This window comes from Mauremys mutica, chromosome 2 (assembly GCF_020497125.1).
Source record: "Mauremys mutica isolate MM-2020 ecotype Southern chromosome 2, ASM2049712v1, whole genome shotgun sequence".
Taxonomy (NCBI): domain Eukaryota; kingdom Metazoa; phylum Chordata; order Testudines; family Geoemydidae; genus Mauremys; species Mauremys mutica.
In genome coordinates, this window is record NC_059073.1 from 23888081 (window position 1) to 23960169 (window position 72089).

General features: G+C 44.8%; 1 long non-coding RNA gene and 5 other non-coding genes across 6 annotated transcripts; 4 read left to right on the top strand and 2 right to left on the bottom strand.

Moving 5' to 3' along the window:
• Positions 1-10731: 10731 nt before the first annotated feature.
• On the top strand, positions 10732-10944 carry LOC123365446. Its single transcript, XR_006577588.1, has one exon. It is a non-coding gene; the product is annotated as a small nucleolar RNA U3 (small nucleolar RNA).
• Positions 10945-13615: 2671 nt separating this feature from the next.
• On the bottom strand, positions 13616-45927 carry LOC123364938. Its single transcript, XR_006577366.1, has 3 exons — positions 45890-45927; positions 43111-43202; positions 13616-13842 (listed from the first exon to the last, which is right to left on the bottom strand). It is a non-coding gene; the product is annotated as an uncharacterized LOC123364938 (long non-coding RNA).
• Positions 18980-19192, top strand: LOC123365447. Its single transcript, XR_006577589.1, has one exon. It is a non-coding gene; the product is annotated as a small nucleolar RNA U3 (small nucleolar RNA).
• Positions 22987-23200, bottom strand: LOC123365522. The gene has a single exon (XR_006577646.1). It is a non-coding gene; the product is annotated as a small nucleolar RNA U3 (small nucleolar RNA).
• Positions 25097-25310, top strand: LOC123365524. The gene has a single exon (XR_006577648.1). It is a non-coding gene; the product is annotated as a small nucleolar RNA U3 (small nucleolar RNA).
• On the top strand, positions 28740-28953 carry LOC123365526. Its single transcript, XR_006577650.1, has one exon. It is a non-coding gene; the product is annotated as a small nucleolar RNA U3 (small nucleolar RNA).
• Positions 45928-72089: the final 26162 nt, after the last annotated feature.

The window sequence follows — 72089 nt, forward strand, 5'->3', positions numbered from 1 at the left end:
CATAAGGCCAGAGTTCAGCATTACAGCACTTAACTTTTAGGTGCCCAGTAGAATTCACTACCCTGAATTAGGTGCTGAGGTGCCTTGTCCAATGCACGGAAAGTGTTAGGCTTCTGAGGATAAGTCTACACAGCACTTAGAGGTGTGACTGCAGTTCAGGTAGGTGTACCCAAAATAGCTTTGAATTTAGTATGTATGCAGGGTAGTGCTGAACTCAGGAGGCTAGCCCAGGCTGCTGCAGCAGCTACACTGCTATTGTTACACAAGATAGCTTTGATCTAAGGTTTTAACTAGATCAAAGCTAGGTTTAGGGTATGCCTACGTGAGCGGCAATCAGACCTCCTGATTGTGCTAACCACTAGGCTGCATAGTCAATCTCTTTGCCCAGTGAATATGTTAGTGACTCTAGCTCAGCACATACTCCACGGAGACCCAATCTCTGCGCCAATGAATATTTGAGTATTTCATACAAAGTAGAACAGCTTCATCAGAAGCAACTGGGAGAAGTCTTCCCCCCCTCTAAATACCTTACAGTGCAGTAGTTGGGGCATGTGCCCGGCAGCTGGGAAACACAAGTTCAAGTTCCTAGTCTAGGGAAACTGGGGATTTGAACTTGGGTCTCACACGTCCTGGAAGAGTGCGCTAACCCACTGGGCTATTGAGTGCAGAGGGCAACACTAGCCCTTCCTTGGCGGTGTTTTTTCAGGGCCAAATTTGGTAGGTGTGCTCTTAGGTAGCCTCTGAGCATGCCCACTGGATCAGGTGAGATAACCAGCAGAATAGCTACTTTGTGAATCCTTCCTTAGCTTAGATGGGAGCCGAAGTGCACAGTGGTATTAGGACGGAGGTGGCTGTGCACATGCCCAGCAGCAGCAATTGAAGTGCCTAAGGGACTTTCCCAGTGGAAACGTAGGTGCCTTGGGACTTTAGGTGCCTACAGGGTTAGGCGGCAGCTGATCAATGGTTTTATGAATGACAGTGGTGCCTAAATGTTGGACTTAAGCGCTAACGTCCACCAGAAAAATCTAGGTTACCTAGTGAATCTAGCCCTTAGGCACTTTTGAAAATCCCAGTAGACCCTTATGTGCCATGTTAGGCACCTAAATAACCTTTAAAAATCTGCCTCCAAATACCTACAGTCCTTTCACTTTCAGCCTCCTAAGTCATTTTTGAAAATGGGACATAGGCGGTTAGTCAAATACATGCTTTTGAATATTTTCCCCTTTATCCATAGAGACACTTGGCTCAACTTCCAAATATAAAATCTTTAACAGAAAAGCATTTAGTTCCTTAATAATGCAAATACAGAGTCAGAATATGATATTCTTACTCCAGCAGCCACCGGCCTGAAGACACACACCATTGATTGTTGTCCCTTGAAAGTTTGGTCCAGCACAGGTTGGATTTAAAGAGTAAGCTAATTGTAAAAAGATTTTAAACAATTCCAAGACACTCATGTTTACATACAGTCTGCAGGGACTATGCTTTCTAAATCCAATATTTTTAACAGAACATATGGCTATTTATACCAGAAACTAAGAGACATATTGCCAACATCAGCCATCAAAATAATCTTTCAGTGTTAGAAAGGTGGTGTGCAACATCACATCAAGCACTGGATTCATTCCAGTGGACATGTGAAAGATGTGCTCTGAAACACAGTAAATTGGAGTCATTCCTTACTGTTTGGAGTCATGGAGTTGATTCTCTCTCTTTATAAGTGCTAGAGCATAAGCTCACTACAGAGACCAATTCTTAACACAGTGATGATGGTCAATAAATAACAAATAATACACCACACTAATAGGGAAAGAGCTAAAACTCTACAACTTAAATTTCCTTTAATGGGAGCTATAGATGCTCATCAGGTGCTTAGGAATTAGACCCCTAGTAAATGTCTCATATGTACTTATTTAATGGGATCAAATGTGGATGTTTTTATTCCATTTTTGCTTAGGTCTAACTCAGGCAAAATTCTCATGGAAGTCACAGGACAGTCCACCTAAAGTGAAGACTGAGTAAGAACATCAGGATTTGCCCCCTTCTGTCTGAGCAGCCACTTTCTCGTGTTCTGTGTGGCTCTCATACACCCTGGGTGTTTCCTTGGTCTAACAATAATACTCAGCACTTATCTATTCCTTCCATCCAAGGATTTCAAAGAGCTTTACCAAAGCTTCACATAACACAGCTGGGTGGTAGGGAAGTACTATTATCCCTATTTTACAGATGGGGAAACTGAGGCACAGAGAGCACAACTTCTGTTTTCCATATGCAAAAAATCTTTTATTAATACTCAAGGATAGACATGAACAGACTGTGTGACTTAACACATGTCAATGTGTTTACATGCATGAAACAGATCACATGATGTTTAGCTGGAATCACACCTTTTTGCATTTTTCCCCAAGACACTGTATGTTGCAATATTCAGTTTCTACGACCTGTGTTATGCAGAGGCTCAGACTAGAGGCTTATGACTGAAAATCTACAAATGTATTAATTGTGCTTTGATTTTAATCCCTCAACAATAAGAAAACAAACCTATTAAATTAAATACCTATAGCATATAGTGTGCAAAGCAGAGTTGAGAGGCAGTGTGCATAGGGCACTAGACCACGATTCTTGGGTTCTGTTTTTAGCTCAGTCAGTGGCTTGCTCTGTGACTCTTGGGCAGGTCACCGTGCCCCTGTTCTGTCTATGTAGATTGCCATTTACTCTCTCTGTCTCTCGTTTTTTTACAGTGGCTAGCACACTCTAGATGCTATTATAGATAAATATGTGGCTTTTTTTGAAATCTGTTACATGCAGAACCTTCCCCTGATGTCCTTGCAGTGCTATCGTTAAAAAACACAGCATTTTCTTCCTTTGCCCGTGGAGCAAATTGCACCAGTTTTCAACACAGACCTTTTTGCCTATTCTTCCCTCTGTCTCCGACACCTACATTTTGTAAAACGTGCTGGATAATACTCAGAAGTGAAGCGCATGTGAAGGGATGGATGCGTTATAGACTGGTATGGTCAGAGGTTTTATTATACCAAGAAATTACTCAACGCAAGTTATGAAATCCAGCTAATCCTTTATTTTAATGTAGCACCTTAGAGGTTGTCCATATGATTCTTTAAAGACTTTTCAATCAGGAGTCTACAACTATGATGCAAAGCACATACAGCAGGGGCGGCTCCAGGCCCCAGCATGCCAAGCGCGTGCTTGGGGCGGCATGCCGCGGGGGGCGCTCTGCCGGCATGCCTGCGGGAGGTCCACCGGAGCTGCCTGCCGCCCTCCCAGCGGCCGGCAGAGCACCCCCCGCGGCATGCCGCCGTGCTTGGGGCGGCAAAATGTCTAGAGCCGCCCCTGACATACAGAGCATGATCAAAACTGGTGGCATATTATTTCATTGTTTGTAATGAGGGGGAGCCCAGTCTTAAGATTCTGAAACCTTTGCCCCTTTGGGCTTAAATCATATCTATACTTACTGTGGATAATAACTGGAGGATGCTTCCTGGTTATCTGGTAATAACTTTATCAAGGGATAAATAAACTCTGAGGTTGAAGGAACAATAGTAAAAAAGAACTGTTGGCAGTGGGAATGATGTGAGGGGGCAGCACAGTCTTCACACCTTTTCAGACGGAACCTTTCTCCCCCCTGCTCCCTACAGTGCTGCTGCCAATTATTGGGAAGAGTTTGGATTTTGAAAATAGCCTTGTCTCAGACCTGTCAGTGGGTGCACATTGCATCTGACTTACAGCCAAATGTGGAGAGGTGTTGAGCACTTGCTAGTTCCCACTGTCTTCCCTGAGAGTCACTGGGGCCCAGCAGCAGGGCCGGCTCCAGACCCCAGCGCGCCAAGCGCGCGCTTGGGGTGGCATCCCGCGGGAGGGCGGCAGGCGGCTCCGGTGGCCCTCCCGCAGGCTTGCCTGCGGAGGGTCCACTGGTCCCACGGCTCCGCTGGACCTCCCGCAGACGTGCCTGCGGAGGGTCCGCTGGTCCCGTGGCTCCAGTGGAGCATCCGCAGGCGTGCCTGCGGGAGGTCCACTGGAGCCGCGGGACCAGCGGACCCTCCACAGGCATGTCTGCAGTAGGTCCACCGGAGCCGCGGGACTGGCGACCGCCAGAGCGCCCCCCGCAGCGTGCCGCCCTGCTTGGGGCGGCGCAAAAACCTAGAGCCGCCCTTGCCCAGCAGCGATTAGGATTTAGGACCCTGATTAAGGAAAGCAGTTGAGCAATTCATCCCTAGTCAGGAAGTTCATGCTTAAAATTAAGCACATGCTTAAGTGCTTTCCTGAATAGTGATGCTTTTCTGAGTCAGGGCTTAGGGCCTGATCCAAAGTCAATGGAAAGGATCCAATTGACTGCACCAGGCTTTGGATCATGCTCTTAGTGACATCAACAAATGCAGAAGTGAGATTCTGTGCTGGGTGCTGTACACAACCTGCAGCCTAGACGAAGGGGATGTGATGGTGGTGTTAAGTAACCATTGTGCTCTCCTGATCCTCAGGGTTACTCTGAATCTCTGTAAAGCTCGCGCTGTGACCTTGTCCTGCCACACCCCACTCAGCCCCACCCCTGACCCTGGCATTGCCCCATACACCAAGGCTTTGTAGGAGGTGCTCAGAAGGCAGCCTTTTACAATTATGTTCCACAGTGCCTGCATTTGGGGAATCCTTTTATGCCATTCTGGCCCTTTTTCCTAGTGGACAGGGGCTGAAGTGGGAGCCCAAAATGCAGAGACAGCTATTAGTCAGCATCTTCCTGCAGGACCCTTTCCCAGGGCTGGGAGCTGGAGCCTGGGTGGGTGGGATCAGGCAGCTGTGGCTTGCAGGGGAATGGACCAAACCGCTGTGGATGCAGGGGAGGGACCATTCGGGAAGCAGACCAATCAGGCCTCTTTCTGAGATGCAGCTTGTTTGCTCTGGAAAAACTCCGGACATTTCCTGTTATTTGAAAAATCCACCTGAACAGAGAAAGGGAAACTCAAAAAAGAGGCAATGTCTGGGAAAACCCGGACATATGGTAACCTTACCTGATAGGTCAGATACAGAGCGATCATGTTGTGAAAAGTGTTCACTCACAGGTGATGGGGTTTGTCTTTTATCATTTTCCTGTGTGAATTCATTCGAGAACATAATTATTATCTGGTTTCACCCACATAATTGTTATTGAGGTATTTAGTGCACTAGATGAGGTACACCACAAGTTGTGATAGGCATGTGTAGAACACATGGATCTTGAAAGGTGTGTTGCGGGGGGTGTTGATCATTGTAGCAGTGAAGATATGACTGCAGGTTTTGCAACTGCCTCAAACATTTACAAGACCATGGACAACCCTCAGATATCCACTCCAAACACATAGCCAAATTCATCCATTTCATCCTCACCCATAACAATTTTACATATAACAATAAACACTTTGTCCAAACCACGGGAACAGCCATGGATACTAGTATGGCTCCTCAATATGCCAAACTCTTCAAGAGCTACCTTGAAGAAGAATTTCTGGACAAATGTACCACGAAACCAATGATATATCTGAGATACATGATATTTTCATAGGATTCCCAACTTTCTGAGTGCAGAAAACTGAACACCCTTGCCCCGCCCCCTGCTCTGCCCCTGCCCTGCTCCTTCTCCGAGGCCTCACCCCCCACTCACTCCATTCCCCCTCCCTCCATCTCTGCTCTCCCCCATCCTCACTCAATCGCTCATTTTCATCAGGCTGGGGCAGGGGGTTGGGATGTGGGAGGGGGTGAGGGGTGCAGGGTCCAGGTGGCACCGACCTCAGGTGGATCCCAGAAGTGGCAGCATGTCCCCCCTCCGGTTTCTAGGCAGAGGCGCAGCCACCCAGTTCCGTGCGCTGCCCCATCCACAGGCGCTGCCCTGCAGGTCCCATTGGCTGCGGTTCCCAGACAATGATAACTGCGGAGACGGCAATCGGAGCAGGGGCAGCATGTGGAGCCCCTGTGGCCACCCCCGCCTAGGAGATATGTCACCAGTTCCAGGACCTGCACTGAACCAGGGCAAGCTGGGAGCCCGCCTTAGCCCCACTGTGCTGCCGACTGGACTTTTAACAGCCCGGTCAGCAGTGCTGACCAGAGCCATCAGGGTCCCTCTTCGACTGGGTGTTCCAGTAAATAACCAGACGCCTGGCAATCCTATATTTTCATCGTCTGGACAGATGGTTTAAACTCCCTCATAGATTTTCACCACAACTTCAGCAACCACCACCCACCCATTAAACACTCCCACACTAGCATCAACTTCCTGGATACCACGGTCAGCTTCAGCAATGGAAACCTACAGACAACTACACACAAGAAACCCACAGATCACCACACCTACCTTCACAGATCCAGTAACACACCAAGAAATCTGTTATCTACAGCCAGCTACTCAGATACCACAGAATATGCTCTGAGGAGAAAGTCCAGGCTATATACCCACTCAAAACTGTCTTTACCAGACAAGGACCCTTCACCTGAGAAGTAGATCATATCACGGAATGGGCTACCCAAATACCCCAAAAGAACCTGCTTTGGTATAGAAATTAAACCCTCTCTGACTGCATACCCCTAGTACTCACCTACCACCCCACACTGGAAACTATATAGGGTATCATCGAACAACTACAACCCAAATTTGATGGGGACTCCATCCTGAAAGAAATCTTTCCTGAACCCCCATTTATGGCTTTCAACAACCTATCCAAGCTCATCATCAGAAGCAACCTCCCCACAGACCAGGACACAGCAACTCAAAGTGGCTCCAAACTCTTCCAGAACAACATATGAAAAACTTGCAGACATAGCTCCACTTCTACAATGATCAACACCCCTCACAACACACCTTTCAGGATCCATGGATCCTATTCATGTCATCACAACGCAGGGGCATCAGAGCCTTCCCAAAAGTGGGGGGACTGGGGGCCCCACCTCCACCCCACCCCCACCTCTTCCCCCAGGGCCCCTCCTCTTCTCCCCAAGGCCATGCCCCCATCCTGCCCCTTTCCCTCAAGGCTCCTCCTCTTCCCCCAACCCCCCCACCTTTTCCCAAGGCCCCGCCCCACCCCTCCTCTCCCCCAAGAGGCAGCCATGGTGTGAACTCTCCACCTGCCCGGGGTGAGGGGCCCAGGGGGTGGGAGCAGGGGCTGCTTGGGCCCCCTGCACTGCAGGCAGGTGGAGAGTCCACCACAGTTCCCCACAGCTGCCTGCACGGCTCTTACCATGGCCAGGTTGTGGCTCCAAGGCCTCGCCCCTCGACTGGAGCTGGCTTGGGGTAAGAGCCGCGCAGGCAGCTGTGGGGAGCTGGTGCAGAATCCAGACTCTCCACCTCCATCAGTCCTGGGCGGGGAGCCCCACGAGCAGGGACCAGGGGGAACAGGAGGGGAAGGAGGCAGGGTCCGCTGCGGCAAAAAGTAGATGGACCAGACACATCCACTTTCAAAAAGTAGGAGGGCCATGGTCCCCTGGTTCCCCCTGTTCCAGAGCCACTGTCATCCAGTGCACTAAATGCCCCAATAACAACTATGTGGGTGAAACCAGGCAATCATTACACTCTCGAATGAACTCACACTGGAAAATGATAAAAGACAAAAACACCCGACCACCTGTGATTAACACTTTTCACAATGCGATCACTCTTTATCTGACCTATCAGGCTCCAACCTCAAAGGAAACCTGGGGAACACATTCAAAAGATGAGCCTGGGAGCTTAAATTAATCACTTTTCTAGACATCAAAAATCATGGACTGAACAGAGACAACAATCTGTAACCCACTAACCCCATCTTTAGGCTGGTCTACACTGGGGGGGAGGGGTCGATGTAAGATACGCAACTTCAGCTATGAGAATAGCATGGCTGAAGTCGACGTATCTTATTTCGACTTACCTCCCGTCCTCACGGCGTGAGATCAATGGCCATGACTCCCCCGTCGACTCTGCTTCCACCTCTCGCCCTGGTGGAGTTCCGGAGTCAATGGGGAGCACGGCGGGGATCATTTTATCACGTCTAGACGAGATGCAATAAATCAATCCCCGATAGATCAATCGCTACCCGCCAATCCAGCGAGTTGTGTGGACATACCCTAAGTGTCCTATAACTGCAGAGGTGTTAACGGGTCACTCTACCTTGAATGGTCCCTTACAATATGTGCTAACTTCTTATGCTAAACAATCTGTTCCATCTGGCATTCTGATGTGATGCTCGAAGTTCCTTTCCCAGACCAGAAGAACAGTTCTATGTGGCCTGAAAGCTTGTCTCTCTCACCAACAGAAGTTGGTCCAATAAAAGATATTATCTCACACACCTCGTCATGGTAAAATATGTATATTTAAATTGCGTCTGTAGCTTTTTTTACATGTTATATGCTTGAGGGAGGAAATCTGCAACAAGGGTCAATTTGTGTCAATCTTTTACGGCAGGAGCCTTTTGTCATGTCTTAATGGTTAGATGATAAAATACTCTTCCAAATACAATTTAGATTGCTAAATCAGCACCACTTTTTCATATACAGCTTTAAAGTTTATCTATTTCAAGCAGCTTTTGGTGCTTAGCTAATTTTTTTGTTGGTGTATAAAGAACCATGCATTACTTGGACAATGAGCAATAGATGCATACCTCTTTTAATATAAACAGCAAAGTTTATAGATTTTCATGTCATTTCTCATTGTTAGAAAGTCTTGAACTATTAGATTAACAAAATGACCAAAACATTTGTATAATCGGGAACTCCCAACTTGGAGGGAGAAACATGGCAGCCATTTCATTATTATCATTTATATTTGTGTGCCCTCAAACTAGGCGTTCCCTCACCTGTCTTGCCTGTGGATCCCAATCCAACAAGAGTGCTCAGAGACCAGGCCTTGCACACCACAGTACTGCCTCAGGAAGAGGTGGCAGTGCCCTCTTTTTAACCTTTAACCCAGTAGATTAAAGCACCCACCCAGCAGTGGCAGCATGGGTGGTGATTAGGAGTTTGGGGAGGCATTGCCCCCCTCCCCCCTCAAACTGGATATGTTGCAGAGGCAACATGTGGTGCGGGGAGTGCTCAGATTTCTCACTTAGCCCTGCTTCCTCCCCGCAGACGAGCATTGGGGTGTGGAGAGGGCAGGGTGAGCTGTGATGCCAGGAGCCCTGTGCCTGCTGGGCAGTTTCCCTCACATGGTCTGGGTAAGGGGAGGCAGTGCCAGGTTTACAATGGCACCAGTGGTGCCATGGAGCTGGGCCCATGCTCAAAAGGGGCCCCAGCCTAGCACTGTGCCGAGATCCCACCAGCCCACTGGCTCCCCCCAGCCCATCTCTTGCTCCTCTCGGCCTGCCTGCCCACTGGCTGGGTACTCCTCTCTGCCTCCTGGCCAGACCCCAGTGCACCTCCGGCTCCAGGCAGTCTCTGCTTCCCACCACCTGTGGGGCCCCGCCTGTCTCCCCGGAGCCGAGCCGCCAGGGACTGGTGCAGAAGCCTGGCCAGTCTCACCAGTTGGGGTGGTGAGGTCACTCCAGAGGAGCCAGAGCGATTCCCGGCCCTGGGACCAGCCCTGGCTGTGCTGCCGGTTCAGCCTGACACACAGTCACCTCCCAGCAGGGCCGGTGAGTGCGGCTGGGAGTCAGGGTGTGGGTCTCTGAGGGCCTGAAGAGGTGCTGGGCTGTGAAGGGGCGGGGAAGATCTGTGTGTTTTGGGGCAGTGGGGATTGGGGGTTCTGTGTGGGGTGCTGGGCAGTTGTGGTGGGGCTGTTGGGCAGGGGGGTGCTGGGCAGGGGTTGTGTTGTGCAGGGCGCTGTGCATTTATGGCAGGGTCTGGCAGGGGGTGCTGGGCATAGCAAGTCCAGGAGGTCTCTAGCCATAGGAAGTCAAGTAGGTATTGGGCGGGGTGGCTGTGTGGCATGGCATGGGCCCAGCCCCAAGGGGAAAGGGCAGCCTGGCAGCACAGGGCTGGGCAGGACACTGTGCATCTGGCAACTGCTGGTTTCTAAATAATGCTCTTGCACGGGCCGGGCCAGTCCCTTGCTCCAGGGACCGATCTCCCTGCACCATGTGCCATTATCCACATGGGGACCCACAAATATATTTTTCACCAGCCCCACAAAAGGTTAATCTGTCCCTGAGGGGAGTGCAGAAGAGCTGAGAGGTGTTAAGGCTCCCACAGATTTTTGTATCAGACTGTTTGAATGAATTATAAAGTGTGAAGGTTAAAGTCCAGATTAGTGAGGTATTTCTCTGTAGTTATAATCCCCACACATTCTATCTTAAATTATTCAGCAACTATGTCATTAGGGTTACCATATAAACCTGTTCTTACTGGTCTATAGATGACAGTGAGCAGGAATAGCACTTAGACCCAGATCCACAAAGATAGTCACCTGAAGCCCAGATTTAGACACTTAAGTCCCAGTTTTAGACACTACTGTGACCCACAACACTCCCTTTTTTAGCCCAGCTCTTTATCTGCCTTGGATAAATATGTAGAGGCATCACAGAGCAGGGAGAAGAAGAAGATTGGTGGAGTGCCCTGTCTGTGTCTTCAGTTTATGCAAATGAAAGGGGATGGCTGCTTTGAGCAGCTTTGCTTTGATAGGCACCCTATGGAAGGGAGCCGTGGAGGGCAGAGTTGAGAGCCAGGTTCTACTCACGTGGGGCTTCTCGTAGTGCTCTCTGTCTCATGAAGGCCAAATTCTAGCAACCACCAGTTAGAGGACTATTCGCTACAATGGCCTGTGACTGGCAGGGTGGGTGTTGGTTAAAGTTATGCTTTCAGGGATTATTTCTTTAGTTGGTGACTGGAGAGGGGTGGCTGTGAAAAGCTGATTTTGCTAGCTATAATGAGGAATTGTAGTGTTTCCTTCTGAACATGAAAATAGCAGAAAGTCCTGTTCTATGGCAGTTGTTTTCTGCTATAGAAAAATGTCTTGTTCTTCTTGAGAAGAGCAGGGGAAAGATGCACAGTCTGAGTGGTTAGCTTTAAGCTTGTTTTGCATAATATGAAGAGGCAGTAGGATATGGTTCTTAAGAGCTGTGCTGTTTATAGGTGTGATACAATAAAATTTCTTGTAGTGAAACTGTCTACTTTTAGTAGTCCTTGTTATGTGACTGCACTTTTCCAAAGACTTTAAGGAAGGGTATTCTTTGTGTGTGTACTATGTTTTTGCTCCTGATCTTTGAAGTCAGAAGATTTATCATAAAAGAATTGTCTTTTTTCTCTTGCTTAGTCTGCCTTATCTTCAGAGCTATTTCTGTTCCTCCATTAAGTCTGACAGTTCCTTTCCCAATGACCCCTGTCAATTCTTCTGCACACTGGGATGAACGGATAATACTTCCCTATTAACACCACCGGAGCCACTGATGCTTGAGAACATTTTGTCTGTTCCCATCTGGCATTTTGGAGATCAGGAGGACAGCAGCCTGTATTCCCACCATTCACACTCTCTTAAGAGCCTAGAACACACTACCACTCTAGGTGACACACAGCAGAGCAACTTTCTTCCAGTCTGTGATGCTGTATGGAATGTAGGTGACCATTTATAATATTATTGATACCAATTTTACAAAATTGCAATTAATCTTACAAGATATGCCATGTAAGACAGGGGTCCCCAACCCCCGGTCCGCGGCCCGGTACCGGTCCACGGCCTCTTAGAAACCGGGCCGCGAACCGACCCAGTGGAGCTTCCGCAGGCATGCCTGCGAGAGGTCCAGCTCAGCCGCGGGACGAGCGCTCCCTCCACAGTCGTGCCTGCGGGAGGTCCGCTGCTCCCGGGGCTCAGCTGGAGCTTCCGCCGGCACGCCTGCGGAAGCTCCACTGGAGCCGGTGGACCTCCCGCAGGCGTGCCTGCGGAAGCTCCAGCTGAGCCCCGAGAGCAGCGGACCTCCCGCAGGCACGCCTGCGGAGGGTCCGGCAAACGAAACCGGTCCCTGGACCTAAAAAGGTTGGGGACCCCTGATGTAAGATATCAGTGGAACAGTTATGATTTGCTAAGTATGACAATCTTGTTTATATCTATGTATCATTTTTGTATCATGAGTTATAAATATGTGTAACCTATCCGTGATGTTGCACTCCATATGTTTAATAAAACTTTGTTTATGTGTGGATATGATGTAACTGGAATATGCTTTATGCAAAAGGTCTCTTGTAAGGTATAATTACAAGGGTTATGATCTACCGAATATATTCATCCTTTTTGTATGCATGTATCATTTTTATATCTGAAGTTATGAGCGTTGGCTCTATGCTTGTATTTGAAGTGTTTGCTGTAGGAAACACATAAGGGAGGTCTGGCCAACATATCATGAAGGGACTATTCAAGTAACTGGAAGTACTTAACTAACAATGGACTTTGGGAGACGCCAATCCACAGCTGAGCTTTTCTGGGAACGTTCAAACTAACATGTAAACAATGGCATCGGCCTGCAAAAAGCGGAATCATTCATGGACATGTGACTTGCCCATGTGGCTATAAACTGCATCTTATTGCTGTGATTTTGCACTGAATAACAAAAGAGTTTCCACCCACAATAGAGAGAATATAAAAGGCCCTAGAAGCCTCTCCATTTAAGCCCCAGTCATGTGGAATCTCCTGTTTTTCACCTAAGGTGCCTGCTGACACTAACAAGGTCAGTACCAGGGGAAAGGATTGGGCTCAGACTAGAAAGAAGCTTATTGGAACATCTCTGAAGGTGAGATTTACTTGTACTCAGTTTCTTAATGTATTAGGCTTAGACTTGCATGGTTTCTTTTATTTTGCTTGGTAACTTACTTTGTTCTGTCTGTTATTACTTGAAACCACTTAAATCCTACTTTTTATACTTAATAAAATCACTTTTGTTTATTAATTAACCTAGAGTAAGTGGAGCAAACAGCAATGCATATCTCCTCTGTCAGTGATATAGAGGGCAGACAATTTATGAGTTTACCCTGTATAAACTTTATACAGAATAGAATGGATTCATTTGGGGTTTGGGTCCCATTGGGAATTGGGTGTCTGGGTGCTGGAGATAGGTGACCTGCTGAGCAGTTTTTGGTTAAAGTCTGCAGTTTTGGGGGCGTGGACTGTCTGCGTCTTCAGTTTATGCAAATGAAAGAGGATGAATACTTTGAGCAGCTTTGCTTTAGTAGGCAGCCTACAGAAGGGTGCGGTGTGGGGCAGAGTTGAGAGCCAGAATCTACTCAGGTGGGGCTTCTCATAGTGCTCTCTGTCTCGTAAAGGCCAAATTGTAGCCACCACCAGTGTGAGGGCAATGCACTAGAATGGCCTTTGACAGGCACTATGCTAGTTAAGGCCAGGTCGTCTCAGGGTGGGTCAGGCTATTTCCAGCTTTTAAGGCTCATCTCCTAGCTATAATGAAAATAAAAATTGACAATACATGTAAATAAATTAGACTACCAAACAAAAAAAGAGAGATTTAATTAGATTTTTTTTATTTAATCAATGTTTTTCTAGTATTTTTCTGTGCAAATGCTCTAATTATTGAGGAAATAAATCTAGTTTTCATGTAATATCACAATTGATATTAAGCATAGCAAGCCTATTCAAATGCTCTTGTTCTATAGTTGAACAGTATAGTTCTTTACCTGCTTCAATATGTTGAAAGTGCGTTCATCTGAAGCCACTGATGCAGGCAAATTTTCAAAAATATGCAGTGCAATTGTGATATTAGGAAACACCCTCTAGAGTCCAAGTTTGAGTGTTTCTTGAAGCAATTCTTTTGCCTTGCAATCCAATTTAAAGTTCGTGGAATATATTTGTTTGAGGAAGATGACCTCATCACTGAGATCTTTTGAGATTTCTTTGTTGTACTGTTGCTGAAATTGTTCAGTTGCAGAAAGTAGACCCACATTACTCAGTCTGTTGAACTGTCAAAGAAACCCAAAAAGGGTACAAATTGAGTGACTCAAATCGATATGTAAGGGTACGTCTACACTACGGGATTATTCTGAATTTACATAAACCGGTTTAGCAAAACAGATTGTATAAAATCGAGTGTGCGCGGCCACACTAAACACATTAAATCGGTGGTGTGCATCCACAGTCCGAGGCTAGCGTCGATTTCTGGAGCATTGCACTGTGGGTAGCTATTCCGTAGCTATCCCATAGTTCCCGCAGCCTCCCCCGCCCCTTGGAATTTCCGGGTTGAGATCCCAGTGCCTGATGGGGCAAAAATCATTGTCGCGGGTGGTTCTGGGTAAATGTCATCAGTCACTCCTTCCGCTGGGAAAGCAACGGCAGACAAGCATTTCGTGCCTTTTTTCCCTGGATTGCCCTGGCAGATGCCATAGCATGGCAATCATGGAGCCTGTTTTTCCTTTTGTGACTGTCACCGTATGTGTACTAGATGCCACTCACAGAGGCGATTCAGCAGCGCTACACAGCTGCATGCTTTTGCTTTTGCATGACAGCAGAGATGGTTACCAGCCATATTGCACCATCTACCATACCATAAATTGGTAATAAGATGATCGTGGCTACCAGTCCTTTTGCACTGCACCATCTGTTGCTGTCATAAGTGCCCCTGGCTGCTCTTAGCTAGGGGCACAAAAGCCAAAATTGGGAATGACTCCCTGAGTCAATCTCTCCTTTTTGGTATCTAAAAATAGAATCAGTCCTGCCTAGAATATGGGCAAGTGTACTAGAGAACTACTGTATATCATAACCAGAGAGCACAGCTGCTCTGTGTCAGATCCTGCAGAAATTATGAGCTGTATGCTATTCACAGGGGGTGCTCCTGCAACAATCCCACCTGTTCATTCTGTTCTTCCCCCAGCCTTCCTGGGCTACCATAGCATTGTCCCCCCACTTGTGTGATGACACAGTGACTTGTTAGTGAGAAATGAGTTGAAGGCAGCCTCCATCTGCTATGATAGTCCAGACAGGACATTAAGCAGTGTGTAGGAGAGGAGCCCAGCATCCCACTGCTAGTCCAGGGGCAACTGAATCTTTTCTTTACACATGAAGGGTGGGGGCTGGTGGAGCTCAGCCCCCTGTTGCTATGATGAAGACGGTTACCAGCCATATTGCACCATCTACCAGGAAAAATTAGGGGCAGGCACCCTTGATCGACCTAACTGATGCTAGTCAGCATGGTTACCAGTCTTTTTGCACTGCCCCATGTGCCAATAGGCTGATGATGACAATGGGTATCAGTCTTATTGTACCATCAGCCACCCATGGCAGGGAGGGAGCAAGGATGTTGGTGTTGAGTGCTGCAGCATTGTGTCTATCTGCAGCATTCAGTAAAGATAGGGTGACATGTAAAAGAGTCAAGAGAGGATTGTTTCCCCTTTCACTTCTGGGGGTGGGTGGGGGGGTGCGTAAATTGCCGAGCTATGCCCTGACCCACCGCGGACACTGTGTTTGACCCTAGAAGCATTTGGAGCTCAGCCAAGAATGCAAATACTTTTCGGAGATTGCAAGAACTGTGGGATAGCTTGAGTCCTCCAGGCCATGAGCGTCCATTTGATTCTTTCCGTTACGCTTGTCACGCAGCAGTGAGCTGAGTCCCTGCTATGGCGTCTGTCTGGAGATTTTTTAAAAATGATTTTGAATTTTGTCTTCTGTAACGGAGCGCTGATAGAACAGATTTGCCTGCCCTTACAGCAATCACATCCGCATGGTCCATGCTGGAGCTCTTTCTTTATTTTGATTTTTAACTGCCTCGCCACACATGCTGATCGGAGCTCCACGCTGGGCAAACAGGAAATATTCAAAAGTTCGCGGGGCTTTTCCTGTCTACCTGGCCACTGCATCCGAGTTCAGATTGCTGTCCAGAGCGGTCAGTGGTGCACTGTGGGATACCACCCGGAGGCCAATACCGTCGATCTGCGGCCACACTAACCCTAATCCGATATGGTAATACCGATACTAGCGCTACTCCTCTCGTTAGGGAGGAGTACAGAAACCGGTTTAAAGAGCCCTTTATATCGATATAAAGGGCCTCTTAGTGTGGACGGGTGTGGCGTTAAATCGGTTTAACGCTCCTAAAACCGGTTTAAACGCGTAGTGTAGACCAGGCCCAAGACCTGATTGAATAGAGTCAATGATGACAAGGAAGACACTGACCCTATAATGCTGCTTGGCATTGGATTCAGTAGATAAGTTCCAATTGGTGGAGAACTCAGAAGAAATGCCAATATTCGGTGCTACTGATTTGGACTCAGTCAGGATTGCATCCCATGGTTCACAAATCTGTTGAATGTCATTGATAAGACTTTCAATGTTATCCCTCTCAACATCAAGTGTAGCATTGTGTGCTTCAATTACCAGATTAGTTTGGTGGATCATTGTAAGTAGCTTCATCCACAAAGATGACATCAGAATTCATTCAAATTCGGACATGTGCTTCTGAATAGATTGAAGTTCAGTTTGAGCCTGTGCAGTGAGATTGAGAGATTCAAGCTCATTTAAAGCCTTTCTCACTGAATTCAAATACTACGCAACTGGTTGAACACCATCAATCCATGCAGACCTTCTAGTTTTGGATTTCCCATGCAGTGAAACAGGAAGATATTGCTTCAGAATTTCCCACCTTTGGGGACTGCTACTGAAGAGATTGTGCGTTTGCTGAATAGTTCTAAAGTACGTAATTGCCTCTTTGCATGATTCAGCACAGTCAACACCTACAAGGTTTAGTGTGTGGTTTCCACAGCTGATGAAAATACAGTTTGAATTATGCTCAAGCAGAACTGCTTGAACACCTTTGTACTTCCCAGCCATATTAGATCCATTGTTATAGGCTTTACCAATGCAGACTTGAAAATCTAACTTAAAACCTTCTAGAATTGCTAGTACTTGAGCAGTAATTTCTTTTCCAGTTTTTCTCGTGAAATTATCAAAGAAAATAAACCTTTCTTCAATTGAAAATTTTGAGCTCTCTACAATCTTAATATATTGAATAACCATAGTAGTCTGTTCCTTGTGAGAACAATATGGAGTGGTATCAACAATGATTGAAAAATACTTGGCATTTCGAATCTCATCAAGAATTTTTGTACAAATGACCCACATAGCTCAATAAACTCATTTTTTTATGTGTGTGGAGAGATAATGGGTTTGCATGTGCTTTTGACTTTCTTGCAATTCTCAAATACATTTAACGTGCTCTGATAAAAGTGGGTCATATTGCTGAGGAGCTCAACTATGCCTAGAAAGTTTCAATTAGCACAATTACCAATATGTTCACTGTAACCAAAGAAAGCCAATCTCTGCTTAGAAAGAAAAAGGATGATATTCAGGATGCACTCAAGAAGTTTTTTTCTCCAGTTATTAGTTTCTGTAGAGAGTTCAGTCAAGAGTAACTTCTCAACTGAACTTTCAGCTGATACTGCCCTACTGGCTGATTTCCATGCAACATAGTTTTTCTTTGTGTGACAATGAACTCTCATGTGATGGTATTTGATCTTTCAACTTCCTCCAACCTCTGTTGATGCTCCATCCTGATTGATCAGAGAGAACTGATGCATTTGCAGCACTTTTGTTCAAAATGAAGTAGGGTGCACAGTACAGAGATTGTTTTTCTGTACTCCAGTATAATCAGTCTCTTATGCAGATCTCACCATTTGGAAGCATTTTTGTCAGCAGATGAGTAGATAAAACATGATTATCAGCATCTCGTGGAATGTTACCTGGAATTTCAAAACAACTAATTTGAAGAAAAGATTGTATTTGGGCAGCATTGGTCTTGTCAATAATTCCAATGTCAGTCACAGTCACACCTGTAGTACTCATGAATTGTTCTTGCTGCGTAAGATCTACATCTGCCTGCTGCAGTTGAGTTTCTTGATCATACACAGGATCTTCTGCTGCATCTGTTATGGTTCGCACATCTCCTTCTTGACTACTGTCCTCATGTTCAATTATTGGTATTGAAATATCACCTGTTGCAGCTGTGGAGTTTTCATTATCTGTAGCATTGTTTGTTGGGGAAGGTATGTTTTCTAGTAGTTTGAGAAATGAAGTTATTGGCTTGGAGCTTTTAGCTGCTGGTTCACTCAGTTGTTTTCGCCATCTCTTGCTTGCACCACTTTCAGATCTCCTCTTCATAGTGATCCATCTGGTCAATACATAGCCTATCCACACTTGAAATATTCTGCTGTAAATAAGTAGCTCATCTACACTTGAAATCTTCTACTGTAAACATGTACACAAATGCTGAATGGTACACAAATGCTGAAAAGACTTAAAATGAAGGAATACTAATTAAGAACACAAAATGAAACAGTCAGACAGGTTATTATCCTTATCACTGAATCAAAACTCAAGCACTCAAGGTATAATATAACAGGCTGAGCTGAAGACAAAGTGATGCCATATATATAATAAACACAGACATGGATACAGACAGAGGGATAATGTCAAAAAAATTAAAACATGTGGCCTCACGAAACTCACTGTACAAGACTGTCCTCACAAATGTTCCCCTTGAAACTGGGCCTATAGACTGCGAAAGCCTATGGTGAACCAACCAACCAGTCACCTCTTTTAGCTACCGTATGAGACAATAATGAGGAATTCTCACATATAAATAATTCCTTAGTCAACTAGACGTAAAACTATGAAGACATTACAATGTAACAATTCTCTACCTTTCAACACGCACTTGATCCAGCACCAGCTACTAATATATAAGTATACTATTGGTATACTTATATATACCAATAGTTTGTATATATAATCAGCTGCTCTGAGAGGACACGTTCCTCATGGTCTAATCTTCTGCCATCAGAACCAATATTTGTTTTTAATATTTATGAACATTTTAAAATCTTTAATATGACAAAATCTATATCAGTTAACAAAAAATGTATGCCTTTTACCAAATCACATCTCTTATTTCCTTAAACTTTCAGTTCTAAGCTGAGAGAGTGTGTCACATTTTGGTCCCATAGGAATGCGCATAAAAACAAGTTGTGAAACTTATCAAATGCCAAAAAATTAACAAGTGTCTAAATTTGAGGCCCTGTTTGAGCTTGGCCCCCTCGCTGATTGGCCCTGGTTAAGGCTATGCTTTCAGGGGTCATTTCTCTAGTTGGTGACTGGAGAAGGGTGACTGTGAAAAGCTGATCTTGCTAATCATGATGAGGAGTTATAGCATTTCATCTGAACATGAAAATGGCAGAGACTGCTGTTCCATGGCAGCTGCTTTCTGCTGTAGAAGAGTGTCTTGCTTTTCCTGAGAAGAGTAGGGGAAGGGTGCATAGTCTCAGTGGTTATCTATGAGCTATGAGCTTGTTTTGCTGGGTGTGTCTTAATCCTGAGTGGAGCGCAGGAGCTGGTCCAAGAGGTAACTATAGCAGGACCGCTTGGAAATAGTGACCATAATACAATAGCATTCAACATCCCTGTGGTGGGAAGAACATCTCAACTGCCCAACACTGTGGCCTTTAATTTCAAAAGGGGGAAACTATACAAAAATGAGGGGGTTAGTTAGACAAAAGTTAAAAGGTACAGTGACTAAAGTGAAATCCCTGCAAGTTGCGTGGGCCCTTTTTAAAGACACCATAATAGAGGCCCAACTTCAATGTATACCCCAAATTAAGAAAAACAGTAAAAGAACTAAAAAAGAGCCACCGTGGCTTAACAACCATGTAAAAGAAGCAGTGAGAGATAAAAAGACTTCCTTTAAAAAGTGGAAGTCAAATCCTAGTGAGGCAAATAGAAAGAAGCACAAACACTGCCAACTTAAGTGCAAGAGTGTAATAAGAAAAGCCAAAGAGGAGTTTGAAGAACGGCTAGCCAAAAACTCCAAAGGTAATAACAAAATGTTTTTTAAGTACATCAGAAGCAGGAAGCCTGCTAAACAACCAGTGGGGCCCCTTGACGATGAAAATACAAAAGGAGCGCTTAAAGATGATAAAGTCATTGCAGAGAAACTAAATGGATTCTTTGCTTCAGTCTTCACGGCTGAGGATGTTAGGGAGATTCACAAACTTGAGCTGGCTTTTGTAGGTGACAAATCTGAGGAACTGTCACAGATTGAAGTATCACTAGAGGAGGTTTTGGAATTAATTGATAAACTCAACATTAACAAGTCACCGGGACCAGGTGGCATTCACCCAAGAGTTCTGAAAGAACTCAAATGTGAAGTTGCGGAACTATTAACTAAGGTTTGTAACCTGTCCTTTAAATCGGCTTCGGTACCCAATGACTGGAAGTTAGCTAATGTAACGCCAATATTTAAAAAGGGCTCTAGGGGTGATCCCAGCAATTACAGACCGGTAAGTCTAACGTCGGTACCGGGCAAATTAGTTGAAACAATAGTAAAGAATAAAATTGTCAGACACATAGAAAAACATAAACTCTTGAGCAATAGTCAACATGGTTTCTGTAAAGGGAAATCGTGTCTTACTAATCTATTAGAGTTCTTTGAAGGGGTCAACAAACATGTGGACAAGGGGGATCCGGTGGACATAGTATACTTAGATTTCCAGAAAGCCTTTGACAAGGTCCCTCACCAAAGGCTCTTACGTAAATTAAGCTGTCATGGGATAAAAGGAAAGGTCCTTTCATGGATTGAGAACTGGTTAAAGGACAGGGAACAAAGGGTAGGAATTAATGGTAAATTCTCAGAATGGAGAGGGGTAACTAGTGGTGTTCCCCAAAGGTCAGTCCTAGGACCAATCCTATTCAATTTATTCATAAATGATCTGGAGAAAGGGGTAAACAGTGAGGTGGCAAAGTTTGCAGATGATACTAAACTACTCAAGATAGTTAAGACCAAAGCAGATTGTGAAGAACTTCAAAAAGATCTCACAAAGCTAAGTGATTGGGCAACAAAATGGCAAATGAAATTTAATGTGGATAAATGTAAAGTAATGCACATTGGAAAAAATAACCCCAACTATACATACAACATGATGGGGGCTAATTTAGCTACAACGAGTCAGGAAAAAGATCTTGGAGTTATCGTGGATAGTTCTCTGAAGATGTCCACGCAGTGTGCAGAGGCGGTCAAAAAAGCAAACAGGATGTTAGGAATCATTAAAAAGGGGATAGAGAATAAGACTGAGAATATATTATTGCCCTTATATAAATCCATGGTACGCCCACATCTCGAATACTGTGTACAGATGTGGTCTCCTCACCTCAAAAAAGATATTCTAGCACTAGAAAAGGTTCAGAAAAGAGCAACTAAAATGGTTAGGGGTTTAGAGAGGGTCCCATATGAGGAAAGATTAAAGAGGCTAGGACTCTTCAGTTTGGAAAAGAGAAGACTAAGGGGGGACATGATAGAGGTATATAAAATCATGAGTGATGTTGAGAAAGTGGATAAGGAAAAGTTATTTACTTATTCCCATAATACAAGAACTAGGGGTCACCAAATGAAATTAATAGGCAGCAGGTTTAAAACAAATAAAAGGAAGTTCTTCTTCACGCAGCGCACAGTCAACTTGTGGAATTCCTTACCTGAGGAGGTTGTGAAGGCTAGGACTATAACAATGTTTAAAAGGGGACTGAATAAATTCATGGTGGCTAAGTCCATAAATGGCTATTAGCCAGGATGGGTAAGAATGGTGTCCCTAGCCTCTGTTCGTCAGAGGATGGAGATGGATGGCAGGAGAGAGATCACTTGATCATTGCCTGTTAGGTTCACTCCCTCAGGGGCACCTGGCATTGGCCACTGTCGGTAGACAGATACTGGGCTAGATGGACCTTTGGTCTGACCTGGTACGGCCTTTCTTATGTTCTTATGGAGTGTGGGGGAGTCAGGGCTCTGCACCCCTTCCCCTCACTTCCTGCAATTCACCATGACTCTCAGCCAGCCAGTAAAACAGAAGGTTTATTAGATGACAGGAACACAGTAAAAAACAGAGCTTGTAGGTACAGAGAACAGGACCCCTCCGTCAGGTCCATCTTGGGGGTAGGAAGCCCAGACCCCGGTTCAGGGCCTCTCTTCATTTCCCCAGCCAACTCAAAACTGAAACCCGCTCCAGCCCCTCCTCTGGCCTTTCATACAGCAGCTTGAAAGGGAAGAACCCTTTGGATTCCTGGGGCACTTCCCTGTACCACAGGTGGGGCAGGTACTTGTCCCAGTCTTGCCGATGCTGATTCAACAAGGGAGGCTGCACATAGGAGAGCAGATTCTCCCAAAAATGGTGGTTAACACTGTAATTAGATTCACCATCCAGTCACAAACTGTGCTCATGATCCCTGCACACTGGTTATCAAAAAGCTAAAAAAATAATAATCACACAACCCCCTTTATTGCAGCCCAGTCTTTGCCTCCAAATCAGCAAATAGACCCGGGACTGTGAGAAGTTATTTAAAACTCTATTCACTACACAAAATGGATCTGAAAAGGACCAGCCACATTACCAGATCAACATTCGTTTGGATCTTATCCAAAATATCATGCTGCCAGTCAATCCTTTAGTATCTCAAAGTAAAGGTTTTATTATAAACAAAAAGAGAAGAGAGCTGTTAAATGGTGAAAGCAATTGGATATCGACAGATGACTTCACAGTCCATATATCAGGTTCTTAGAAACACTATGAGTTTGCGGGCTTGTAAAGTCCCTCTGGAACAATTCCGAAGCTTGGATGGGTCATTGAGTGCTTTGTTCAAAGCTTCCGTTTGTAGAGAAGTTACTCCAGAAGTGAGAAGCAGGACTGAAGACAAAATGGAGAAGATGCAGCTGTCTTTTTATATCCTTTACCATGTGACTTGTACATAGAATCATAGAACTGGAAGGGACCTCAAGAGATCATCTAGTTCAATCCCCTACATGACTAAGTATTATCTAGACTGGGGGGTCTCAAACTGTGGGTCAGGATCCCAAAGTGGGTCACAAACCTATTTTAAGGGGGGGTCATCAGGACTGGAGTTAGAACTGCTGGAGTCTAGGACTAAGGCTAAAGCCCAAGGACATCAGCCCTGCACAGAGCAGAAGGGGACATAGCATTTCATTGCTTGGGGTTTAACTACACCAAACCCACAAACAGCACAGCTTCTAAAAACTATATACTAGCTTTTTTTTCACACTGAACAAAACAAGCTCAAAGCTAACCACTCAGACTGTGCATCTTTCCCCTGCTTTTCTCAGGAAGAGCAAGACACTCATCCACAGCAGAAAGTAGCTGCTACAGAACAACACTCTCTGCCATTGTCATGCTCAGAAAGAAACACTACAGTTCTTCATTGTGGTTAGCAAGGCCAGGCTTTTACAACCACCCTTCTCCAGTCACCAACTAGAGAAATGATCCCTGAAAGCATAACCTTAATCAATGCCCACCCTGCCAGTCACAGGCCATTCTAGAGTAATGCTCTCTAAGTGGTGGTTCCTAGAATTTGACCTTCATGAGACAGAGAGTAGTACAAGAAGCCCCATGTGAGTAGAACCTGTCTCTCAACTCTGCCTTTCACGGCCCCCTTCTGTAGGCTGCCTATCAAAGCAAAGCTGCTCAAAGCAGCCATCCCCTTCATTTGCATAAATTGAAGACACAGACAGGCCACTCCACCAATCTTCTCCTTCTCCCTGCTCTGTGATGCCTAAGACAACAATCCTCTAGCTAGCCAAAGCAAGAGCTCTCTAGAAATGCCTGCCTATTCAGCTTTGGACACCCTCGTAATGTTTCTTTGGCACCACAGACCAAAATGGAGAAAGTCAGCAGTGGGGAGCCAGGTTGTCCAACAAGGGGTGTTTTCTGAACCTAAGGACCAGTCTCACCATTCTCCAGGGAGCAGGAACTCCCAACTTTTCTGGAAACCACTGCAGAAGCTTTGACTTAAAAGCAAGTATTTGTAGCCATAGGCTTTCCTTTGAACCAAACCAGAGTCCAGAGAAACCCTATCAAAATGTCAAACATATCTCCCCTCAGCCTTCTTTTGGTTAGGCTAAACAAGCCAAGCTCTTTGAGTCTCCTTTCATATGACAGGTTTTCCATTCCTTGGATCATCCTAGTAGCCCTTCTCTGTACATGTTCCAGTTTGAATTCATCCTTCTTAAACATGGGAGACCAAAACTGCACACACTATTCCAGATGAGGTCTCACCAGTGCCTTGTATAAGGGTATTAACATCTTCTTATCTCTACTGAAAATACCTCCCCTAATACAGCCCAAGACCTCATTGGTTTTTTTCATGGCCATATCACACTGGTGGCTCATAGTCATCCTGTAATGAACCAATACTCCAAGGTCCTTCTCCTTCTCTGTTACTTCCAACTGATGAATCCCCAGCTTATAATAAAAATTCTTGTTATTGATCCCTAAATGCATGACCTTGCACTTTTCACTATTAAATGTCATCCCATTACTATTACTCAGTTTACAAGGTCATCCAGATCTTCCTGTATGATATCCCGGTCCTTCTCAGTATTGGCAATACCTCCCAGCTTTGTGTCATCCGCAAACTTTATTAGCACATTCCCACTTATTGTGCCAAGGTCAGTAATAAAAAGATTAAATAAGATTGGTCCAAAAACTGATTATTATTATGTTTTAGCTTCTTGATAACCAGTGGGGGGGGATCGCAAGCACAGTTTGTGACTGGATGGTGATTCTAACTACAGTGTTAACCACCAGTTTTGGGAGAATCTGCTCTCCTTTGTACAACTTGTCCTGACCTTGGCATTTTCAGCATCAGCTTCTCTAGGCACTGCATGTCATACAGATGAATAGCAAATTGAAATTTTGACAGGATTTCTCTGGATTCTGGTCATGAATGGTGAGACTGGTCCTCAGGTTCAGGAAACACCCCTTGTTGGGCAGCCTGGCTCCCCACTGCTGACTTTCTCCAGTTTGGTCTCTGGTGCCAAAGAAACATTACAAGGATGTCCAAAACTGAATAGGCAGGCATTTCTAGAGAGCTCTTGGCTTGGCCAGCTAGAGGATTGTTGTCTTAGGCATTGCCGAGAAGGGAGCAGGGAGAAGATTGGTTGAGTGACTTGTCTGTGTCTTCAGTTTATGCAAATGAAAGGGGATGGCTACTTTGAGCCTCTTTGCTTTGATAGGCAGCCTATGGAAGGGGGCCATGGAGGGCAGAGTTGAGAGCCAGGATCTGTTCACGTGGGGCTTCTCGTAGTGCTCTCTCTCTCGTGAAGGCCAAATTGTAGCACCCACCAGTTAGAGGACCATGCGCCGGAATGGTCTGGGACTGTCCAGGTGGGTATTGGTTAAGGCTATGCTTTCAGGGATCATTTCTCTAGTTGGTGACTGGAGAAGGGTGGTTGTAAAAGCCTGGCCTTGCTAACCACAATGAGGAGCTGTAGTGTTTCTTTCTGATCATGACAATGGCTGAAAGTGCTGTTCTGTGGCAGCTGCTTTCTGTTGTGGAAGAGTGTCTTGCTTTTCCTGAAAAGAGCAGGAGAAGGAAACAGAGTCTGAGTGGTTAGCTTTGAACTTCTTTTGTTGAGTGTGAAAAAACATTTGGGTGTTCCCCTTGAGAGCTGTGCTCCTTGTGGGTTTGGTGTGCTGAGTTCTCAGCAATGATGTGTTCTATCTGCTTTCAGGTGGTATGTGAGTGGGTGGTATCTATCAGCAGGCTTCAGAGAAAAGCTTTCTTTGTGGATGTTACTGTGTCTCCATTAGGTCCTTATTCCTTGTCTCTGCAATCAGCAGGTTTCCCATAAAAAGGTTGTCTTTTATCTCTTGCTTGTTCTACTTCATCTGAGTAGCTATTTCTCTTTCCTTCACTGAGTCTGACAATGCTTCTCCCCATGGTACCTGCCAACTGTTCTCCATGCTGGAAGCAATGGATGATGCTTCCCTGCTAACACTACCGGAGCCACTGGCACTTGGGAAGATTTTGTCTCTTCCCGTGTGGCAAAGCTGAGATCAGCAGGATAGTAGCCAGTTTCTTGCTCTCTGAGAAGCCTAGAACATCTCCCCAGCTCTACATTACACACTGCTGAGCGACTTTCATCCAGGTGAATAGCCATTAGAAATTGTAACGGGGATTATCTGGACCCTGGTCCGGTTCAATGGAAAACCTATGGTTCTATAACCCTGCTTTTAAGTAGTGGTCTGTATTTCCCGTTTTCATTTGTAAAAAAAGAAAATCTGGAAATTTTTCAGTGTTTATTTTCCAAACCTTCAAACCAGCATGGAATTAGGATAAATATGAAAAAATTTAAACATTGTGGAAAATTGTGGGGGGCGTGGAAGGAAAACCTTTTGCAATATAAACAGTTTATTACAGTATAATGGAAACTTTCTTTTAATGTACAAAGGTCTATTTTGTCTCTCTCGGAGCTAGTAGTTTTTCCATAATCCTGGTTTGCGTACACTCAGGTAATTTTCTTCAAGCTCTCCTCGCTCAAATTCAGCCTCATACTGGCTTGGAGGTAGTCCAACTTTGAAATTATGCACTCTGCATCAATAGATAAGGGGGTACACTCAAAGATCACTGTGCCTCTTTGCTGCAGTTGGGAAGTGTGTCTTGATGACTGTTCCAAAAAGCCAGCACATCCAGTTTTGCATTGTCAGGGGTAGGCAAGTTTATGTAAGTAGTAAATTCCCCTTTCAGATTTGAAAGTTCGTCTTTAGTGTCAAATAGTTGAACCACTCTGGCATAACGGCCACAGTCTGGTGCAAAATTCACCTCAAAGAAGGGGGTGAAACACCTGGAAGAAGACAATCCAAAAAGAATCTTTGGCACCACTCACTTTGGGGTTCAGATTACGTGTCCCGGTCGTCTCCCATTTCTCGCTGAGCATCCTATGGAAGGTTTTGAATGCTTTTTTGATTTTCTTGTGTTCCAGGGTCAGAAGGCTTTCCAGAAACAGCTGGGTTTTCTCGCTGTATGCTTCTCCTTCAGCTTTTGTGCTCAATTCAGCTGAGCTTTTGGTTGTCAGGATCCATGAAACATCTGTATTGGCAAATGTGTTGGCAGTAGTCAAAGAAAACTCCAGTGTTTTCTGTGTGTCACACACCGATTCCAAGTTTCCAGCAAAGAACGTTCCCTTGGTGCACAGAATCTGGCAGTCATTCTGCTTAGTTGCCAGTCTCTTCAGAGTTTCTGCTTGAGAACCACCAAACTCAGGATGATCTAGGAGACGATGATCTAGCACAGTCGAAGCATTATTTACATGACGGGCAGGAAAATACAAGCTCCTCTACCCACGTGGCAGAACGGGGGTGGGGGCCTCTGCACTCGTCTCGCTCTGTGTAAAACAAGGCCTTCAAATTGTTCGCATGCTTGAAAATGGCCCTGAATCCAATGATGCAAGATTGAATTTCTTTCATTTCCTCTGTAGCAGTAGATGCTGACAATGCAACATTAATCAGTTGAGCAGGACAGATAATAGGCAGCAGCTCCGGCTTCTGATTGAGTTTAACGTCCCAGGCAAACTTATCCATGTAGGATGCAGAATTTGTATTAGTTGTGGCCAATATAGCTGGTACATCTCAACCATGTTAGTTATGGCTGTGGCGACAAAACAGTTGTGAGCAGCAGGAACGAATGTCTCCTCAGCACAAAAGAAACGAGGCTTTATCACTTTGAAGTCAACCAACAGTAACCAACGGCCAAGAATTGGAAGCTCCAAAGCATCAGGAGACTCCTCAAAAATCAGACTAGATGCCACATCTCCATCCATTCCTTGCATCCGTTTTCTACTAAAGCATCATCATTATCTTTCAGATCCTTACGAATCAGGTTGTCCGCATTAGGAAGGGTTTTTGCTGCTGGACGCTATTGCTGCACAAAGTCACCAATAAGCCCCCCCGGCAATTAACGGTGATTGTCCGAGGAAACAAAGAGCATGCACAAATTCATTGACACACTGGTGCTCTGGGCTCTTTTTCACTAAAGCCCCACTGAAAGCTCCTCATATTGACTGTTTATCCCAAAGCTCACTTTCTTCTTTAAGCTTCTCCTGTTGCTTGCTTTTGACATGCTCCTTTATTCTGTCATCATGAGTGCTGACCTCAACGCTGCCGTACTTGCAGCGCAAGGCATCCTCTTCGCTCCTGTCTTTACTTGTTTTGAAAAGTTCCAAGCACTGATTTTCTTGTTGGTATTCATGCATAGATTTGCAGTTTTGAGCCCAAATGTACCTTCTTAGCTTGTCTTTATCAGTGGGTGATTGATTGATCGATTAAATTCAGCGCCGCGCTAAACGGATGCAAAGCAATAGGCGGGCAGCGTCTCCTTGTGGGCCAATCATACCGTGATATTAACGTGATTTGATATTTCCAATCTCCACTGTATGTGGGTGTTTTGTGTTTTACACTGCGAGACTCCTTCAGTCTCAGAACTTCAAGACATAATTGCATAAAGTGGTAGTGTTTACCAAAAATAAGGACCTTAAAAAAATCTTGAGTGGTTTGATAAAATATCATGTCAACGCTCCTGCTCCCTGAAGAATGGTAAGACTGGCCCTGGGGTTCAGACAACACCCCTCATTGCAGAGCCCGGCTCCCCACCGCTGACTTTCTCCAGTTTGGTCTCTGGTGCCAAAGAAAGGTGCTCTGGTGTCCAAAACTGTATAGGCTGTGGTGTCTAGAGAGCTCTTGGCTTGGCCAGCTAGAGGATTGTTGTCTTAGGCATTGCCGAGAAGGGAGCAGGGAGAAGATTGGTTGAGTGACTTGTCTGTGTTTTCAGTTTATGCAAATGAAAGGGGATGGCTACTTTGAGCCTCTTTGCTTTGATAGGCAGCCTACGGAAGGGGGCCATGGAGGGCAGAGTTGAGAGCCAGGATCTGTTCACGTGGGGCTTCTCATAGTGCTCTCTCTCTCGTGAAGGCCAAATTGTAGCACCCACCAGTTAGAGGACAATGCGCCAGAATGGTCTGTGACTGGCAGGGTGGGTATTGGTTAAGGCTATGCTTTTAGGGATTATTTTTCTAGTTGGTGACTGGAGAAGGGTGGTTGTAAAAGCCTGGCTTTGCTAACCATAATGAGGAGCTATAGTATTTCTTTCTGAGCACGACAATGGCTGAAAGTGCTGTTCTGTGGCAGCTGCTTTCTGCTGCGGAAGAGTGTCTTGCTCTTCCTGAGAAGAGCAGGGGAAAGAAACACAGTCTGAGTAGTTAGCTTTGAACTTGTTTTTTTGGGTGTGAAGAAAAGTTTGGGTGTACCCCCCTGGGAGCTGTGCTCCTTATGGCTTTGGTGTGCTGAGTTCTCAGCAATGAAATGCTCCATCTGCTTTCAGGTGGTGTGTGACTGGGTGGTATCTATTAGCAGGCTTTAGAGAAAAGCTTTCTTTGTGGATGTTACTGTGTCTCCATTAGGTCCTTGTTCCTGGTTTCTGCAATCAGCAGGTTTCTCATAAAAAGGTTGTCTTTTATCTCTTGCTTGTTCTACTTCATCTGAGTAGCTATTTCTCCTTCCTTCGCTGAGTCTGACAATGCTTCTCCCCATGGCACCTGCCAACTGTCCTCCATGCTGGAAGCAATGGATGACGCTTCCCTGCTAACACCACCAGAGCCACTGGTGCTTGGGAAGATTTTGTCTCTTCCCGCTTGGCAAAGCTGAGATCGGCAGGATAGCAGCCAGTTTCTTGCTCTCTGAGAAGCCTAGAACATGTCCCCAAGTCTAGGTTACACACTGCTGAGCGACTTTCATCCAGGTGAATAGCCATTAGAAATTGTAACGGGGATTATCTGGACTCTGGTCAGGTTCAAAGGAAAACCTATGGCTCTATAACCCTGCTTTTTAGTAGTGGTCTGTGTTTCCCGTTTTTATTTGTAAAAAAAGAAAATCTGGGAATTTTTCAGTGTTTAATTTCCAAACCTTCATACCAGCATGGAATCAGGATAAATATGAAAAAAATGTAAACATTGTGGAAAATTGTGAGGGGCGTGGAAGGAAAACTTTTTGCAATATAAACAGTTTATTACAGTATAATGGAAACTTTCTTTTAATGTACAAAGGTATATTTTGTCTCTCTTGGAGCTAGTAGTTTTTCCATAATCCTGGTTTGTGTACGCTCAGGTAATTTTCTTCAAGGTACCCTCACTCAAGTTGAGCCTCATGCTGGTTTAGAAGTAGTCCAACTTTGAAAATAAGCACTCTGTCTGCATCAATAGATAAGGGGGTACACTCAAAGATCACCGTGCCTCTTTGCTGCAGTTGGGAAGTGTGTCTTGATGACTGTTCCAAAAAGCCAGCACATCCAGTTTTACATTGTTGGGGGTAGGCAAGTTCATGTAAGTAGTAAATTCCGATTTCAGATTTGAAAGTTCATCTTTACTGGCAAATAGTTGAACCACTCTGGCATAACGGCCTCAGTCTGCTTGAATATTCACCTTGAAGAAGGGGGTAAAAGACCTGGAAGAGGACAATCCAAAAAGAATCTTTGGCACCAAGCACTTTGGGGTTCAGATTATGGGTCATGGTCGTCTCCCATTTCTCTCTGAGCATTTTGTTGAAGGGTTTGAATGCTTTTTTGGTTTTCTCGTAATCCAGGGTCAAAAGGATTTCCGGAAGCAGCTGGGTTTTCTCGCCATATATTTCTCCTTCAGCTTTTGTGCTCAATTCAGCTGTGAGTTTGGTTGTTAGGATCCATTAAACATCTGTATTGGCAAACATTGCAGAAAATCACAGTGTTTTCTGTGTGTCACAATGATTCCAAGTTTTCAACAATGACTATTACCTTGGTGCGCAGACTGTGGTGATCATTCTGGTTATTTGCTAGTCTCTTCAGAGTTTCTGCTTTAGAACCAACTGTCACAGACTCACAGGACTCATGCTCTCTCGGTTCCATGTGGTCTCTGGGAGTAGCCCCTTTCAGTGTGGCAGCCCTCTGCAAGAGTTGCACTCTCTCTGGGGCTAGGTCCTTCCACCTCCTGAGACTGTACCTCTGAGCCATAAGCACACCTGTGTCTCTCCATGAGCCCCCTCAGTAAGTCCACTCACTCTGGACCCTTGGGGAGTCCACACCCATAGGAAGCAATATGACCCTGATCTCTAGTCTGCAGTGACTCTCAGCCAGGCTAAAAGAGAAGTGTTTATTGTACATCTGAACACATCACAGGAAGTTCTCAGGGTCCTCAAATCTAGAAAGTCTCAGCATAGTTCATCTGGGTCTGTCCCAGTACAGGTGGGCTCAGGCTGCTGATTTCCCTACATCATCCCCTCCCTCCCTCATGGGTGTTTACACACCCGTCTCCCCCCCCCCTCCCCCGCCCTGAATTTCCCCAACTCCCTCGCCCCCGGCCGTGGTCTAGCAATTACATGCAGTGTTGTCAATTTAGTCTTTGGTTGGAAATTTGAATTGAAATTGAAACATTAATACACACTTTAAAAGCATATACAGTATATGATAAAACACTTCTACCTGAAAAAGCATAATGGGTTTGAAAAGTATGAACAAAGATTAGCTTCCTCATATAGTTGTTGTTTATGACAATGTTGGCACATTTGTTTCAGCTATATTGGCCAACCTAATAATTTCAAATTATGATTTGTAAGCAAGGTCTGAGTGAGCTCGCCCCTGTCAGCTAGTGATGAACCAGGAGTTGGGTGGAAAGGCTTCAGTACCAGACTGTATTTACATGAACACACTTACTCTGCCTAGGTATCCAGCAGACAGAGTTGTGTTGCACAAGTGATCAATTTTGGCTGGTGTTGGATTACGAATGTGGGGGTAATGAAATGCTGTTATCCTTATTGCACGAGTAAAGGGCAGCAGAACTTTGCTTAGCCTGCCTGAATGAGGCGGGGGGTGTCTTCCTCAGTGCTTAATTTGTGCTAGGGCTTTCCGGGGCGGATCTCCAGCACCTCTAGGCTTAGCAGTTCATAACCCTGGGACCTCTGGATTTGCCATATCAGTTATGAGAGTAACAAACTTGCTTGCACACTGACGCCTCTTTCATTACAAATTAAGCACTGGTCACTCTCACCTGAACTGCTCTTGCTAATCAGGACATTTGGATGCTATAGTCTAGGGGGAAGACAGAGAGCGGGGGAAGCTGCTCTGCTCGGCTCGGCAGTGTGGGCTCTGCCAAAGAATCACAGGGCACTATTTGACCTGCCCCTCTCCCCTGATAAAAGTTAGAGCTGATTAGGCTTCACAGAGAGTTCTTTGGTTTGTTAAGTGACCACTAGAGCTGAAATCACTCATAATCAGGTCTCAGTGCTTAAACCTGTTGCAGGACAGTGTTTCTGTAAAAGAGACTGCCCAGCCTGCACTAGCAGTGAGGTTCCCCCACTGAGAGCTGAAATCACTGAGAGCCAGGTGGAACCTTGAGAGACCGACTCACAGAGGTCACAGTGGCAAGTGGCAGCAGAAGGTGACGATACAGGGCCATTGGGGATGGAGCGGTGGAGTAAACAGCAGCATGATGAACAACAGCGGTCAGAGGGAGCGGCCAGAGTGAGCAGTGAGCAGTTGAGGGAATGAGTAATGTGCCTTTTCCCCGTTCCCCCCAGGTCCCAGGGTGGGAGGTAAGCTCATGTGAAAGCACCTCTATACTCTGGGTCTCCACTGACCAAGGACAACAACTATGAGTGGAGTGCAGTGGAAGGAGAAGAATCATAGAATATCAGAATTGTAAGGGACCTCAGGAGGTCATCTAGTCCAACCCCCTGCTCAAAGCAGGACCAATCCCCAACTAAATCATCCCAGCCAGGGCTTTGTCAAGCCTGACCTTAAAAACCTCTAAGGAAGGAGATTCCACCACCTCCCTAGGTAACCCATTCCAATGCTTCACCACCCTCCTAGTGAAAAAGTTTTTCCTAATATCCAACCTAAACCTCCCCCACTGCAGCTTGAGACCATTACTCCTTGTTCTGTCATCTGGTACCACTGAGAACAGTCTAGATCTATCCTCTTTGGAACCCCTTTCAGGTAGTTGAAAGCAGCTATCAAATCCCCCCTCATTCTTCTCTTCTGCAGACAAAACAATCCCAGTTCCCTCAGCCTCTCCTCGTAAGTCATGTGCTCCAGCACCCTTATCATTTTTGTTGCCCTCTGCTGGACTCTTTCCAATTTTTCCACATCCTTCTTGTAGTGTGGGCCCCAAAACTGGACACAGTACTCCAGATGAGGCCTCACCAGTGTCGAATAGAGGGGAATGATCATGTCCCTTGATCTGCTGGCAATGCCCCTACTTATATAGACCAAAATTGTCATTAGCCTCCTTGGCAATAAGGGCACACTGTCGACTCATATCCAGCTTCTCATCCACTGTAACCCCTAGGTCCTTTTTTGCAGAACCGCTGCCTAGCCATTCAGTCCCTAGTCTGTAGCAGTGCATGGGATTCTTCCGTCCTAAGTGCAGGACTCTGCACTTGTCCTTGTTGAACCTCATCAGATTTCTTTTAACCCATTCTTCTAATTTGTCTAAGTCCCTCTGTATCCTATCCCTACTCTCCAGCGTATCTACCACTCCTCCCAGTTTAGTGTTATCTGCAAACTTGCTGAGGGTGCAGTCCACACCATCCTCCAGATCATTAATGAATAGAGGGACACATTAAAGGAGCATTTGTTTGTTGGACTATATTTTAGTGAATTCACTCCAGAATGCTAGATTTGTGACTAAGAAACTTATAGAAATATATATTTCCTAGTAGGCCAACATTTTTAAAATGTATTATTTGCCAAGGTCGTTATCGCACATGATTGTTATCTCAAGAGGTCGTTATCTTGGGGAGTTTCTGTACGAAACTTTTTTATTATTATAAGTAATTTTTATGTAAGAACAGCCATATTGGGTCAGACCAATGGTCCATCTACCCAGGATCCTGTCTTCCAACAGTGGCCAATGCCAGGTACTTCAGAGGGAATGAACAGAACAGGCAATCATTGAGTAATCCATTGCCTTTTATCCACTCCCAGCTTATAGCGAACAGAGACTAGGGACACTCAGAGCTTGGGTTTGCATCTCTGACCATCCTGGCTAATAGTCATTGATAGACCTAACTTCTATGAACTTATCTGGTTCTTTTTTGAACCTTGTTAAAATTTTGGCCTTCATGACATCCCTGGCAAAAAGTTCCACAGGTTGACTGTGTGTTGTGTGAAGAAGTACTTTCTGTTGTCTGTTTTAAACTTGCTGCCTATTAATTTCATTGAGTGAGCCCTGGTTCTTGTGTTAAGTGCAGGGGTAAATAACACTTCCTTATTCACTTTCTCCACACCAGTCAAGATTTATAGGCCTCTATAATATCCTATTTTAGTCGTCTGTTTTTTGAGCTGAAAAGTCCCAGTCTTTTTAATTTCCAATAATATGAAATCTGTTTCATAGCCCTAATAATTTGTGTTGCCCTTCTCTGTACTTTTTCCAATTCCAATATATCTCTTTTGAGATGTGGGGACCAGACTGCCTGCGGCATTCAAGATGTGGGTGTATCATGGATTTATATAGTAAAAGTGGAGGAGCTTGGTTTGCCAGAATGATCAGTCAAGCTAATACTGACAACCTACATGAAAAGGCTGCAAAATGTCATGTCTCTGGACTGCATTGACATGCAGAAAGCCTTATAAGCTAGTCAAAGCCAATTTTACAAGTTCTTAATGAGGCTGTTAAGAATACTGGAAACACAACACAGTTTATGTGAACCAACATGGCTGTTGCATCATACATTCTATTTAAGCAAGAGATACCACACACTACAAACTGTAGGCCAATGTTAAGTGCATTGTCACTTGTTAATCCTGAAGTTGGACACTGGTTCCAAACAGGACTGGCAAATGCTCACTATCTTTCTGCAAAAAACCTCAACTGACTGGCTAGAAGCATGCGGTGCAACAGTGACTCAGCAGTTGAAAAAGCAAAGAACTCTCTCACCACATTCCAAAAATGTGCATACATGGCTGATGAATGCACCGATGCAAATAGGCATCAAGTAGTAAGTCATCATGTACATTATCTTGATGTCCATGGTAGGCCAGTAGATGCATTCTAGATGTTCAGGTTATGGAAGACACGTCAGCTGCATCTTTGCTATCTGAGAAGAGTTAAATGCTTGTAAATTGAACCCCAAAGAGATGACTGCTTCTGCATTTGATGGAGCTGCAAACTCCTCTGGAAGACATAGTGGACTACTAACTTTGCTCAGAGAAAAGTGTAAACTAATCTCTCCTATACACACTGCTGAGGCATCTACTCCACCTAGTGCTAGTATGAGCTGCAGACTCTTCAAAATACATTAAAAAGCCATACATGTAATGGCTTTGTTACACTCTTTTTTCAGCAAGAGTCCAAAAGGTCTGAACCTTTTGGAAAAAAATAGAAGATCCACTGGAACTGAAATTCAAATTAGTCCAACCTGGGAAAACCTGCTGGCTTTCTCATGAGCGATCTTTGGCTGTTGTCTTAAAATTACTGCAGCTGTTATTACTGGCTTTGGAAAGTATTTACCAACACAGGACAGATCTAAGTAGTGCAGCTAACAGACTACTTTTGCTAATGAGTTCAGAGAAGACTATCACCATTCTCTCTCTTGTAAGTCTACTGTTGAAACCACTTGGGTCATTAACAGGGGCAGCTCTAGACATTTCGCCGCCCCAAGCACGGCAGCATGCCGTGGGGGCGCTCTCTCTGCCAGTTGCCGGTCCCGCGGCTCCGGTGGACCTCCCGCAGGCGTGCCTGCGGAGGGTCCGCTGTTCCCACGGCTCCACCGAAGCCGTGGGACCAATGGATCCTCCGCAGGCACGCCTGCGGGAGGTCCACCGGAGCTGCCTGCCGCCCTCCCGGCGACCGGCAGAGCGCCCCCCACAGCATGCGGCCCCAAGCACGCGCTTGACGTGCTGGGGCCTGGAGCCGCCCCTGGTCATTAAATAATGCCATCCAGGCATCTGCTACAACAGCAGTAGATCTTTGTCCAGCAATAGAAGCTACCCCTGGATCAATCAGAGAGCTATCCATTGAAAATGTACTGGAAGAAGCAAAGACTTCAGTCCAGAAGTTGACTAAAGAAGGCACTTATATTGAATCCTTAAGTGAAGAGGACAAGAAGTGTTTGTTAATCCCGCTGAAAAAGTACACAGACTTGATTCCTACAAATCAATAATGGTGATTTCTGGATTCTATTCAACATCTACATAGCTTTTACAGATGCCTGGTCTTATAAAACACCTACAGTTGAGTGGAGTGAGGCATTATCAGCAATGGGGCTGCCATGTGATCAAGACAGAATAGAGAATTTTAAACACAGAGTAGAATATCATATGACAAACGAATGAAGATTTAACTGTAACTTCTTCTTTATCATCACTAGAGGTTCGACCCATTTTTGTGCTATGTTTCCTGGGATGAAAGAAGTAGGAATTCATCTCTTTCTAGTCCCAGTAACAACAGCTACAGTTGAGCAACGCGTTCTTTTTCCTCATTGAATAGAATTTTGTGTTCTGAAAGAAGTGACCTTCTGCCTGATCATGAGCACATCATGAAGGACTGGAAGTAATGGACATACAAGAAGCCACCAAAGATGAACGCATTGCATTTGAGAAGTTCATTAACAGAGGCATGCAAAATTACAAGAAGAAACCAAGAAGGCTACAAATAGTACAGAAGGCTTCATAATACTTTTGTGTAGCCAACTTTAATTTCTGTGATGATTTAAAAACATGAGTTAAATCTAATAAAATGGTCCTGAAACATTTTTCAGTTTTTACTATGGTGCCATACAGCCCACCTTCATCCTCATTGTCTCACCCCTCACTGGCCCTCACCCCCATGCCCCGTATATTCAAACACACCCCCCTAATTTCAATTCCTGGGTAAAACACTGGCTTTGTCCCCAGTCCAGAAGCATCCTCCTTCCGGCCGACCATCCTATCTCTCCTTCCCAAAAGCCCCTCCTCTGTCCTTTCTCTTCTTTCCCAGGCAAACAGATCACCAGGGCCCCCTCTCTTCCATCCTTTGTTCCCTCACTGGCCAGAACTTGCTGCCTTCCAGATCACCTGAGGTCTCTCTCCTCAGCCCTTTGTCCTCTCACTGGCCAGAACCAGCTAACTCACAAGATGGGATGAACCTCCAGGTCACCAGTTGTTAAGTTCCACAGTGTCCAGGCCATTGTCTGGGGTCCAGGCAGCTAGGCAAAGTCACACCTGGCCATCTGCAACAACAAACATCTTCTCCCACCACCTCATTAAACATACAACACAATGGGAAACTGATGCACACACATTATTCATGCAAATCATTAAGAAAATCCCCCACTTCTTCACACCAACAAACTCAGGATGATCTAGGAGCTGCATTAGCACAGTCCACGCATTATTTACATGTCAGGCAGCAAAGTAAAAGCGCATCCACCGATGTGGCACAACAGGGGTAGATAATCAGCAGTTGGCTCTGTACTCATCTTGCACTGTGTGAAACAAAGCCTTCAGCTTGTTTGCATGCTTGAAAATGGCCCTGAATCCAATGATGCAAGATTTAACTTCTTTCATTTCTTCTGTAACAGTAGCTGCTGATAGCGTAACATTAATCAGATGAGCAGGACAAGTAATGCGTAGCGGCTCCAGTTTCTGATTGAGTTTAATCTCCTGGGCAAACTTAGCTATGTGGGAAGCAGAATTTGTGTTCGTTGTGGCCAAGTTAGTTAGTACATCTCCAACATGTCAGTTATTGCTGCATTGACAAAACGGGTGTCAGCAAAGGGGACGAATGTCACCTCAGCACAAAAGAATGAGGGCTTATTCACTTTGAAATAAAAAAACAAAAAGAAAAGGCCAAGAATCGGATGGTCCAAAGCATCAGGAGACTCATCAAAAATCAGACTAGATACCACATTTCCAGCAATTCGGTCATCAGTTTAGAACTAAAGCATCATCATTGTCTTTCAGATACTTACAAGTGAGGTTGTCTGCATTAGGAAGGGTTTTTCCTGCTGTCACAAAAAGTCATCAGTAGGACCCTCTGCAATTAACAGTGGTTGTCCGGTGAAACAAAGAGCATGCACAAATTCATTGACACACTCATGCTATGTTATTTTTTTCATTAAAGCCCTAGTGAAAGCTCTTGATATTGTTTATCCCAAAGCTCACTTTCTTCTTTAAGCTTCTCATGTTGCTTGCTTTTGACATGCTCCTTTATTCTGTCATCGCGAGCACTGACCTCGATGCTGCCGTACTTGCAGCGCAATGCATCCTCTTCGCTCCTGTCTTTACTTGTCTTGAAAAGTTCTAAGCACTGATTTTCTTGTTGCTATTCAGGCACAGATTTGTGTTGTCACCCCATGTTTACCTTTTTACCTTATCTTTATCTGTGGAGGATTGATTGATTAATTCAGTGCCGCACTAAATGGACTCAAAGAAATAGGCGAGCAGCGTCTCCTTGTGAGCCAATCATAGTGCGATATTAACATTGTGTGATTTTTCTGACCTCCACAGTGTGTGTGTTCTGTGTTTTACACCGAGAAGCTGCTTCAGTCTCAGCGCTGCAGGACAAAACAATTGCCTAAAAGCATTAATGTGTAACAAAAATAAGTACCAGAAAAAAATATTGAGTGGCTTGATAAATAGGTGTAAAACAGTAAAAACTGAAGTCCTTTAATAAAAAAACCCTGGTAACTTATCAGTGAAAATCAGTAAAAACTGAAAACGTGGAACACTGTACAGTATTTTGAATAATAAAGACAAATACATGCTACGGCACAACTGGGAAGCTGTTTCCAAACACAATTTCCATACATCTATTTATACCAGTTAGGGTGACCAGATGTCCTGATTTTATAGGAACAGTCCCAATTTTTGGGTCTTTTTCTTATATAGGCTCCTATTACCCTCCATCCTCTGTCCCGATTTTTCACTCTGGCTGTCTGGTCACCATAATACCAGTCCATGATGAAAACCCACATTTCTTGCCACACAGTGCACCTACCCCCATTTCATACACAGTCTTCTCATCCATAATTAAAAATCATAACTATCAACCCCTCCATTCATTGCATACAGTGACAGCACCTTATTTACTGTTTACTTTTTTGTAAAAACACATTCATAAATGTACTATCACTCCTCTTCTATTGGTCCATGCAAGGCCATAATGAATAGAGCATCCCTAATTTCCATTAGCTGGATGCATTCTGCTCCAGCTGTGATAGGTGCACTTCCTGGCTGAGTGCACCAGTTCAGCAATCCATTACTGTCATAGCTCAACTCAGGGAAAAATGGCTCACCTTTGGCTTCATAAAGATTGTGAAGAGCACAGCAAGCTACAATAATGCAGCCAGCAATGACAACACTGGAGTTCAAACAGTTCAGTAAACAGCACCATTGGGATTTCTATCTGCCAAACACACATTCAACCACCATTCTACGCCAACTGAGGGTGTAATTAAACCTTCTTTGGCAAGTTCTCTGAGATCAGGAGGTTTCATAAGCCAAGGGAAAAGGGGGTGCGCAAGCTCCCTTAGAATAACAGTGGAGCAGTAACTCCAGTTGTCATTTGGTGGGAAGAGTGTCCCAGACTGACAATGAAGGTGGACTCCTGATCAGTGGAAAACCATAGCATCATGAACTTTTCTAATACAGCCCATGTTGGTGTCCATAACTTGGCCTCTGGTCCATGAGGGCCTGCATAACAATGGAGTAGTACTCTTTGTGGTTTATGTACTCATGTGATCCTTGAGGAGGGCAAACTATAGGCACATGAGTCCTATCAATGGGCCCAGCGCAGTTTGGAAACTCCACTCTCAAAACCGCCATTTACTTCAGGAATATGGTTTATGCCCACTACCTTTGGGTCAATCACACACCTGACTGCATCAGACACTTTTCCCACAGTCGACTTTCCAACACCAAACTGGTTAGCAACAGACCTGTAGCAGTCCAGGGTAGCCAGCTTGAAGTTGGTTATAACAACCTGTTTCTAGACCAGCAAAGGCTGGTGTTGTGATGCTAGAGGGTCAGGGAAAGCAGCTTACAAAGCTTCAGAAATGTAGCTTTCTTCATGCAAAAGTTATGGACCCACTGATGGGCTACCCAGGGCTGCATGACAATGTGAGCCCACCAGTCTGTGCCTGTGACTCTGCACCAGATATGCTGGTCTACATAGGGGGTATCAGTGGCTACACCAGGACTTGTGAGCAGCATCAGCCAGTTCAAGTCTGCCATGTCTTTATCATTCTCAACCTCCTCCTCTGACAGGTGCCTTTGGTGGGTCAGAAAATGCCACACGGACATCCACCTGCATCTCATGGATGTTCTGCCCGGTTCCTGAAACAGAAGTGAAAGCACTAGCATGACAAGTTCTTCAAATGGTGACTCCGCCATGTTGCTGGCTTCAGTTGCAGGGAGCACGGAGACCCAAAAGACAGCTCAGCTGCGTACGTTGGTGGCCTGCAACAACTTCCTGTAATGTGCGGAGTGGAAAGGCACGTTTTCCCACACTGCACCACAAACAAAGAGCTAGAGAGGCTACAGCTGGGGAGAGTGCTAGGAAGCTTGTGATAGGCTGGTTTGACTCAGGTTTTCAGAATGCACTGTAGATGCCTGAGCATGGCTGAGAGACCCAGGTCCAGAAATTCTAAAGCAGGGGTCAATATTCATTGTTTGCAAACACTGGGCCAGGGGATGCAAGTCCTATTGACCCTGGCTGTACATTGCAAACCTCAGGCTTTGTGAATCCCAATATTGTTCCAGTGATTTTCTAGGTGCATAAAAGTTAGACTTTACAACACTGATCATCGCAATGCCTAAGTCCCTTTTTGAATCTGAGCCTTAGGCACTACAGGTATCCCTAAGATAGTGTAACTTTAGTGCCCTCGGTGCCAAGATGGAGTCTGCTCTGGCCAAGAGAAGGCGCGCGCAGGAATGCAGCAGGAGAAATCCCTTCCATCCCAGGGGCACCTGTTCCAAATCCCCCAGAGTGAACACACTCACCCAGAGGAAAAGTACAATGGATATAACAAAGGGAGGTATTTATTTACAGAGGGATGAGAGGAGAAAAACAACAAGGGGAAATATAAGGGGAGCTGTAAAACAGGGCTGCATCCAAGCCAAGGCCCCACAGGCCCAGTGGTAGCACAGTCTGGAAGGGCAAACACTGAGCAATGTGTCTGCACACAGAGTTCAGGAGGCCTGAGCAAAGTTCCAGTCCGGTGGTGAGTCTTGGGGGCTCCTGGTCGTCTTCAGCGCCAGTGAACTCTCCCCAGCAAACCCCTCTGGTGCCCTCTTCTGCCGCTCTCTGCAAAGCCACACAGAGCAACCATCTCCCCATGTAACTAGCTACAACCTCCCTCCTTGTTCCCAATGCAGAGTCACCAGCCCCAGTGCTCCCAGCCCCACGCAGCTCTGGGCAGGCGTGATACTGGGTCCAGCTCCGGCCTGTCCTTCTCGGGTGATTCCCCCCGGCACAGGGCTGCTCTGGACTCCTGTCCTGGGCTGTCCCCGATTGGGCCTGTTCTCCTCAGGCCTCAGGGAGGTTTTCCCTGCTTCACTCTTCCACGGCCTGACAACCGCCTCTCTCTCCCACTGGAGCTCCAGCGCTGCCCCCTGGAGTTTCCCTCCTTTTTTCGTACTCTCCCCCTCCCCCCTGACAAAAAAGATTTAAAGAGGCCATGCTCTCTAAACCCCAAAGGGTTTACAATAGAATATGTCTAGATTAAATAGAATAGAATCACAGGGCTAAAAGGGACCTCAAGGGTCATCTAGAATACAGAATATCATTGTTACATTGTGCTCACTCTATCTGTTGTATCCATCTGTTGTCTCGTCTTATCCTTAGATTGCAAATTCTTTGAGGCCGAGACCATCATTTTGTTATGTGTTTGTACAGTGCCTAGCACAATGGTGCTTGGACAAGTAGGTATTAGCACACCGCTAATATTAATTTATAAATTCAGAGTGTTCACAACATCTTAACTATGAAGCCTATCCTGACTTCCATTCATTTTTTATTTTAAGACTCATCTCATAAACTGGTGTTTTTGTTTGGTTGTGGGGGTGATATTTATTTACAAGCATAATTCTGTCTTTGGTTTTTTATGGGAGGGAAGAGCTATCTAAACAAAAAAGGCCATATTTCGGCTCCAATTTGCATCACTGCCCAAAATTTCCTTTCTTCCAGAAGTTTTTGTCTACATAGCTAAGGTGTTCAGTACCATGGTTTTACATCTCATATAAAACATGGCAGCTTGATTAGCGCTGTGTCCTCTACCCTCCATGGATGAAGAAAGCATCACTGGTTCAGCTCTGACTCAGAGTGAGGCATATAGAATCATCTGCATCACTTCCTGCAATGTCTAGGTGTTCCTGGAATTTTCTCACCCATCTGTTAGCCTTCTTATTTAAAACTTCAGATGAGATTGCAGCCAAAAGAGAGCAGAGTTGGGAAACCCCAAGCCTATCTCCGTAACAACAGATGATTTACAATTACCAAGTTCAGAGAAATGGAAACCACAAGGGCATGAAATATCATATGATTGCCATGGCAAATTCAGACAATGTAAACAGTGCTGTATGAGGCTAGACCTGCAGCCAGACATTTCTCAGCCTCTTTTTATAGTCTGATTATTCAGTGTCTGGTACTTACATGAGTGTACAGTGAGGAAGGGTGGGGATCAAGATGATAGCCTCTCCCTTGCACTGTCTATGCAAAGGCTAGGCAAAACTGCGGATTTGCATTCAGAAAACCATAGAAATTTTTCCATGCCTACTGCTCCCCAAGACACATAGTGCCCAGCAGGGGATGGGGTTATGCAGGGAGAATATGGAGCCATGGACCTGCCCACCTGCCCATGGAGTGGGCCCTCGGCACAGAAGTCAGCAGGCTGTTCCTCATTCAAATGTTATTGAGGAGCATGTTTCTGCAGCATTCCAGGGAGCTCCAGAAGTCAAGAACCATTACACTTGCATGCCTCCTGCAAGGTGTCTAGCACCTACTGTAACACCTTCAAGGGACATTTAAGGTGCTCAGCATCGAATAGGATCGGGCTCTTGTTTTCCCTACTTTTCTTCCTACAAAGGAAAAATAAATAGGCACACAATGTGGCCATGGATTTTGGGTGCCTCAAGTTTTGGAGGGCCAACTTGAAACCCCTTGGGCCTGGTTTTCAGAGAAGCTCAGTACCTGCCACTTCCAGTGACCTTAAGAGTAGCTGGGAGGGCTCACCAAAAAAACCACACTGAGAAGTGTCTTAGGTTGGACACCCAAATTTGGAGGGTCCCTTTGGAACATGGTGTAAGCATGTTAAACTGGCCTCTTCAATTAAATCTGTTAAACCCAGGGGAGAGGCTAACCAAGTCCATTCTTTTCTTTTCATTGCACCTTTAAAGCCAACCATTCACCACACCTTCTTTTCACTTCTGAAGCTGAATAAGGCTTGAGCTTTTGCCCTCTGTCCTCTTTCCATTCAGGAACAGTGGTTCTTTCAGGTTTATTTCCCTGTGAAAATTGAAATTATAAAGAGGAAAATAGTTTACCATGGTGGGTTTGCAATGAATTGCTGGTGAAATTACCCCCTTAGCTGTCCACTATGTGAGTGACATTGTCAATCTTTGGTTTTGTTTGTTTTTTAATGTGTGGCCTATGGCTGTCCAAACCACTCCCCTTTCCCCTCTGCAGCACCCCACTCACAGTTTGTTGTCTGAACCAGCAACGTCCCCAGAGTCTGCAGATGCATTTGGGTGGGTTTGTCTCCCGAGTGGGTTTGCCTCCCGCCCTTGATGGTTAAGTGATGCCTCTGCTCATCAGTGTCACTGCAGTCTCTGCCACTGTTTGTTTCTGTCATTGCTGTCATCACTACTGCTGCGCACAGCTACCATCATCACCATCTCCTCTTTCTTCAATACCGTGTTCTGAAGTTCCACCTCTTTGCCCAGTTATCAGTGATCTCATTGGATGAGTGGGGGAGGGGGACCTCTCTGTTCTACATTGTCTTTTCACAACAATGCTATCTCCATACTAGGTTTACAGCTCAGCTCCCTTAAATCAGCCTGTCAGCAAACTCAGCTCTAATTGTCACTGAGAAAGGACCAGAATACTCAAATGAAATTAGCCAGCTCTGTCTTCAAACACTAGAGAAGAAGATCAAATAGTTTTAGGGGGAGTCAAAGCCCAAGTCTCCCTTGGCATTAACATCTCTACCCCATGCTTAGCAAAGGAGATTAAAAGTTAGGATGAACCCTTCACTCTGGGCATGTTGAGTACAGTCCTGCTGTCCTTTACTCATACCATCAGGATAACAACATTTCATTATGCATGCATTCAAATTTAAAAAGTTTATTAAAGCTACTGTTAAAAAAATATGTAATGCATAGGTTGAGAAAAGAGTGTCTGTACCTCTGGGTATAGTGCTTAGATTATCCACAAATACAGAGTTTGTTTTTAAAAGTCATATGATACATGCAGTAAAATGAATTTTAACCCAAAACAGCCAACCTTGATCACTTTGGCAACACAAGTCTATCTGCTGATACCCTAGACATAGTAGATGTGTCTATGCAGAAACAGTCTGCTGCTGAGGTCTTTTCTCTCAGTTCATCACTAGATGTCAGGGGAGATCTCAATCAGACCTTGCTTATACCTGCCTGAATGTCTTAATCCAGCCTACAAATCTACCACGTAGGGAAGAGTTTTAAAGGGTCTGCATCCTAAAAGATATTTGGGCCAGACTCCAAGCTGGCATGAACTGACAAAGTTAGGATCTGGTTCATTTGATTCTTGTGGGATGAACACTCCATTTAATAAGTCACAACAGCTAGGAGAAAGAAGACAAAGATTGCGCAGTTCAAAGATTATCCTTTACTTTGTCCCAACTCTCTCACCCAGAACACAAAGGCAAAGGCAATCAGCAGTGGGAAGCAATTTTATTTATTTCTGGTAGTGCCCACAGTGTCCCAAACAGAGAAGAAAGCGAGTTCTCAGCCCTGAGGTCTCCACAACCTGAAGATGAACTAGTGAATGAACAGACCGGGGGTAGGTGAGGAGGAGCAACATACATACAATTATGTTTACAAATATATAGCTATATTATGTTGGTTATGTAAACTGTACCCAAGTTATTTCTCAAATGTGTCACTGTCAGCAAACATCTCATAGACATGCTGCGGTGGACTTTCAGGGGGAACAGGTAATTGAGGATGAGTTCAGGAAGGTCCTTCCTTGCATAAGGACAGCATGGGAGAAATCCCCCAGATGTTTGTGTGGGACCGTGTCAAATGGGTGAGCAAGGCTAACACCACTGACAGAGCAGAAGGGCTGGTGAGGACATGGAATATAACGGCAAAGATGGAGTGAAGTCCCCTTCAACACTCTTTGGATAAGAGAGCAGACACAGCATGGAAGAAAAGAGAACCCAACAATTAGACAAATCAGAATGTTACTTTTCCTTTGAAAAGACCATTTTGATATTACCAAAAAAAATAAAAAGCAACCACGTGACTTTCCTATGAAACTGAGTTTATCTGCTGATCATTACTAGGCTCCCGCTCCTTGCTTGTGCTTTCAGATGAAAGTCGGGTCCACTCAGGGGTGACTCATTATCCACAAGACAAGAATAAAACACAAATAATCACCATGGAACAGAAAGAAACCAACAAACAAAAACAACAGAAAATGTTGCCAGTTAACTAAAAGTTCCAGACAGTTGAAAGAATGATTCTGCATACGCTCGGCCACTCTCCACATCCTGTGGCGTATGGCACTTGGAAATAAGCCTGAACCACGGTAACTTTCTTTGCCATGTGTGCATTCTTGAAAAGGCAGAGGAAGGATCATATTGTGCATACAGCACTGGACTGGGACTTTGGCTTTACCAGATTTCCCGTGTCCTTGGGCAAGTTACTTTGGCCCAGATCATTAAAGAGATGTAAGTGCCTAACTCCCATTGGCACCCATATCCCTTTAAAGTCTGGGCTTAATCTCTCTGTGCCTCAGGTCCCCAGTCTGTAAAATGGGGGTAATACTATCCTTTATCAAGTTAGATTGTAATAGCTTCAAAGGAGGGGCTGTTTCTTCCTCTGTTTTTGTACAGTGCCTAGCACAATGGAGCCCGATCTTAGTTAGGTCCTATAAATGCTACTGTAATACAAATAATAATGCTTATCATAAAAGATATTTTAAGCACTTACCTTAGAACTTGCACAGTGTTGCCTGATCTATTGCTTGTGTATTTATTATAGTTACTTAAGAATTCCCAGTTAACATTCTGAGGTTCCAGTTCCAAGATCAGGCCTAGAGTTATTAGAATTCTGGTTACATTGGAAACCCCAATGAGCATGACTGCAACACTCACACTTAGGAAAAAGCTTCTGAATTGGTAAGAGTTTTATTGAAAAGGTTAATAAACACACAAAGGTTTCCAATCCAAAGAAGACTTTAGCAATCATGCAATATTAATTTTATGGCCAGCCGTGTCATATGCAAACTCACACAATCCTTGGGGAGACCTAGGAGTAAAGAGGCAGGTGGTGGTCCACGGGGGTGCCAAATGAGTCCAACAGTTAAGGTCTAGAGTTCAGCCTGATATTGTTGGGGTCTCTTTATTCTATAGGTTAGTATATTAATTATCTCAAACTCATTAGCATACACATCAAGTGGTTACTATAACAATTGTGCAGTTGAACATCTGCTGATGTTCCTATCCTAAAATACCTAAACTGGCATCAACTGACATTTTGGGGTTACCCGTCGGCATTGTATGCACAATTTCAGCAGAATTATTTATTGCAAAATTATATTTTGTGCCATCTTGCAACTTAAACTTATTGTTGGTCAGCTTATTTATGCTAAGTCTTAACAGGCCTAACTTCCTTAAATGCTTAAACTAATGTCTTCCAGGCTTTTGGGCCTATAGGCTTCTTGCATTCCTGCCTTATACCTGTAGCTTATCTTTAGACTTGTAAGCTAATTTTGAACACATAATTTGACCCACAGGCTACAACAATGTACTTAGAGCTGGGCCTGATTGTTGTATCCTCCTATGTAGATCTCTTGGCAGTCAGTGGGAAATTACTGTCTTGCTCTAGGTAATTTATTCATAAAATTTGGCCAATATCTTCATGTAGGCAAAGTGAAAAACAAGGTTGCTTTTATTCAATTTTCTGTGTAATGCATCCCTCTGTGAGGTTATATGCTGGGTTGTAAAGTGACCCAGCTGGTGCAACCAGACATGGTCCATCAGCAATACTGTACAAATTAAAAACAAAACCATGTTAATCTAGAAAGAGAAATTAGTGAAATAAATATACTCCGGTAAAATTCTACCCTTGGTTATGCCTGGGCCACCCCATGCATGTCACTGATTTGAGTAGGATGCAACTGAGGACAGAATTTGGCTCTATAAATCTTGTGTTTTTAATCAGGTCCCATTATCTGTAGGCTGGTCTGGACTGAAATAGATGCTGTTTATTAAATAAGTAATATACTGAGAGGCAGGGACAATACTTTGACATCAGATAGTACCTGACATGATGAATAGTCAATGGACTACTTGTGGAGTACGGTACTTCCCCGTGTGGGTAAGATATTCTAAACTGGCCCTTTTTCATCATCTTGTATTTTAATGGGAAGTTAGTGTCAAATTTCACTATGAAGGGACCCACATGTTGCTATAAAAATATACTTGCTATTATTAATGGTTGGTAAACATTCCAAAGTCCATAGTCTGATCTAACTTACACTGTCTGAGTCTGACATACCTTCATTGAAGTCAGTGGAGCAACTTCAGATTTACACCAGTATAAATGAGTTCAGAATCTGAGTCCAGCTACTTACTAAAAATAATAAGAGACATACCTATCTCCTAGAACTGGAGGGGATCTTGAAAGGTCATTGACTCCAGCCCCCTGCCTTCACTAGCAGGACCAAGTACTGATTTTTGCCCCAGAGCCCTAAGTAGCCCCCTCAAGGATTAAACTCACAACCCTGGGTTTAGCAGGCCAATGCTCAAGCCACTGAGCTATCCCTCTCCCCCTCTTTGGTTTAACTTTATCACTATGTGTTGTCTTGACCTTTATTATTGAGCTCTGGGCAGCACAGTTTGTCATATTTGTGGCAAGAAAATACTTATTCACACTACATGCTGTTGCAGGGGGCCATGGAGTTAAACACTGCAGCTGGAGCTGAACAAAAATCCAATTTGTAGCTGGCATAGCAAGAGATCAGGATAATCAAATATCATGCTTCAGAGCATAAACTGGTTGCTGGAGAGGTCAGGAAGGAATTCTCCTTCCACATACAGAACTGCACAATGGCCTAGATTAGGGATCAGCAACCTTTTGCCCGCCAGGGTAAGCACCCTGGTGGGCCAGGCTGGTTTGTTTACCTGCCGTGTCCGTGGGTTCTAGGGTGACCAGATGTCCCGACTTTATAGGGACAGTCCCGATTTTTGGGTCTTTTTGTTATATAAGCTCCTATTACCCCCCACCCCGTCCCGATTTTTCACACTTGCTGTCTGGTCACCCTAGCAGGTTTGGCTGATGGCAGCTCCCGCTGGTCACAATTCGCCACTCCAGGCCAATGGGAGCTGCGGGAAGCGGCAGCCAGCACATCCCTCGGCCCGTGCTGCTTCCCACAGCCCCCATTGGCCTGGAGTGGTGAACCGCGGCCAGTTGGAGTCGCAATCAACTGAACCTGCGGACGTGACAGGTAAACAAACCAATGCCAAAGCTTGCCAATCCCTGGCCTAGATGCACAGTTGTGGGGGGAGTTCATCTTCCACTGACGCATCAGATGTTGGTCACTCAGGCTACTTCTACACTGCAAGTTAGAGGTGTGATTTCCCTGCTTGTGTATACATACTTGCACTAGAATTATGTACACATACTTACACTAGCACCCATCGTGTTAGTGCGAGTATAAATAGTAGTGTGGCCATGGTAGCACTGGTAGTAGCAGAGGCATCTACCCACTGGTTTCAGGCAGGTTTGTATTCAACACAGCTCAGCTGTGCCTCTGTTGCTCTTTATACTCATGCTAGCTCTATGCGAGCTAATGCAAGTATATGTACAGGAAAAGGGGAATCGCATCCCTCGCTTATAGTGTACATGTAGCCTCAGAGGCAGGATAGCAGATTGAACGGACTACTGTAATTAAGGCATGGTGAATCCTAGAAATTTCATATCTATTGATAGCACCTGATCCTGGAACGTTCAGAGCACTGTCTGGGAATGAGGTCTTATGTGTTTGTGAAGTGCCTAACACAATGGGACCCCAGTCCTGAATGGAGCTTTTGAACACTATCACCATACAACTACTACTGCTAATAATGAATAATTACCTTCCTGACATTTTGTGACTTTATTGCCCCAATCCTGCTCCCACAGAAATCAGTAATCATTGACTTATCTGGGAGAAGGATCAAACCCTAATTGTGCAACATTAAAATTGCACTGACACGTTTTTTAATTTAGTTTATAGCCCTGGAATTTTGAAAGGAGCTGAAGAGACTTAGGTATCCGAGGTGCACTGAATTTCTGTGAGATGTAAGCACCTGACTCCCTTCAATTCCATTGAAAATCTCAGCCTCACAGAACAGCTGAAGAGTGAACTTAGTTAATATATCATACAGATTGGTGCGTGACTTTCGGTATTCTGCGCTGCGTGCCTCTGCAAACACTTTTATGCATTTCAACCTCTCCATGTTTGTTTTTAAAACAAAACAAGTGGTATTTACAGAGCATATTCATACAAAGTTCTGCAAATTATTAGCATTATGTGAATGACCTACACTAGGAAGAGGTGTATATCCCAAGGTGGAATTGATTTGTGTTCCAAAAGCCCATAGTCATAAATCATAACACTGTAATTTACATTCTAGATCTTGTATTATATCAAATCACCGAGGTGCCATGTTACCATGCTACATTCCTCATACTGCTGAAAGACAATGGCAATCAAGACAAAAAGGACACAAATATTAAACTGATGTACTTTCAATAGACAGCCTCTAGAGTCTTAAACTGTGGGTCAAAACATGCAAGGACCTCAGAACATTTTACAAACATTGAGTCACCTAGTTTCCTCATCAGAGGGGAGAACATTTTCTTTTGCAGCCAGGGAAACCAAGGGACAGAATGGTTAGGTGACTCCACCAAGGCCACCATTTCAATCAGTGGCAGGGCCAGGAATAGACACCAGGAGGTTGCCAGTCCCCTGTTTCAACCACTAGAGCATCCTTTTTTTTTTTTTGCTATTGCTTCAGTAGATTACAAAGGCATGTTGACAGTAACATGAAATCTGTCTTTAACAGTCCTTGCATCATGATAGTTGGATCAAGATGTTGGACATGTATGTTTTCAAGTTAACTACTTTTAACTGTGGTTACTAGAGCAGATAGGTGGATTAAGAGACACCAGAACTACCCCCACCTTGAGCACTCACCTTGTATGGTGCAGCACTTTCCCTACCCTTTGTCTGTTTGTGTTCTTTGATTGTAAGCTCTTTGGGGCAGGGAACTTGCTTTCCTAGATGTCGGTACAACACCAAATACACTTCGGGTGCTGCTGCAATGTAAATAATAAACAGTAATAATAGTGCAAGCCATAATCATACTCATTGCCCAAAGACACACAGAAGGAACTGCCACAGTGCTCTCCAAGCAATGTCTGATTCCAAGAGGTCATCTTCAAGGTACAGATTTTGAGACAGTGTTTCACAGAATAAAAATTTCAGAGCAGTGGAACCTGTCCAGTCTGAGGTGACACGATCCCAAATGCCCGTGGGCCTTCAAATAACCCCAGGTTTTGAAGAATGGGAAAAAAAGAGATGACAATGTTCCTTCAGAGTGCAGCGTAAAAGAGAAAATGCTGGAATTATTATTTATGTAGGGTATTGCTATGACAACTAATTTAACCATAAATTCTTTATTGAATCCAAAGGTGAACTGGTATTTATACAATTGCTCTAAACATGCCTAAAAAGCCTGAATAATAAGCAATTTACTACATCCAACAAGTAACAAAACATTTATAAGCCTTCAGTCAAGATACTTACAAACAGGCTACACCCCGAGGTGCTTAGACCCATATTAGTTGGCTCCAACGTGTCCAGACAGGTATTAGCAATGAAGCCTTTAAGAGCTTATCTTTTTAGCCTTTAACAAACAAGTGATGTCACTGCCAGTTACTGACCTCAGCTAAAAAACAATCTGAGATAGTTCACCCTTATTTCCAGTCTTAATACATATAAGAGTTAAAACCTCTTTCCTTCCCATTGCTTTTTCCTCCCCTTCTTCTTGCTGACCAACAGTTTTCCCTTTGCACCTGGGTTCACATAGGCCCTAATTTTTGAGATAACCCTAGTATGTGGGGTGGGGAAGGGCCATGTTGGCTCATTTTATGACAGATTCTCTTTGTCTTATTTAAAACAACCTGCAGTCACCACTATCGGTCAGAGGCATTCTTTTTAGAAACTTCCCCTTATTTCATTAACTATTCTTTGAACCAGACATCCTCCCTACCTCATTCCTTCTAGCCTTATAGCTTATTATTTTCAAGCCCTTCCTTCTACTTCAGGCTTTCTCAAATAGGGGTCGCCGCTTGTGTAGGGAAAGCCCCTGGCGGGCCGGGCCAGTGTGTTTACCTGCCCCAGCTGATCGTGGCTCCCACTGGCCGCAGATCGCTGCTCCAGGCCAATGGGAGCTCCTGGAAGCGGCAGCCAGTATGTCCCTTGGCCCGCGCTGCTTCCAGCAACTTCCATTGGCCCGGAGCAGTGATCTGCGGCCAGTGGGAGCCGCGATCAGCCGGACCTGCAGAAGGGGCAGGTAAACAAACCGGCCCGGCCCGCCAGGGGCTTTCCCTACACAAGCGGCGACCCCTGTTTGAGAAACCCTGTTCTACTTGCCAGTTGGGGCCTTTCTTTACTACACTTATTTCCTTAAGCAAACATGAGCTAACCCTAATTCTTTAATTTCATATTTATGCAACAGAAAATCTAAACAAAAGTCACAACATTGAACATGAGGGTGGCTATGTATCAAATGTGGCCCTACTGTAAGCCAAGCTGTGTTTATAAAACAAACCTATTTTGGGAGAGACTCATGTAATCCACTGTTAAGCCTTTCCAACCTCACACAGCTACCGTTTGGCTTCCACTCCCCACATATGAGTTTGGGTGAGAAGCTGTGATCAGGAAGGAGCAAACCACCCAATGACCACAAAATCCATTAAGGTGCGAAGGCACCTGGCCAGGCTTATTGTCGACGAAGCACGGTAACAGCACCTGACAGACTCTATGAGGATACTAAGATATGTATGCCCGTGACAATGAACACAGCTCAGTGGCAGGACTTTCCACTGCTCCCTAGGCTGGACAAAGACACTCCCTCTGAGGCCTGGTCTACACTAAGAAGGGGGTTCGAATTAGGGTACGCAAATTCAGCTACGTGAATAGCGTAGCTGAATTCGAAGTACCCTAATTCGAACAACTCACCCGTCCAGACGCGGCGGGGTCGAACTCCGCAGCTCCCCCGTCAACTCCGCCAACTCCTTTTGCCGAGGTGGAGTACCGGAGTCGACCGCGGCGCTTCCGGAGTTCGAACTATCGCGTCTAGATCAGACGCGATAGTTCGAACTCCAAAAAGTCGAACTCTCCGCGTCAAACCGGCAGGTAAGTGTAGACGTACCCTGAGATACATCTTTATACACCAATACAAACAAGTTACATATCACCCTTGATGTATCAGGGTGCCACTTCTGACATATTAGGGTGCCACCCATTGCCTTGTACCTCTAGCATCAATCAAAACATCTCTATCCATCATGCTGTCATCCTGACCTTATCTTTAGGATGGGTCAGTGGGTTCCTGTTATGTTTGGGGAATGTGCTGGTATCGAGGTGTTCTGGTACCACCTTTCTGGAATGTGTTTACCTATATATTCTTATGCCTCGCTCTACTTAGGAATGTGTGTTTCTGTAATATCAGCCCTGTTCTTGCCAGATTCTGTGAGCAGGGCCTGCCTCTTGCTCACAACTTGACTTTGCTTTATATTAGCAAGTTTTGACCATTACTTTAGCCCAGGCCTCAGGCATAATACCAGGCCCTCTTCCTACTACAGGCCTCATGCATTCATACAATTCCTGTGTGCCTATAGGACAGAAAATATCAAAGGGTAACCAGGTCTCATCATCTAGTAAATGAGAAAGGAAATATGGTACAGTGGTTAAGCTCTAGGCTTGGAAGATATGATTTCAAGTCCCTGTTCCACCAGAGATTTCCTGTGTGTGACCTTGGGCAAGTCACTTAGTCTCTCTGTACCTCAGTTGCCCATCAGTCAAATGGGGATGATAGCACTTCCCTACCTGATCACAGCATGGAATGGAATGTTAAACTGTATTATAATGTTTAGCCAGTAGATAGTGCCATATGTAACATATCTTACCATACCTGGCAGCATAACATATCATAGCTGGTAGCATGTTAAACTGTCTAAAATAGAACGCATCTTCATGTGTGTCTCTGGGATAGAAGATCTGTAATGGGTCCATATGTGGTACATGACATGGTGTCAGAAGTGAATGCAGCCTAATCGGTGCCAGAGGAGAACAGAAAAAGAAGGGAAGCAGCAGTAAAGTTTGCAAACAAACATTAAAAAAAATCAACAAAGGTTCCAGAATCACTCATGCCACTCTTCGGTGCTCCAGAGAACTTCATCTTTGACAGACTGGAAGCAGAGTTTTGCATTGAAACCAAACTCCTCAAGGAAACTGGAGATATTCAGGTATCATCTTTAATTTATGCCAAGGGGGAGCAGGCAGAGCATTCCTTTAAATCTTGTACCTTCACTGAAGTCAGTCACAAAGATGACTGTGAAAGGGTTCTGGCTCTGTTTGATGCATACTTTATGCCTCAGATAAATATGATTTATAAAAGGGCATGTTTTCAGCAGAGAGGGGAATCTGTTAACATTTTTTTCAGAGCTTTACATGCATTGACAGGAAACTGATTTTGGGCCTGTGAAACATGGAAATATCAGAGACAGATTAGTCATAGGGCTTGCAGACAAAAATCTTCCACAGCAGCTACAGTTAAAAACAGACTTAATCCTACCCACAGCTATTCAAATAGCAAAACAATCTGAGCTAGTGAAACAGCAAAACTGAGAGCAACTTACCAAACTTGAAAAAACAGAAACTGTAAACAGACACAGTATGAGTGCTAGAAGTCATAGTCATAAGACCTCTGAAGCTAAGAGGGATACATTCTAGGCTAACTACAAAATCTTTCAGGCTAAACGCACAAGATATGGGAAAAAATCATAATGCAAGAAATGTATGGCCAGCCAACGGTGCAAGATATAATAAATGTACAAAATATGGACATAAATTGTAGCTGTTTGACATACCAAGACAGTTGGGGGACTTAATACTATAGATGGCCAAGAGACATCATTTTTTGGGATCTATCACGTGATGACACACAGCCTGCCTGGAGAATGAAACTGGCTTGAAAGGGCGAATGACTTTAAAATCAACTCAGGAGCAAACATGACAGTCATATCAGAAAGGACTTACAATCACCGTCAACAGCTGAAATCATCTCACACAACCATGACTAGCCCTAGAGGTATTCTGAACTACACTGGCCACTTCACCACAGAAACAACTTACAAAAACAAAAGCTTTGCATTCAGAGTATATGCGATCAAAGGATCAAAGACCAACAATCTTCTCAGTCAGAGCATGTCAGCTACGTTGGAGCTAGTGAGAAAGGTGGAAAAACTCCGAGTATTTGGTGATACTGGACTTTTGAAAGGAAATCCAATATAAATAACCTTAAGAGACCATGCTAAACCATATAGAATAACATCAACTCTACCAGACAGACCTTAGAAGACACTAGCTGCAGACTTATGCAAATTCAGACATCATTACATGGTCATAGTGACTGTTTTTCCAAGAATAGAGAAATAATGTACTTAAAAGACATAAAATTTCAGAGTGTTACAGAGGAAATTAATTGTACTTTTGCTCATTTCGGTATTGCAGAACAACTAGTGACAGACAATGGCCACAATTCACTGCAGCAGAATTTAAGTTATTCTGAACAAAATATGATTTTGATCATATTACTAGAAGCCCACATTATCCACAAATGAATGAAGAGGCTGAGAGAGCTGTACAGCCAGCCCAGAAAATCCTACAGCAGGAAGATTCATTCCTTGCTCTTCTGACTTACAGATCAACATCAGCAGCAGCTACTGGATATAGTGCAGTACAACTCCTGATGGGAAGAGAATTCAGAACTATTGTTCCAGCTTTAGAAAGGAAGCTATTTCCAACATGGTCAGACATGAAGAAAGCAGACAAGTCTGATAAAAAGGCTAAAAGAACTTATGAACACTTACAACAGATGTCACTCACTTAGAGAACTGCTGAGTCTAGAACCTGGTGACCATGTTTATGACAAATTGGATGGAGAAAAAGGATGGACAATTCCAACTCTCATAAAAAAAAATTAAAAAATTAATCGCCCAGCTCATATGTGACCTAGGCCAACACTGGGGGAGTTCAACAGAAACTGTCGAAAACCATAGTTTGTTCCTCTGAAAGACCAATCAATAGAGAAAACTGAACAGATGGTAGATACAGAATAAAAAGAAGAAGACTCAAAGATCTGAAACTGACCATTTGCAACTAATGGGCCATTGCAACAAATGGGCAGCCAGATGACCAAGTTGTTATGCATTTGGTGGTGTAGTTAGAATATCAGGATGATTCAGAGATGATTAACAGAGTGGCACATATGGAACTTTAAAGATAATGTGATAGTGTACATTTTGTAAAAGTTTGTAAATGGAAGGAATGTAAAATTTATAGGGGAAGTTGTAATGGAATGTTAAACTGTATTATAATGTTTAGCCACTAGGGGAGCACCATGTGTGACATACCTGATGCTGAGAACTGTCAAAGCTGGCAATGCATTAAAATGTCTTAAGGAAAACACATCTTCATGAATCCCTCTGGAGTGGAAGCTCTGTAACCAGTCCATATCTGTTAGATGGCATGGGGTGGTGTGAGCACAATACATTACAGATTGAGAGGCACTCATATGCTATGGCGATGGGGTCCATATAGGTACCAAAGATAGATAAGCATTACAAATAAGCATTACAAATAAGCATTACAAATCCTAAGGACAATATCCAACAGCACAAATAATTCCTCAAAACAGAAACTGAAAGAGGAAAAAAAAATCTCCTCAACCTCTGCAGAAAAATGCTGCCAAGGCACTGAGCAATCACAGTCAGTCCCCTGGCAGCCTAATGAGTGTGGCCGGCCCTGACAGAAGCTGTCTGATTGACTGCACCACCTGGCTGGTTGAAGGAATCAGCAGGCTGATACTTCAGCTCAGGAGCAGCAGCAGTTCAGTGGCTGCTCAATGCATTTCTAGCCTGCTGCTGTGCAAAGTCCTATCCCTGCCTGTGCTGTCTCTGGCCTGGCTTCTGCCCCAACCCCAGCTTCTTTATCACTCCTGGCTCAGACCCTCAGTTCTGCCTTCTGACTGTGACTCCAGTTAGCCCTTCGGCTTAGGTATTGGTTTCTGACACCTGTTTATGACCTTTGGCTTTGCTTCTGGACCCACGCACTCTGGATTCAGCTCTCACTGATAAGATGGACTCTTGCTGCTACCTTGATTGCCCGTGACTCGGTTGCCGACACTGCCTGCATGGAAAGGCTACCTGATAGGGCCAAGAAACATTCCCAATCCTCAACACTTTGGCAAGAATGTTGGGTTTTTACAGAACATGGATGTGCGCAAGGTGCTTTGTAAAGCATATAAAATATAGGTCCTGCCCCAAAGAGCTTCCATTTGAGTCTGTAGGGGTGAAAGTAGTAGACAAACAAAAGGGGGTCGGGGGGAAGAGGTGAGGGAGAACAGGAGCTGAAATAAGATGGTTGCTCAGTTCAGGTTGGGTCCATCGTGATCCTTGTTCTAGATGTGACTTCATATGGTCAGGGCATAGATGCATAAAAGCAATTCAGCAAATGCAATGCTGTGATTAGCTGCCATTTTTAAGAGGCTCTCTTATTCCTGCTGCCAAGGAGGCATAGTGGCTACTCAAGTGTGTTTACGAGCTGCGTTTAATAGACACTGATAGCATTGGCAACCTGAGTGCTAGCAGCCAACCCAGCAGTATGTTAGAAGAAAAAGTATCCCTCATGACCAGCTGTTCAGTGCCCCACAATGTACACAGGGCACAGTGTTGGGCTTGTGCACCAGCACATTCCCTTCAATTTACTTTACCCTTTGGATGCTGGGTAATAAAGTTCAGGTTTGATAGTACATGATGGCAACCTCCAGAAAAACTCTCCTAGTTGCCACACAAGCAAGCTCAGTTTAACCTGCATCATTTGTACCACTACAGGGGCAAACCTTGCAAACATCACTGATATCACCATGACATCAATGGTAGCCAGTCAGAAAGCATTAAAGCCCCAATCTGGCAACAAACTTAAGCATGTGCTTTTCTTTAAAGATATGAATAGTTTCATTGAAACCAACAGGGCCTAAAATGAAATGCATGCTTTAGTTAGCCTAATGTTTTCTAACTGGAGTCTGGATTCCAAAGTAATTTCATAATTAGGGCTAAGTTCTCCTTTCATATCTATATACAACTCCTACTGCTTTCAGCTTTAAGACTAGCTGGTAAGCACTTCTCTGAGATGCTAGATGCCCTGTCCCACACCAGGGGGCTCAGCACTTTGCAAGATTGAGTCTTTAGTTTGCTAGTAGATGAGAGTTCAGCAACACTAAACTTGATGTAGATGAAGCCTCCATCATGAGAATGCAATTAGATATGCAGAGGATTGGCAATGAGAAGCTTCTTGGAGCCCATTATCCCTTCTACAATGACTATTGTCTTGAAGTACAAGAATATAACCTGGGGGCAAATAAGTTATGAAAGAATGTATGTAGTATTTGAAACCTCTGGCCTAGTTGTGCTTACAGTAACTGTCAGGCTGTCTCAGGTGAAGGTTTTGCTTGGTTAAGTCAATGTGATTGTTCCTGTATCACTGGTTTGTCTTTTCCACTGAAAAGAAACTGCAGACAGGCGTGCATCACTGTCAAGTGTTAGAGTCAAGAAGCAAGATGACACCCATAACTGAAGGATGATGGGGAAAGGAAAGAGTCTTAACATGGCGATACAAGAGATACTACCATGCTTGCTTGGCTCAGCTCCCAATTGATTCCTGTTTCAGAGTTGTTATTTTTACCAAGTAAAGGTTTCACAATGTGGAGACGGAATCTATCAGACATGTTGTAACTAAGCTTTTTAAAATTTAAGTGCCATTCGGTCCTATATGTAGTGTATGAATTTTCAAACTTAGAGCTGATATTCGGGCACTAATTGCAGCTTTCCTTTGTTCTCATTAGTGAGATAAGCGTAATATGACAAAACACAATTTGTACAAAGTGTTAATTGTCCTTCATTTCAGAATATGCTGAAGATGACCATGAGCATTGTGACTTTGATGTTCATATTGAAATAATGCTACCCAGAAATTAAGAAATACCAAAAAACCAAACAAGCAAAAACTTCCAGTTCTCTGCCTGGATGTGGAACAGTATTATATTTTATAGCTGAATGAATCAATATGTTTCCACTTAAATGCCAGCCTTAAAAGCTGTGGAGCTGTATTTTCAATATAACTTGAATCTATGTGGGTTCATCCCATTTATGTTACAATTCTCTACAAACTGAGAAGATGCATTAATAGAATCATGTAGAAGAAGAGTGAACAGAAATCAGTGAATTCATCAGAACAAACAATTATACAGCTGAACATGGTATCAGCATAAGCACCAGAAGGAGCACTTCTGTCTGATGCACAATGACTTTCACTCCCTTCAAGCTGAACTTGCACGCAGCTTACATAGCCTTAATAAATTCTCACTTGCAAAGTGCTTTGAGATTTTCATATGAAAGGAGTGTAAAATGGCAAGTATTACTATTTATAGTTAGCCAATATTGTATAAAAAAAATCCCAGAATAAGAGGGGTTTTTTGTCTTGCACCTTCACGATTCTTTTCTTTATGATCTCTGTTCAAAGCTCCTGAGCTATAACTAGGTTTATAGATTTTAGAGCTGGAAAGAGCCTACCGAGACTGAGACTGAATGTAGCTGAGGGTTTTGTTAGGGGTGTTGCTAGATTAAATCAGTGTGTGGAGAGAAAGGATTAAAACTAGGCAATGAGTTGCTGAGGGTTGGAGGGAAAACATGGGATGGAATCAACTGGAGGATGGCTGGGGGGAAGAGAGAAAAAACACTATTTTAATAAAAAGTGGAGCCAAGATGACATGTGCTAAACATGACTTCAATTATTTGTTTATTTTTTGCATCCCTGCGCCCAGCTCACTCCTGTTTTTATCTACTTAGGCCATGATCCCAGAAAGATTTATCTGTCTAACTTTAAACACATCAGTCATCCCACTAAACCCAATGGGATGATGAATGTGCTTAAAGTTGGGCACTTGCACAAGTGTTTCCTGGGTAGGGGCCTTCGTTTATAAGTGCTTTGGGGCAGGTTCTTCTCTAGTTATCATATGTCTCTGGGAAGCACCTAATACACTTTTGGGCACTGAAAAACAAATAATAAATATTCTGAGATATTTCAATTGTTTAGACACATCCCCAAATGGGGTTATGTTTTGTTTTTGCACCAGCATCTCATTGCTTATTCATGTCTAATTTCTCAACCTCTGATTGTTTTCCACACTAAAATTCTCTACCCGACTGTCTCCCACTTTGATCTTGCAGTAAACTGGCTAGTGCATATTAGTATCATTACCCCGCACTGGATGGACTCAGAACTGTTCAGTTTGCTTATCCCAGGCCTTATTAGCAAAGGCTGCTAATAACCAAGAGATTCTCCTTTGCTCTAAGTGGCAGAGGCCTGTGTGTTTTGCAGCAGGAGAAGTTCTGCTCTGTCCCCACTGGCTGTTGCCATGACGCTCTGAGTGGCCACAGTGTGCAGCCATAGTGACAAAAGGGAAATGTGAAAGGGCGATGAATTTGTTAGAAGATTATTTTCCCCACAAAACTGGCACTGTCTAGTTACCTTGTGGACCAGTAGTTCTGTCTCTTCGTAGCATGAAAGTACCCAGAATAGGTATAGCACAGGATATGACAGTGCCGCCTCTCCACTTCTTCCCACCAGTGCTCCCTATAGCTGCGACTGTCTTAAATTCAGCCTCTGTGGCCATTGGCTACCTAGGATTTTCATAGTATTGCCAGTACAGAGAAGGACCGGGATATCATACAGGAAGATCTGGATGACCTTGTAAACTGGAGTAATAGTAATAGGATGAAATTTAATAGTGAAAAGTGCAAGGTCGTGCATTTAGGGATTAATAACAAAAACTATTGTTATAAACTGGGGAGGCATCAGTTGGAAGTAACAGAGGAGGAGAAGGACCTCGGAGTATTGGTTGATCACAGGATGGCTATGAGCTGCCAATGTGATATGGCTGTGAAAAAAGCTAATGCAGTCCTGGGATGCATCAGGCGAGGTATTTCCAGTAGAGATAAGGAGGTGTTAGTACCATTATACAAGGCACTGGTGAGACCTCATCTGGAATACTGTGTGCAGTTCTGGTTTCCCATGGTTAAAATTCAAACTGGAACAGGTTCAGAGAAGGGCTACTAGGATGATCTGAGGAATAGAAAACCTATCATATGAAAGGAGACAAAGAGCTTGGCTTGTTTAGCCTAACCAAAGAAGGCTGAGGGGGGATATGATTGCTTTCTATAAATATATCAGAGGAATAAATACCAGAGAGGGAGAGGAATTATTTAAGCTCAGTACCAATGTGGACACAAGAACAAATGGATATAACCTGCTATCAGGCAGTTTAGACTTGAAATTAGATGAAGATTTCTAACCATCAGAGGAGTGAAGTTCTGGAACAGCCTTTCAAGGGGAGTAGTGGGGGCAAAAGACATATCTGGCTTCAAGACTATGCTTGGATAAGTTTATGGAGGGGATGGTATATTGGGATAGCCTAATTTTGGCAATTAATTCGTCTTTGACTACTAGCAGTAAATATGCCCAATGGCTTGTGATGGGATGTTAGATGGGGTGGGATCTGAGTTACTACAGACAATTCTTTCCTGGGTGTCTTGCTGGTGAGTCTTGCCTACATGCTCAGGGTTTAGCTGATTGCCATATTTGGGGTCGGGAAGGAATTTTCCTCCAGGGCAGATTGGCAGAAGCCCTGGGTGGGGGTTCACCTTCCTCTGCAGCGTGGGGCAGGGGTCACTTGCTGGAAGATTTTCTGCACCTTGAAGTCTTTAAACCATGATTTGAGGACTTCAATGGCTCAGACATAGTTTTGATACAGGAGTGGGTGAGTGAGATTCTGTGGCCTGCATTGTGCAGGAGGTCAGACTAGATGATCATAATGGCCCCTTCTGACCTTAAAGTCTATGATTCTATGATAGTGGTTTTAGTGACATCCACTAAGAACTGAACAGAGACCACTCAGCTGCTCCTTTTGATGTTGGTGTAGCCGACCAGCTCAGAAAAGCCTGTTTGTTTCACTCTACAGCTCAGGTAGAAAAGACATGACCACCGGTAATCAGCAAGGGCTTGTCTAGGCTAGGAAAGAGAGCATTCCTTAGACAATTGAAGTTAGCTAACATGATTTGAAACACCACTTAGCACCCAGTGTAGACATAGCTTAGCACCTTCAGCTGGTCGTGGTTTGCCTGTGACCTCATAGCAATCGCCAGTCCTTTCACCGCCTTCCTATAGGGCTTCCCAGGAGAGTGGGTGTTTGGGCCCTGCAAAATGAATAACTCTGGGCCCACTCTAGCTCTCACTGAAGACAACTGGAGCTGGGTCACTGACATCCAAGTGAGCAGGCCCTTTCTGTGATAAGGTCTGATTTATTATCTCCTTTGTGGATTGCAAATATTTTTAACCGTGCTTATTTTTAGCAGCAGCCACCTGCCGGGATTTCCTGTGCATTTCCTCAGAACTGTGTCTCTTGGTGCATGGAAGAGCTCCCAGGACAAACCACTAATACAGATTTTTGCTTATGCTAGTAAGACACTAGGGCTTTTGAAGGTATGTAGGCCTCAGGGACTGTGGGAATTAGAGGGCAATTATACTCAGAGCTGCCAAATTCCAAGTAGCTTCCCATGTGACATTTTTGCATGCAGAGCATGTGAGATGAATGACTTTTTACTGATTCAGCCTGTCTCCCCCTTTCTAACTACAGGATCTTCCGGGGCTTCAGCTACCTGTGAGGTAGGTCGGTACTGCTGTCTCCCTCTTACAGATGGGTAAACTGAGGCACCAAGAGGTGACATGACTTTCGCATGGTCGTGCAGTCAGTCAGCAGTAGAGCTGGGAATAAAACCCATAAGTCCTGACTCCCACTCCTGTTCAGTAGCCACCCTACCCATCCTTCCCTTGTTTGTCCTGCAGCGTTTCCTTATTTCCTTGGCCTTGGCTTGGTCCCAATCTCTCTTTCAACTCTCTCTTTTTTTTCTTCTTCTTCTTCACCATTGTGTCTCTCTGTGTCTACCACCTGGCCCTTTCTCTACATTTTCAGCTGGACCATTTCCCACAACGGTCAGTCTCCCGAAGTCTTTTCTTTCCCTGAATTTCTTGGTAGGCTGTCTGGTCCTGTCTCCCTCAGCCCTTCGCTATCTCCTGGGGGATAGGAAATGCTGCTGGTCATGGCCAGGAAGCCACAATGCTAGCCACCCATTCCTCCCCATTTTTGCTGCACTGAGAAGCAGAATGGGAGTGAGGGCATGAGCGGAAGAAGCGGTGAGATGGGGAGAAAGAGGAAGCGTTAGCTGCTTGCTTAGAAGCCCAGACTCTAGGAGGAGAATCTTAAGGGGAATCTTGCTCATTGCGTGAAGGCCTGTTTATGAGTGATATTGCAGTGGGTATCAGCGGGGGAGTGACAGCAGGGGCACAAGTGTGGCAGGAATGTGTGGAGCTGTTTGAATGAAGACCAGTTGCCATTTTATCACGCCTGCCCTAAAATAAAGCTGAATATATGCAAAGGCTGATTACTCAGTGTTCTGGTGGGTGGCGCTGCTGTACTTAGAAACCATTTCCCTCTGCTGATTCACTCTCCTGTCCCAGTTCATTTGCGGGTTAGTGAAGGTGGAGGCACGGCAAGGTGCTCTTAAACTTCTTTGGGAAGAGAAAGGAATGAGAGGAAAGAAATCATGCTCCATTCCACACAAACACTACCCACAAGCATAGCCATTTAAATCCTTTGGTTTAGATGCCTCAGTCTTCAGGTCTCATTGCTGAGAGACCATGAGCTTCATTTGCAGATGTGCCAAGTACTCTCAGCTTGAGAGCCGTAGATGTTCAACACCTCTGAAATTGATCTCTCGGATCAAAATCTCGGTGTATTTTTGAAGGTGTGGGCACTAAGTTCCAGATCCTCAAAGGTATTTAGGCACCTGGCTTAACATAGTATGAGAAGAAGCTTGTACTTGGCAGGTTGTTGTGTGCCCCAGCGTTACACTTGCAAATGGTTGAATAAGACACTGGCCTGAATGAGCTCTCCCCTGCATCTATTGATGGGAAAAGACTTCAGGAGCAGACAATATTTGCATGGACACACCTATTCTGCCTGGATGACCAAGAAATATACCTACTTTGCCAAAGTGATAAATTCTGGCTGTTTTGGGTTAAGATTCACTTAAGCCTTAGCTGCAGAGGTAAGGAAATGTTGTTATCCTTATTATAAGACTAAAGGGTGGCAGAACTGTATTTAATATGTCCTAATTGGGAGCGGGGATTACCCTACATTTAACCTCACTCACTAAGCGGGATGGGGGGAGTGATGCCAAACCCTAGTAAAAGTCAGAGGAGGTGGGGGGTAGATGTTCCTCCTTAGTGATATAGGTGTTGTTTAAAGGGTATTATGTGCTATTTGACCCTTCCCCTCCAGTGTTTACAAGACAGGGCTGATTAGACTTGGTGAAAGTCCTTGTTTCTTTTCAGTGATTACTAGAGTTGAAAGAGCTGATAAGCTGCTCTAGGGGGCTGAGTCTTTGACTTGGCATGGGGAGAGTGTTGGGGTGAATGACAACATAAAAGGTGGCAGCAGGGAATTTCTCCATTATGCAGTGAAATCACTAAGGAGGGGGTTAGGTAGAGTAACCTCAGAACATGATAGCCCAACTTGTGGCAGCAATGAGTGGTGGCTCAGATAGCATCAACAGTGGTGGGCAGTAACAGCAGCAGCAGCAACAGTGGTGATCAGCAGAAGAGGCGGAGACATTATTTCACCATCACCACCCCTCCATAGTGAGAAGTGAGCCCACCTAAACGCCCAGCTGGATTCTGGGACTTCATTGACTTTGGACAACAAACCAGGATGCAGCGGAGGGAAAAAGAGGTGTGGCATATTAAAAGGACTTTCAAACTGCAAGGTGGGAAGCTGAGGCAAAGGACTATTGCCTAAGATATAGTGGGGCAGGTGTTTACTTATTGTTTGCATTCTTTTGAATCATTGCTGCTATGTTCTTACAAATTAATTCTGTGTTCCCTGTTCTCTCAATACATTTTTGTTGTTGATATGTGTAACCCACACATCTCCTGGGTGTGATGCTCTGTTCCATATAATGGGACTGAGACCACTTACAGAGAGAGGGATTAATGAGTCTGCTCTACAGCCTTAGCTAACAGCCATGTGGCTTTTAGTTCATGCAGTAGAGGCTCATGTACTAAGCTTCAGAGACCCCAGGTTCAATCCCACCCGATGACGACTGGGGTCTGTCGGCATTACTTATGCCCAGACTCAGTGCTTGCGAGTGGGGAACTATTGCCTTTTAGAGGTGCCCAGAAGTGATGTTTCGTTTTCTCACATTTCTGTGTGGAGGTTCAAGCTGGTTTCACTTTGTAATGTGAAGAGGAGTCCCTAGATATTGAACCTGGCCCTTGTAGCTGCCAATGCCACCTGGCAGAAGAGGTATATATGTGCTTTCTTAGCCTAAATAGTAGCAGCTGAAACTGGCCACAGGGTAAAGGATTAGATGAACCACTGGTCTGATTCTGTATGGCATCTCCTATGTTCCTAAAATGTAGTTTTGAAGTGTTCCATGCCAGCAATAAAACTGCCGAAGACCGGAAAGAGACAGAACACAGGGCAGAATGAAGTTGTGGGGCAGAAGCACAAGTCTTATTTACGTGGTCTGTGGCATAGCTGCGTCTGCTACTCAGAGCACGACATTGTTTCTAAAATATATTCAGCATAACTCCAATGGACCTAAACGTTAATAGCTAGTCACAAACCCAGAATTTAAATAGGTTGCCGGTTCCCCATGGAAAGGCAACCCAAAAATAACTAAATCTGGAACGCAGAAAGATATGAATTTTGCTGCCGTATAAACAGAACTTCTGCAAGAACATTTAATTTCCAGTCGCTTCCCTCTGAAAATACTAAAATCTGTTTTTTTTTCTTCATGATGCATGATGATACATGAAACTGTTGATACAGCTCATGAGGTTTTTGATCTGTAATGCTGTATTTTTTTCCATCTGCAGAGTTTACTCTGTTGATTGTTCTTTCGAAGGAACAAACTAGATGTTAACTGTTACTGTTCAACTCTCCTCTGTTGATCTGGATCACATATGATCTGGGCAATGAATTATTTTTCTTTACACCAGCTGGAGTTGTCCATCATTTTTCTCCATCTAGTTTGACATAAACACAGTCACCAGGTTCTAGACGCAGCAGTCCTCTGACTGAGTGACGTCGGCTGTAAAAGTGTTCATAAGCCCTTTTTTGCCTTTTCATCTGATGTGGTTACTCCCTCATGTCTGGCCATTTTGGAGATAGATTCTTTTCAAAAGTTGAAACGCTAGTTCTGAGTTGTCTTCCTATCGGGTGCTGGACTATATCCAATAGCTGCTATTAATGTTGATCTGTAACTCTGAAGAGCAAGGAATGGATCTTCCAGCTGTAAGATTTTCTTGGCTGTATGTACAGCTCTCTCAGCCTCTCCATGAGTTTGTGGGTAATGTGGGCTGCTAGTAATATGATCAAAATCATATTTAGTATGAATGACAAATTCTGCTGCAGTGAATTGTGATTGTTTTACTTCACTAGTTGTTCTGGAATACTGTAATGAGCAAAAATGGACTTCAGTTTCTCTATAACACAGCAATAGGGAAGAAAGACTGCTAAGCAGAGATGGGGTCCACCTATCAAGGAAGGGGAAGAGCATATTTGGATAGTGAGGAGGGCTTGGCTCGACAGGAGCAGGAGACAAAATCCCATAGGTAAGTCCAAAACATGGAGACCTGGGAGAACGGTCAGAGTCTGGAGGGAACATGGGCTGTTACAGCAGAGATAAGGGAGAGACAAGGGAGAACACAGGAGGGAAATCAAATCACTATCTTAGATGACTATATATTAATGCGAGAAATATGGGGAATAAGCAGGAAGAACTTGAAATGCTAGTTAATAAACACAACTATGACATAGCTGGCATCACAGAGACTTGGTGGGATAATACACATGACTGGAATATTGGTATAGAAGGGGATAGCTTGCTCAGGAAGGACAATCAGGGAAAAAGGGGAGGAGATGTTGCCTTATATATTAAAAATGTATACACTTGGACTGAGATTGAGCTGGAAATAGGAGACAGACTTGTTGTAAGTATCTGGATACGGATAGAAGGGGTAAAGAACAAGGGTGCTGTCATGGTAGGGGGCTACTACTGAACTCCTACCCAGGAAGAAGAGGTGGATGAGGCTTTAAAAAAACACCTAACAAAATCATTCAAAGCACAGGACTTGGTGGTGATGGGGAACTTCAACTACCCAGACATCTGTTGGGAAAACAATACAGTAGGGCACAGATTATCCAACAAGTTCTTAGAATGTATTGGAAGCCATTTTTTTTAGTTCAGATGGTGGAGAAAGCTACTAGGGGAGAGGCTGCTCTAGATTTGACTTTGACAAATAGGGAGGAACTGGTTGAGAATTTGAAAGTGGAAGGCAGCTTAGGTGAAAGTGATCATGAAATGGTAGAATTCATGATTCTAAGGAATGATAGGAGAGAAAACAGCAAAATAAAGATAATGAATTTCAAGAAGGCAGCATTAGCTAACTCAGGGAATTGGTAGGTAAGACCTCACGGGAAGCAAGTCTAAGGGGAAAAACAGTTCAAGAAAGTTGGCAGTTTTTCAGAGAGACATTATTAAAGGCACAAGAGCAAACTACCCTACTGCATAGGAAACACAGGAAGTATGGCAAGAGACCTCCCTGGCTTAACCAGGAGATCTTCAGTGATCTGAAACTCAAAAAAGATTCCTCATAAAAAGTGGAAACTACATCAAAGTACAAAGTATAATATAAACAAATAACACAAGTATGTAGGGAGAATATTAAAAAGGCCAAGGCACAAAACAAGATTAAACTAACTAGAGACATAACAAGAAAACATTCTGTAAATACATTAGAAGCAAGAGGAAGACCAAGGACAGGATAGACCCATTACTCAATGAGGGAGGAAAAACAATAAAAGAAAATGAGGAAATGGCAGAAGTATTAAGTGACTTTTTTGTTTTAATCAAAAAGGTTAGTAGTGATTGGACATGTAACATAGTCAATGCCAGTGAAAATGAGATAGGATCAGAGGCTAAAATAGAGAAAACAAAAGTTAAAAATTACTTAGATAAATTAGTAAAAGCAGCAAAGAATCCTGTGGCACCTTAGGCCTTGTCTACACTACAGGACTATTTCGAATCTACTTAATTCGAATTTGTGGATTCGACCTTATGAAGTCGAATTTGTGTATCCATACTAAATACACTAATTCGAACTTCTGAGTCCACATTAACGGGGCCGGCGTCGACTTTCGAAGCGGTGCACTGTGGGAAGCTATCCCACAGTTCCCGCAGTCCCCGCTGCCCATTGGAATGCTGGGTAGAGCCCCCAATGCCTGCTGGGGGAAAAAATGTGTCGAGGGTGGTTTTGGGTAACTGTCGTCATTGAACCGTCAATCACGCCCTCACTCCCTCCCTCCCTGAAAGCGCCTGCGGGCAATCTGTTCGTGCACTTTTCTGGTCAGTGACAGTGTGGACGCCACAGCACTGCAAGCATGGAGCCCGCTGCGATCCTCGCCGTTTTCTCCTCCTCGCACTTTATCGTCCACCTCTTCCACATTCAGCTGCTGAGAAATTGGGCTACTTTTCAATGGTTCTGCAAGCACTGGGGGACCATAGGGGCCTTTTTACCAACATGAACGTCGTATGGCCGGGCAAGGTTCCTGATGCGTGTGTTCTCAGGAACTGTGGGCTGCTCAGACGTCTGCTGGAAGGTAGTTTCTTCCCGTACCACGAAATAACTGTTGTGGATGTGCATTTGCCTATAGTGATCCTCGGTGACCCACCCTGCCCGCTAATGCACTTGCTCATGAAGCCCTATACAGGCGCCTGGGACAGCGACAAGGAACTCTTTAAATACCAGCGAGCAGCGAGCAGCGTGACCTGTGACTGTTCAGTTTCTTTACAGAGAAGCTGAACCTGCCCCTGTTTCTTTACCCAGTTACTGTTGACTCTCCTCTTCGGTTAAATACCCCGTTCTCCCCGTTTCCTCCACTTCCAAGACACGTGTAAAAATAAAATACATGTCACACTGTTACTGAGGAGAGGTTTCTTTATTCATGACTTTTCGTTAAAGGGTCGAAACTTGGAACGCAGACTGCGGTGGGTAGGGTGTGCGCTGATGTAAAGACCGCCTCTAAACTCAAGGAATGACAGGCTCCTGCTCCTACAGCGGTCCGCATTGCCGGACTGCTTGTTTCAACGGAGCCTGCCATCCCTCCTTTTTGGGATTCTGTGTGCGGGGGGCTATGTGGCCTTGTGGCGGAGGAGGACGGATACAGATTCCTCTGCTGCGTGACTCAGCAGTCCACGACAAGGACCGCTGTATAAGATCTGTACCCGCCCTCCCCCGCTAAAAAGTCACATCCCCACCGCCCACACAGAACCTGGAAACCACCTCCCATACCGACCACGGTGCCTGCTGACTGCACTGTGTGTGTTACCCGCTGCTGATCCGGCCCCCGTGTCTGTACCCTGCGAAAGGTGCCTGTCCTATGCAATTAGCAACGCACTTCCCCACGCACCCCATTCAAACACAGTCTTCAGTGAAGAAACATGACGGAAACAGTACTTAACAGCAAAGTATTTTTATTACTTAAGTACACAGTTATGGGATGGGACTGGGATTGGGACTTGTTTGAGTCCGGAAGGGAAGGACTTATGCAAATGTAGGGTATGAGAGCTTTTGGTTACTTGAGCACTCTGCTGGGGTGCAGTGACAGTATTCACGGCCCAGGGCGGGCATCCTCCTGGTTATTTAGGGTGAGGGGGGTATGTGACTTTGTGGCGGGGGAGGGCGGTTGCAGAGATACTGCCGGGGGCTCTGTCCTGCAGCGGTCCTGCAGAACATACACAAGTCGCCGGAGCGTGTCCGTTTGCTCCCTCAGTAGTACAAGCATTGCTTGAGTCGCCTGCTTGTGTTCCTCATGCCACCTCTCCTCCCATTCGCTGTGTGAGCGCTGGTACAGAGAGACTTTCTCCCTCCACTGCCTCTGTTGGTCCGCCTCGGCTAGGTAGCAACCCACACATTCATCGAAAATCGTGTCCCTTGTCTTTTTCTTTCGCCGCCTAATCTTCGCCAGCCTCTGCGAGGTGGATGCTGTGGAAGGTCTGGAGACAGTGGAAGCTGTGAGATGGGAAACAGTTAGTTAATTCCTTGCAATGATACTTTTTTGCGAACAATTAACTGAGTCTAGGCTGTCTCTGTGAATTTTTTGTTGAGACCCCTGTGCCTGCTGTTGCACAAATCATTTGCGCGGTGGATTCTGGGTAAATGTCGCCAGTCATTCCTTCCTCCGGGAAAGCAACGGCAGACAATCATTTCGAGCACGTTTTCCATGAAATGCCCTGGCACACGCCATAGCATGGCAACAATGGACCCTATTTTGCCTTTTGTGTATGTCACCGTATGTGTACTGGATGCCGCTGACAGAGGCGGACCAGCAGCACTACACAGCAGCATGCTTATGCTTTTGCATGACAGCAGCAATGGTTACCAGGCATACTGCACCGTCTACCATACCATGAACTGGTAAGAAGACGGTAATAAGATGGTCATGGTTACCTGTCCTTTTGCACTGCGCCATTTGGTGCTGTCATAAGTGCCCCTGGTCGATCAGCCAGGGGCGCAAAAGCAAAATTTGAGAATGACTCCCCGAGTCAATCCCTTCTTTTTGGGTATCTAAAAATAGAATCAGTCCTGCCTAGATTATGGGCAAGTGTACTAGAGAACCACTGTATCATACAACCAGAGACCACAGCTGCTCTCTGTCCAATCCTGCATAAATTTTGAGCTGAACGCTATTCACAGGGTGTGCTCCTGAAACAACCCCAGCTGTTCATTCCGTTCTTCCCCCAGCCTTCCTGGGTTCCAATACCATTGTCCCCCCACTTGTGTGATGAAGTAATATAGAATGCATGAATAAGACACAGGTAGTCGTTTGTGAGAAATGAGTGGAAGGAAGCCTCCAGCTGCAATGATAGTCCAGAGATGACATTAAGGGGTGTGGAGGAGGGAGCCACTCATCCCTCTGCTAGTCCAGGGGCAATTGAATCTTTTCTTTACAATGAAGGGTGGGGGCTGATGGAGCTCAGCCCCCTGTTGCAATGATGAGGACGGTTACCAGCCATACTGCACCATCTACCATGAAAAATTAGCAACAGGCGGCCTTGACCGACCTGTCCCAAACAAGTTGGTATGGTCGTTATGGTTACCAGTCCTTTTGCACTGCCCCATGTGCCAATAGGCTGATGATGAGGATGGATTTCCATCTTATTGTACCATCAGCCATCCATAGCATGGGGGGAGCAAGGATGTTGGTGTTGAGTGCTGCACCATCGCGTCTATCTGCAGCATTCAGTACAGATACGGTGACATGTAAAAGAGTCAACAGAGGATTGTTTTCCCTTTAACTTCTGGGGGTCGGAGGGGTGCGTAAATTGCATAGCTATGCCCCGACCCACCGCGGACACTGTGTTTGACCCTAGAAGCATTTGGAGATCAGCCAAGAATGCAAATGCTTTTCGGAGACAGCAGGAACTGTGGGATACCTTGCGTCCTCGTTCCCCCCTCCCTCCATGAGCGTCCATTTGATTCTTTGGCTTTCCGTTACGCTCGTCACGCAGCTGCGTGCTGAGTCTGTGCTATGCCGTCTGTCCGTTTATTTATTAAATAACTTTGGACCAGGCGTAACGTAACATTTCTTCCCCTACTTAGATGCAGGAGTCTCCGAGCGAGATCACCGTGAGGACGGGCACTGAAGGAGATAGAGAGCGCATGCGGCGTGAAATCTAGCACGAACCACGGACCTATGCAGCCGTGCTCTGGGAGGCAGTGCTCCCTGAATACCGCATGAAAGCCTCGCGCGGAAAAGTGTGCTATCACGGAGCACCCAATAAGGCAGCTCTCCCCAGGAACCTCCTGCTGATGCTTATCGATTAACGGCAGGAGAGCTTCGTGGAGTTCTCCCAGGAGGATTTCTGTTCTATCACCATATATACAGAGACCTCCTTTTCACACACTTCAGATTCCTGTTATATTAAGAATAAAAGTTAACATGGTTAAAGCACTTACCGACTGCTCCTACCCCTGATTCAGGATCCGGGTTCCTGGCCGGGGAGGGTTGGTAGGGGATCTCCGTGACGGTGATGAATAGATCCTGGCTGTCGGGGAAACCAGCGTTGTAAGCGCTATCGCCTGCCTCGTCCTCCACAAACCCTTCCTCATCTTCCCCGTCCGTGAACATCGTTGAGGAACTGTCCGTCGACACTGTCCCATCATCAGAGTCCATGGTCACTGGTGGGGCAGTGGTGGCAGGCTCCGTAGCGTCCGTTGGCCGCTTTGATTTTTTGGTAGCCTTGTCTGGGGTCCTTGATTTTCATGCGGCGCTGCGTTGCATGACGGCTGTATCCTCTGTCTGTATCATGGCTTTGGAGACCTTCTCGTAGGTCTTTGCATTCCGTTCGTTGGAGCGCAGCTCCGAAAGCACAGACTACTCGCCCCCCACACCGATCAGATCGAAGAGTTCCCGGTCAGTCTATGCCGGGTCCCTCTTTCTATTCAGATATTACATGAACTCCTCTGCTGGAGAGCTCTGCATTGCTGCCGGTGCTGCGGAGCTCACCCCGATGTGCAACCAGAACGTCAGATTCAAACCGCCCAGACAGGAAAATGAATTCAAATTTTCGCGGGTCATTTCCTGTGTGGCTGGGAAGAGAATCCAAGCTCGGG